Raw genomic sequence first — 72,089 nt, forward strand, 5'->3', positions numbered from 1 at the left:
TACCTAGTGTGACATTTGCCTGTCTCTCTGACCTCATTCTCTAGCACACTGTGTTCCAGCCACCCTGCACCTTTTCCCGTTCCTTGAACACACTCTTTCCTGCTTCCACAACTTCGTCCTTGCTGATCCCTCTGCCTGGAACATTTCCCCCTTTATTCACCACATCTAGTTCCTTTTTATCTCTCAAGCCTCAGTTTTAAAGTAGTTGCTTCTGAGAAGACATGCTGGCCCAGCCCAGGGAAAGCTGTTCACCCTCGGAACCCTATCTATTGCCTAATCCCACTTCATTTGCTTAGAGCACATATCATGTACCAAAATTCTCTTATCCCATTGTTCCTATCTTACCTCTTTCCTCTGTTGGACTCTTGAGTTTCAAGAGCAGAGATTATCTGACTTGTATTATTCCGGTGTCCTCAATTCAGAATATGTGTACAATAAGTATTTGTTGAATAACTGAATGACCGAAAAAATAGGAAGAAATGAAATGAAATGAAGTGAAATGAAATAATACAATGGTGTGCATTGGATTCCCAGTTCCTCCAGTTGGACAACTTAGAGCAGATTTCTTTCCCTCCCCACCTCCCAAAATGGGTGAAAATACCAACCCAGCATGTCTGTAGTGAAGATTTCTTGAAAAGCCTCATGAAATGAGCCCAGAACAGTGACTAGCCATTAAGAGTATCTCAAACACAAAAAAGCTTAGAACTGGAATGAAGGGCCAAGAAGCTGGGGCCAGACCCCTTGCGTTTGATTTCTGACTCTACTACTTCCTGGCTTTATGAGTTAGGCAAGTTCCTTTACCTCTCTGTACCTCGGCCTGCCCGCCTGTTAATATTTGTACTTACCATATAGAGTTACCGTGGGGATTAGATGCGTTAGCACATGTGTGGGTCTTAGGAAAATGATTGGCAACGGTAAATGGTCTAAAAGTGTTTGTTAAATCTGTGTTGGTCTTCCTCGAAGCATCTTTTACCTGGAGGGTATCAACCTGAACTAGTTATTAACAGCTCCTGGCATTGGTTCTGATGTTAGCCCACCTATCCCATGCCCCACATTGCTTAATTAAGTAGATCTGCAGGGTGAATGCAGCCTTGGGATGGTTTTCTCTGAACCCAAACTCCTGAATTTCTGTCCCTTCTGCCTCTGGGTCAGCCACTTCCCGTGTTCCCCGTCCCTGTGCGCATGCACCCTTATAATAGAGCCACTGAGAAGTTCTGCAAAGCTGCCTGTAACCAAATTGGACCCAGCAGACCTATTCGGCACTACGCATGTAATGTAAGTGAAAGTATCAGACTTACGTAAAAGTTAAAAGCATTTTTGCCTTGAAAACTCATGCATCCACTAGCTAGATTCTTCTATTAACATTTCTATACATACCACATACTCAGTTCATCTAGCTGTTCATCCATCGTTCATCTTGTTTTACATATATTTAAAAGCAAGCTGCAGACACCAGCACTCTTCACTCCTAAACTTCAGCATGAATATCATTAACTTCATGTCAGCATCTGATTAGCATTTTTAATTTTTTTTCTTTTGATGTAAAATTTTCCTACAAAGAAATACAAAAATTATAAATATGCTGTTAAATGAGTTTTGACAGTTGCATACAACTATGTAACCTAAACCCCTATCAATATATAAAATATTACCACCACTACAGAAAGTTCCCTAAAGCTTTTCCCAGTCAACCTTTAACTCCACTCCCTAATAACAATCATTGTTTGATATCCCACCACTGCCCCCCCATAGATTATTTTTCTTGTTCTGGAACTTCAAATAAATGGAGTAATTTGGACAAGGCTTCTTGTCCTCAGCACGAATTCTGAGTTTCATTCATGTTTTTGCATGTGTCAGCAGTTGCTCATTTTTATTGCTGTGTAGTATTTCATTATATGAATATACCACAGATTATTTTTATCTATGCACCAGTGGATGGACATATGTATTTTTTCCAGTTTTACACCACTACAAATAAAGTAACTTTGAACCTTCTTACACAACTTACTTTCTTTTGTGGATATATATTTTTGTTTCTCTTCATCTACATCTAGGATTCGAATTGCTGGGTTACAGAGCAGGTATATATTGAACTTTATAAGGAAATATAAGACTTTCACCAAAGTGATTATAACACTGATAACCACAATGTACCAGAATTCCAGTTTTTTACCTCCTCTCCAACATTGGATGCACAGCATCTCACAGATTTTGCCCATTCTATGTTATCTGTCCTGTACGTTCTTTCCTCAGATATCTATGTGGATTGTGCCCCCCACATACTACCAGTCTTTGCATGGTGACAGATGGTAACTAAACTTGTCTTGGTGATCACTTCATAATCTATATAAATGTTGAGTCACTGTGTTGTACACCCAAAACTAATATAATATTATATGTCAACTATACTTTGATTAAAAAAAGTCATTTTGTCAGTGCAGCCTTTGTTTTCTATCATATTTTAAATTTAAATTGCTCTCAGCATCCACCTTGCCAACCACCAACAAGATTATCTCCCTTACTTCCTTAATTTTCCCGGAGTTTACGTACTTGTCAGTTTATCTGTTCCCCCTAGTGGAATGTGAGCTCCATGAATAGCAGGGAGTGTTTGCTGTTTCTTCCATATGTGTTTAAAAAAAAGGTGTATTCTGATACTGTACGGTGGATTGTTTTATAATGTAAAATGTAAATACCTGGCTCACAGTAGCACTTAATATATATTTATTTGAATGAGTGAATGCCTAGAAACAACTTGTGGAGTGGATAAAGCACAGCATTAGTCTCCTTGCAAAAGTGTACTTGTAGTAAAAATTCATCTAGCGACAAATTTGAGATACTTGAGTTAAACCTGATTGCCAATTAGAATGTGTCATTCTTTTCCTTTGCTTGAACCTAAAAAGGGACAACAGATGTGATAGTAATTCATCATGACTAGTAGTAGATGCTTTGATGCCTAGCAATGAAGGAATATCTTTGTCAAAGCCAACAACTAAAACTTTTAAGAGAAGAAGTAGATAGTTTTCCAAACTAATTTTAACATCTCTTAAAATGTCTGGAAGACTTACATGGTAAAAATAAAAAGTCTGTGAAATGTTTGCAGCCCTTACCTCATTATGTATTGTGTATCACTCATACAGAAGAAACACATATGGAAGCTTAATTGTATATTGTTTCTCGAAATTGTTTTAAGATCTTCTTATCTTCCCAGCATTCTCTGCCTTGTTAATGAGGTTCTCATTTGAATATATTGAGAAAAGTTTCAGAATTGGTATAGCTGTTCAGTGAAACACTGTTAAACTTTTACTTCTATCTTTTTGCTCTCTGAGTGTTTTATTTTCTTTCGGGTATATTATAACTGTGACTCTTTTTCATCAGAATAAGGCCATAAATTCTCAAGGTAGTAGCCTTAATAGGGATATATATCATATATTGTGTTTGCTTTAAAAATTGTTTACATTATTGAATACAGAAGTCCTACTTCCAAGCGGTTAAGTTCTAAAAGGCGGTTTGAGAATATATTTATTTCTAAGTCCACAGAGTGTTCAAGGCAGGGAACATGGATACACAACTGACAGTTAGGAAGTCTGTTGTCGAACTGGAGGGTATTATGTTGAGTGAAATAAGTCAAACAGAGAAAGACATGTATCATATGATCTCACTGATATGAGGAATTCTTAATTGTAGGAAACAAACTGAGGGTTGCTGGAGTGGGGGGTGGGATAGGAGGGATGGGGTGACTGGGTGATAGACACTGGCGAGGGTATGTGCTCTGGTAAGCACTGTGAATTGTGCAAGACTGTTGAATCTCAGATCTGTACCTCTGAAACAAATAATGCAATATATGTTAAGAAAAAAAAAAGAAGAAGAAGGTAGTGGGAGGGGAAGAATGAAGGGGGGAAATCGGAGGGGTAGACGAACCATGAGAGACGATGGACTCTGAAAAACAAACAGGGTTCTGGAGGGGAGGGGGTTGGGAGGATGGGTTAGCCTGGTGGTGGGTATTGAGGAGGGCATATTCTGCATGGAGCACTGGGTGTTATGCACAAACAATGAATCATGGAACACTTCATCTAAAACTAATGATGTAATGTATGGGGATTAACATAAGAATAAAAAAAAGAGAAAGGAAGTCTGTTGTCTCCTTAAAGCTTTTAAAATAGCTTTTTAAATATTTAAAAAAAAATTTTCTTCCTTGATGATATAACAGCAGTGACACTTTAAAATCATTATTGTGATTTTCTTACTTGCCTTTGTGAACTTATAACCTTGGCCCTTTTCTGCCTGAGACATCCATTACTTCTGGAGAGAGTGAAGATTTATAAAAGAAAGAAATAGGGCTTATTAAGGAAAGAATGTATAGAAAAATATTTAAAAATATAAATAGTGGCATTATTGTCCTTGGGTAGATTTTCCAAATTCTTTTCCTTTTTCCCTCTCCTTTTTAGGATATCTAGGATCGATTAGTGAAAGCCCATGTCATAGTTTGATCTACAATGTAGACAAGATACCCATTGTCTATGACATCAAGACTATTTCTCCCATAGAAGGAAATCATAGCTTAGGAGAATTAAAAGGGAAAGCCAATTTCCATTCCTGAGAATTATGGGAAGATGGAAGGAGAGAGAAGCAGGAGATGACATAGGTATCCTTTGCTTATTCTTAGGAAACATCTTAATTAAAAAAAAAAAAAAAGTCTAAGTCCTGTGAGAAGACTAGCATTTCATGTGATGTGGACAAGAACTGGATAAAATTTCAAGCACAATTTATTATAAGTGGGTCTTCAAGGAGAAAGTTAGACCAAAGATTTAAATGCATCTTAAAGAACAAAAGGAACTATACTGGGTGTGTGGGAAAGCAGGTGCTGGTGAGTTCATGTATGGAGTAGTCTTTTGATTACTGCAAGGCTAGTGAGCCCATTTCAAGTTTGCATGAGCAAATTCAGTTTTCTGAAATAGATATGATTTGCAGGTTTTGTGGCTATCACATGTCCTGCAGTTAAGATTACATTTTAGAAGATTAAAAAATATCTTGATATTAAACTGCTAAATGACTCGAAGAGACTTTTGCCCCTTTCTTTTAGAATGAAAGAATGTAGGGGCGCTTGGGTGGCTCAGTCGTTAAGCGTCTACCTTCGGCTCAGGTCATGATCCCAGGATCCTGGGATCGAGCCCCGCATTGGGCTCCCTGCTCGGTGGGAAGCCTGCTTCTCCCTCTCCCACTCCCCCTGCTTGTGTTCCTGCTCTCACTCTCTCTCTGTCAAATAAATAAATAAAATCTTAAAAAAAAAAAAAGAATGAAAGAATGTATAAGGAACTATAATCACAATAAAATGAAATGGCACATGCTTCACTTTAATTTTAAATAAAGTATTTTCTTTAGCAGTAACCTTTGTTCTCCATGCTTCTGGGATCACCAGATTGCTTATGCTGTAAAACCGTGCTATAACTTTCATAGCAGGAACTTAGATTAAGCTATATTGTCATTGTTTCCAGTCCCCTGCCAGCTCTGAGAACGAGGGTTGGAAACAGGCTAATGTTCTTATTTTGGGGGGTAGGATGTGAGAAGGGGAATAAGGCAGGCAAATCTGTCTTGTCAAAGAGAGATCTCCAGAATTCTCCAGGCTCAATTTCCTTGACAGAGCTAATGAATTCAGTACAGGTTGCCAGATTTAACACTAAAAAACACAGGATCACCTGTTAAATTTAAATTTCAGATACATAGCAAAGAACTATTTAGTATAAATATGTCCGTGAAATATTTGGAATATATAAAACAAAATGTATCCATTATTTATTTGAAATTCAAATTTGACGGGGCATCCTATATTTTATCTGGCAGTCCAACTTAGATGCTAACCGACCGGAAGATTCTTGGGACTATTGGCCCTGTTCTGCAAATTACAGATAGCCACAAGGCTCATAAATATTCCCATCAATATTCTTATTCCACCTCCAGCCGCCACAGCCAGAAAAGCTCTGGCCACTTCTGCACATCTATAATGGATGGTCGCACAGAACTGCTCCGGTTTCCTGATCAAGAGGAGCAAGCAAATGTACACCACCACCCCAGTTATCTGAAGGCCCACAATTTCTTCTGCAGCGGGCTGGTTCACCCTAAGACTGTGGGTGGGGAGCTGGCAGAGGACCACAAAAGTGCCATGTCGGTCATGAAACAAATAGGGCCAGCAAGCCTGCCGCCTTCTATGCATGGCCATCAACAAGAACACGGAGGCCACCCTCAGCAGCATCGGGCACATGATCTGCAAGAACAAATACCACGGGATCTACACATGGCCACATAGGCAGACCCAGTGCCATCCTGCGTGGCCAGAAGCCTATAATGGTGAAAAGGAAGTGAACTATCCACCAAGAGATCTTGAGCAACCCCTACCCCTACCCCCAAGCAAGCAATAAAGATGTCAGCCAATTTTCTTAAAAAAAAAAAAAATTGCCATCTAGTCGTGCTAAACTGCAGCTAGAACAAAGATGGATTTGGATTATGAAGGACCTTCAGAATACCAGGTCAACTAACTGTACAGGTTTGCCATAGTGATTTCATTAATTTCACAATAATGTAATTCTATATCTTCATATTTTTGGACTCTGCTTATTGTAGTACAGCAACCTTCTCTTTCCTATCTCACAGAAAAGGACGATAATTAGCTCAGTATTTGAATTAAGAACATTTATATTAAGGACAAGATTATTTCCACTTAAATGTCTTTTCAACAAACAGCACTGTGATCTATAATTTAATTAAAAAAAAGAATATTCACATTTTAGAGCTTATGATATAGACTGTAAAAACTGGAGTGGGAGAGGCATAGCTGATAAAATGAGGGTTTTCCTGCCTTCCCATTTGGAAGTCTGGGAAGTGGCTTCCTTGAAAAGCTGCCCAGGGGCTCTGTTTCATTAAATCAAATGTGTTAGTGCTAAGGAGGAGCTGTGAGGTTCAGCTTTCTCAGCTACCCTTGGTTTCTAAGTGGCAATGATCCAGAAGTAACTGGTATCTTAATGGAGAACTTGCTAAGGGGGCCTATTAAATAGTAAGATGACTCTGAGTTGAAGGTTACAGAAGAATCCACCTGAGCAAAGCCAAGAGGAGCCATAATAGGAACACAGAGGAGTCTGGACTACCAAATGAAGTGGTTGAGGTCCTGTGGTGGTAAATTTGAAGTATTGGTAAGAAAAAGGCAATGTCTTTGAGTTATACCTGCTGGTCACTTCTAGGAATGTAGTCTCATATCTGTACAAACTACATCATCCAGTGATCAGAAGACCTACTTTTCTCCCTGAAAAAGTCACATAAGCTCCACCCTTCCCCCTGAAAATGCAGTCATCAGTGGGGGAAAAGAAGCAGAGAAAGGGGGAAGTTACTGAGGAATTGAGAACTGTTCTCCATAGAGATTTCTTTCTCCCACTGCCTCTATATCATGTATCTTAGATTTATTATATGCATCAAAATTCCTTTATAAACCCTTGTTTTTAATATGGTTGTGAGATCCTTGGGGTGTCTGGGTGGCTCAGTTGGTTGAGTGTCTGACTTCAGCTCAGATCATGATCTTGGGGTGCTGGGATTGAGCCCTATGTTGAGCTCTGAGCTCAGAGGGGAGTCTGTCTGCTTCTCCCTCCCCCTCTGCCCCTCCCCCCAATCGTGTTGTCTCTCTCTCTCCCAAATAAAAATAAAATCTTTAAAAAAATATGGTTGTCGGGTGCCTGGGTGGCTCAGTTGGTTAAGCGACTGCCTTCAGCTCAGGTCGTGATCCTGGAGTCCCGGGATCGAGTCCCGCATCGGGCTCCCTGCTCGGCAGGGAGTCTGCTTCTCCCTCTGACCCTCCTCCCTCTCGTGCTCTCTGTCTCTCATTCTCTCTGTCGCAAATAAATAAGTAAAATCTTAAAAAAAAAAAAAAAATATGGTTGTGAGATCCTTGAGGGTAAACACCATGCCTCAGTATGCTTGTTAAAATGCCTGGTGAGAAAAGACACATCTAAAGAGGTTGAATTGCACAGAAAAACATGGGAGCAAAAAAAGAGAGAGATGTGCCAAAGGCATCCATAGCTAGAATCAATCTCCTTCTCTCTCTTTCTTTTATCCAAAATTCATAGAAAATTCTAGAAAATGTAAGCAAGCAAAAATCAATTAAAAATGAAAAATCACCTGTAATTCCATTGTTCAAACGTGTTTTCTGTTAAATTTTTGTTACCCCTGCCTCCACCCCTTGCCTTGGAATTATATGAGGTATAAAGGTTATACTCTTGATTTTCAGTTATAGGTATAACCTAAACAACCCTCTTTGGTAATAAACCTAAATCTACATCTATTCTTAATGGCACAGCATGATTCTTTGCCTTAAATATTTTACAGATTATATTAGCCATTTAAGTAAATTTTTATTTTTATTATTTTAAACAATGATGTAATGGGAAGCCATATATATACATAATTGGTTGCATGGTGTTTATTGTTTTCTTTTGAGATCATGCTTCATTATTTTTTAACTCTATTTCATGTTTTTTCCATATGAATGCATATTATTTGTAAAGATTTTCTCCAGACCCTCATTTGTATTAATTTGGAAATATTCAAACTCTTCAGAGCATTGTATCTTCTTATTTATTTATTCATTTAATAAACAGTTTGGAACCTCCTATTTGGTTGGCACAAATGAAGGTAACAAATATGGCTTTATAGTCTAGTGGAAAGAGTCATAGAAAAACTCAGGTAATCAGAAGAATAAATAAGTGATTTATATTTGCAATGAGAGTTATGAGATAGTTAATCTAGTGGATAGTCAGGAAAGGTGTCTTCATGAATGGAAATTTAAGCTGAGACATGATATGGGCAAACTGTAGGAGGAAGAGCATTAGAAGAACCAGTTTGTACAAAGGTCCTAAGGCTACACATTTTTGAAGACCTGAAATATTGGCATGATTAAAGCATAATGAGCAAGGGAAACAATCATACAAGAGGAGCTAGGAGAGTCTTGTAGACTTTGGTAAGGACTTTAAATGCTGTGGGTTGCATTGTGCAGCTATTAAAATTGTAGTCATCTACGAAACATATTTGTAATTTGCCTTAGGAATATTTTAAATCATTTCATGTTTATTAAGAAACAGGTAGCCATGTCATTTTCCACTGTGAAACAGTTCTAATTAATTATTTAAGATTTAAGACAATAGGGATCATTAGAGGTACACCATTTAAAGAGGCAATGATTCGGTCAGATTTATGTTCTAAACACATATTTGGGTTTGTCTGTTTTTTTTTTTTTTTTTACCTGTATATAATGGAAGCATACATCTTATATGTGCTGTAATTTAAATTCATCTTTAATTTTAACCCTGAGTTTTATCAGTTCTGATGACTGTTGCATTTGTAGCAGGATGTGGCTCTATAAGAGGTGGGGTAGAGCCAGGACCTAACTGGATCCTTCCAGCAGGTGAAGGCTCTTGCCTACAGGAAGATATCACAGGATGTGATTTTACAAAGACAATTCTTTCTGTGCCAGGCTAGATTTTGAGAACTACATAGAAAATTAGGAAACTAATTTTGAAAATGTGAAAATTTTGAAAACCGAAACGGACCAATTCTTACACAAATGCTTAGGAGTATTTCGTTTAGGAGTGTTTTTCCTGAATTGAATTATACTGCTTTCCTTTATTCTTCCTTCAGTGGCTTTAACCAGTGAGTTATATAACTACATACCCAAAATAGAATTGCAGAGCCCTGTATCTATCAAAAAACCAACACAGAACCAAGGATTAAAAGTTTATGGCAACACTCTTCTTAGAATACATTATGGATACTATTTAATTAATTCCTACTCTATTAGACACTGTGTTTCATGCTTCTCATGGATTATTAGCTCCATTTGTCATATCAACTCTGCAAGATAGGAATGGATATTTCCATTTTCTATGTGAGGAAACTGAAGGTGCATCACTTTCTCAAAGTCACAGTACCTTAAGTGGCAGAGCTAAGATTCAAACTACATCTGTTTGTTATACCAAGATAGTAGTAACTTTTCTATTACACAATTTTCTTTGAAGGAATTTCCTGTAACATCATGTCTCATCATCAGGGACTCTACTAGCCATATGGCATCATTTTTGTGCCAATTTCAGAGAGCGCCTCCCAAATGTATGCTGTACAGCCTGGTGCCAAAGTATATGACTTGGCAAACAGAGCACACACTGAACTTCAGTCTCCACTCACTTTCCTAACCAGGATCCTAGGGATGTGAACATGTACAAGACTGCAAGTGAAGACTTCAAACATGATGGAAAGTATATTATATCCATAAGTGATCTAAACCGAAATAAGTCTACTTATATTTGAAAACCAATTAAGTTGAACTGCAATAAAACAAAAATAAGTCCTTAGCTTTTCCCAGTGAATTTGGTTATTCTGAATATTAAATTTTATTCCCAGGCATAATTCAGAGTACAGCTTTCTGTTATATCCTGACAAATTCTATACAACATTGTTAATTATGTGTCTGGTATCTGCTTCATAATGGGATTTAAGCTTGCTTTTTCCAACTTCCTTTTCTAAATTATTAAATCTAGGTGAAGTAAAATACCCAATTAAGTTTCATTTTATAATATATATTTATTAATTAAAAAGTTAACTATGGAAAATTACAGACATTGAAGGAGTAATATAAGCCTTAGGCAACTATAATTAACAGGAATCAAAACACTGGCTTCATTTGTCTATTAAATTTTAAAAAATCTTTTTTGCCTAGCCCTTTTTGATAGTGGAACATGGAGTGGGTATGAGAAGTCTAGTGCAGCCAGATGAGGTTAGAATGTCATTTTAAAATGAGATCTCAGTGTGTGACTTCTGAGACTAGTTCAGAAACATAACACAGTTTCCATCTGCCTTTCTCTCTCATGAGACATCCACCCTTCGAATCCAGCTGTCATGCTATGTCAAAGTCCCAGCCACATGAAGAACCCATGTGTAGGAGTTCTGGCTGAGAACTCCCAGTAAGATCCTAGTTCATAGCAAGCATCAACCACCAGACACTTGACTGAGGTGGCCTTTGAGATGACTTCAGTGCCCAGGGGCTGTCAGCTTGCAACTGCATAACAGACCCCATGGGTCAACTGCCTAGCTAAGGCCAGTCACCCCAGAATGATGAGACATAAGAATAATGAATAATTGCTATTGTTTTTGCCAGTAAGTTGGGAATAAGATAATCAAAGCCTTTCTACTTCATAGAGAGAATAACATATATGCTCATAAGCATCAGAGAACAGTAACAGCATTTACAAAAACAAAAGATGTCGTTGGCAGGTGAGATCAATGTAGGTCATTGTATCTGGAAAAAGCTTCAGGAAGAAAGTGGCATATTAGCTGGATATTGAAGGTGGAATAAGTATAAAATCCATTCAACGAGACTGTATCAATTAATAAAATCAAGTAGCATGGTATAGAAAGTGGATTCACATTTTACCAAATAGAAAATGATATTTTAATGATTTTTTGGAGGAGATTAAAATTTAAAGAATTACAAATATAGAAGTTAGTAAATAACTTTAACATTGTTTTTCTATATTTGGAATCACCATTTTACCTTGAATCATATTAAACCACATTGTCCTAATGCCGGGAAAAAGAGGATTGTACCTGGACCATGCAGAAGGGCCAAACATTTGATCTATAATGAGAAATAAAAATATGTTACATTACTGCATTTATAAGCTAGAGAAGTTATGCAGTTAAGTACATTTGAATTAACAAATATCATAATGTAGATGACATTTTTAGGAAAATAATTTGATGAAAAAGTTTTAGATTGATAGCCTCTGCGGTTTTATTCATTTGCATTTTGACAATGAAAAGTTTGCCAAACCATCTCTTAATTAAGAACATTGTGCATTGTTTTTACTCTGATTCTGCTATCATAAATTTCACTTTAAATTTCTAAGACCTTTTGGCAAACCAAGAGATTACTATATTGTATGATGCTGTTTTCTGTACCCAAATGTAGTGTTAAGTCCTTGAGTAGACAAAGTATCCAAAGGTTACATTTCCTCTCAGATTTATTGAATGTTGGTCACTAATGCAGAATCTATAATTTTATCTTCCTCTAGTAGAGAATTTGAACTAGCTCATCCACATTGTGGTAGCTTAGATTACGGTTCATCAAATATTCACTGCCTTGGGCGCCTGGGTGGCTCAGTTGGTTAAGCAACTGCCTTCGGCTCAGGTCATGATCCTGGAGTCCCTGGATCGAGTCCCGCATCGGGCTCCCTGCTCGGCAGGGAGTCTGCTTCTCCCTCTGACCCTCCCCCATCTCATGTGCTCTCTCTCATTTTCTCTCTCTCAAATAAATAAATAAAATCTTTAAAAAAAATATTCACTGCCTTCTTTCCATGGAAGTTGTCCTCATGGGCTTAGAATTTGGCCATGTGACTGGCTGTGGCCAGTGGGTATGAACAGCAGTGACAGTGTGCCAGTTCTGAGCTGAGACAGTAGAGAAGCACACCCCATGTATCCATTACTCTTTTAGATTGGATCCTGAAATGACCGTATGTGAAGTAGACCTGAACTGAATCCAAAGCTCATAATGTCGTTCAGCCTATTTAAGCTCAGACAAAATAAATGGAACGGTAGCCAACCAGTAGACATATGAATGTGAAATCCATGTCTAATATTGTAAACCACCATAGCAGGATTTTTGCTATACAGTATTATCACAGCAAAACCTTAGTACATATGTTTACAAAAATTAAAGAGTTTTATTCCCTTAGGTTTTCAACTTTTCCTGAGACTATAAGAATAAAATTTGCCAAAGAAAAGAGTTATCAATTTATTCTAACATATTTGTTATTTTCCAAATACAAAAGGATTCACAGATCATTTTCTAAAATTAATATTTTCCCCAAATTTTATTTTGCTGATGAAATTTCAATCACCCCTATGATCTACAAGTGAAATTTCTTTGTATGTATTCTACCTCCACCTGGATAAATTTTAAATATACTGATGTCTTCTTAAAGAATAAAACACAATCAGCATAGTGGCAGCTTCTATGAAACCATCTTTTGGAATATGAGGGATTTGGGGTCTGAATACATTCTGCTGGAAAAAAATGTATTCTTTAGTGAATAAGTGAGATTCTACAGATAAATAAGTTTTCTTATAGTGCTACACTTTCTACCAAAAAAGAAGACAAAAGTCAAAACCAAAAAACAGTCAACGAATAGAGAAAAGAAGTTATTATGTTGTGTAGACCTATCACTGACATGTACTCCAGACAATTTTCTTATTTCTCAATCCATACTTTGCTACTCACGTAATTTTAGTTTTAGTAATTCCTAACATTTACTCAACCACCCTCTGGATTGGTTGCCAGGTTTTGATTGCCTCACACATACTTCTTTGCATAGAGAAATTGTGTTGAGAAGTTCAGCCATCACCTCCCTAGACTTTTTCTTACTGTACAGAGCAAGATCTTGTTGATGAATGTATGATAAAACTATCATTTGGAATGTAAGCAAATATTTCAGTTTCCATTCTATATCCCACTCTACTTTATAATTTTGCTTCTGATTTATATTCTAACTGAAGCTTAATTTTGAACCAACCTAATCTGCAGACTATGTATTTTCTTCAATCCTTCAATGAACATGTGCTACTTATATTTATCTTTTTAGGTCATAAAACAGTATTCGATTTTTCTAGAGATCATAAATCTCGTATGCAAAATGAAAACCCAAGTGGTCCACCCTTGTGAAATTTGAACAAAATTGCTAAGTTAAATAAATAGTTATTTGAGTTGGATCGTTTAGATATTCACTTGCTTCAAAAAGGGAAATAGATCATATTTGGGGGGCCAATCTCCTATCTAATTAATGAGTTAAACATTTTTGAGTAATATTTTTTATTTCTTTAAGATTTCTTAAATCTTGATTGCGTACTTGATTCTTCCAATAACCCCATGAAAAAACAAGGAATACATCCCAAAACATAATAATTTGATAAATGGTAACTGCTGAAATATTTGATAAGTAACTGGATCCATTTGGAAGATAAAAGAAAGAAAATCAGTTTTCTGCCTTACTATTTATACTTTATATAGTTTTTTTCAATTGGATGAAATATTTATTGTGAAATAAAACTATAACTGTACTAAAAAGAATACAGATGAATATTTATTTATTTATTAAAGATTTTATTTATTTATTTGAGAGAGAGAGAGACAGAGAAAGAACATGAGTAGGGTGTGGGGCAGAGGGAGAGGGAGAAGCAGGCTCCTCGCTGAACAGGAAGCCCAACATGGGGCTAGATCCCAGGACTCTGGGATCAAGACCTGAGCCGAAGGCAGACGTTTAACCGTCTGAGCTACCCAGGTGCCCCACAGATGAGTATTTAACCAACATTAAGTGGGGACAGCTGGGTGTCACAATTGGTTAAGCAACCCACTCTTGATTTTGTCTCAGGTCGTAATCTCATGGTTTTGAGATCAGGCCCCATGTGGGGCTCTGTGCTCAGAATAGAGTCTGCTTGAGATTCTCTTGCCCTCTCTCTCTTTCTGCCCCTCCTGCCTGTTCTCGCTCTCTCTCCCTCTCATAATGAATAAATAAATCTTTCAAAAAAATGACATCAGGATAAAATGGCTTTCTAAGCATTAAAACAAAAGTTGAAATTACAAGGAAAATGATGTTTGATGCAAGTACATTAAGAATATTTTAACACAATTGCATCAAATACCAGTAAAAATACTAAGAAATTACCCGATTAAAGATATATTGTAACATACATTACAGAATCAGTTGGGTTTCTCTTTAAGAAAACAGATGACATCCATAGATGAGTGACTGAGGAGATTTTAATAAAATAACTTGTTATAAATATGTGGGTGGAATTAGGAAGAATCCTGAGTCAAGAAACAGTTGATTGAAAGCCATTACCTTCACTAGACCCAAAGATGCAAATAGAGCTAGAAATTATCAGAAACTGATTAGGCCAGTAGCTGCAGGAAACAGCTAACAGGAGCTGTGGTTTATGGTATTGATTATTGACTGCCCAGTAAAGATAGAGTTGATTTTGATTCCTTCTGATTCCATCTGATCTTCTGCCTCTTAGTGCCCCAAACCAATCAGAAGTCAGAGGACAAGGTATGTGGCCCATAGGGATTAGCCCAGTTTATGTGGCCCATAGGGATTAGCATCCTGGGGGCAGAGAGCAGGATGGAGAGTAAATTTATAAGGACAAATGGAGAGTATTCCAACATAGTCTATCATACCTTTGGCATACCCACTTTTTCCTTCTAACCAAATGGAAAGCTTTGTCTGAACTCAGAGGTCATACAAGTCCTATCAGTTATTATATAACCATAATGTGTCTCAGTTTCATAATACTGTCACCTAAAACTTAAACTATTAACCCTTATCAGTGTTCTTAATATCGAGTAATTGATAAAGAAAAAGCAATATAAAGCCTAGCTGATACAGGCCTACTTCTGTGGATTAGAACCCATTAGGCTTGGGTTGATAATTATGTCTTTCTTCTTTCACAACCTATTCCAATTTTTATTCAATTGCTTTCAGCATCTTGCTGAATGAGTTTCATTATTTGAAAGGATGACCCAAATGTTTATTTCCACATAATCTGAGTATTTGGTGATCTTTTGGGTAAAGAACTATTAAGAATCTTCATGAATTCCTTTGGTTCCAGCTACACACCTTATTGCTTCAATTGGCTTGGTGTAATCTAATCACCTTGTCCAATATAGCACCATTACCTGTCATTTTTCTTCAGCAGCACAGCATCAGAGACTATAATGGATGAGAAGTAGCTTTAGCTGCCAACTTACTGAATTTGATTGTCCCTCTTAGTGGAACATTCTTTCTTGGGCATTAAAACCTAAAATCTACTGAGTTAACAGCTGCAAGGGTAGGAAGTAGAAATTCCTCAAGTGGGTTATTAGGTGAAAAAGTTAGGGGAGCCATTCTCACCCTGTGCCCCTCTTTTCTTGAACACATGCATTCTAATGTTGAAAAAGATGGCACCACATATTGGTTGCTGTTTTAGGGCATGTAGTCTATCTCAAAAGACAACATTCTAGTTTCAGTGTATTATCTCCCCATTGGTACTATAACAAGAGTCTTCAGCAGCCGTTATACTGTTCTATCAAGCTATCTGTGTCTGGATGATGGGATACACCGTAAAACTTAGGGATTTTGCCAGAGGCAGTCTATTGCCATACTATCTTCATTACAATATGAGGGTTTTTGTTTGTTTGTTTGTTTTGGTTTTGTTTTGTTTTAATCAGAAGAAATGCTGAGTGTGTATGGTGATGAGTAAGTCGTTCTGAAAGCCTGTGGTGGCGTAGGCAGGGAAGACAATCCTTATCTAGAATCTATTTCTATTCCATAGAGGAAAAATTGCTGCCTCCACCATGATGAAAATCAGCTTGTCACCACATGGTGGTGGTGTCCTCGTCTCATCAGGGAGATGGCTTATTGGGGGCAGGACATTGGCTTCTGCTACTGGCAGGTGAGCACTCTCCAGTGCTGGTGGCAAATCAGCCTTGGAATAGGAAGTTCATGATACTGGCCTATTGTGCGCATTGTGAGAGCAGGAGAATGGTTAGGAAAGTGAAATCCAAAGAATGGGAAATTTCTTCTACTTAATTATTAGGAGACTCTCCCACAGTAGATTGATTGGGATCATGACCTGATGGAGTAATACAAATGTTTATTTCCATGTGATCTGAGTAGGCATATATTTGGATACAAACATCTTCACAGTCTGTGATAATTCTGATAGTTTATCCATCTACCTCTCCCTTTAAATTCCTAGCTCTAAGTCTGCTGGTGTCGTTTTCCTATTCTGAGCTGCCAATTATTAGGCACTGTCCATAAATTGATGTAGGTTTGTGCTTCAGAATTTCTCTTCTATGTGAAGTAGATAAGCAGATGTATCAACTGACATTATTCTAAATCCTGGGAAGATTTCATCAAGATTAGCCCTGGGAGTGACTGTAATTCTGTAAATCCGCTTTTAACTGGCACCATTGCACCAACAGATTCATCTAAGAACAGGTCCATAGTACTTCATCTGTTAACTGATTATAGAGAACTTCCCACAAGGCTATAAATGTTGGTGGAGGTAGAGGCAGCGAAGCAGTAAGAACAGGTACCATGGGAGTCTGAGCCATCTCCTCATCCAGCTTTCTAGTGCCTTCTAGACTTGTTCAGGCTTCTATATACTATTTTCATTTTTCAATATAAGGCTGCTCTGCATACCTAATTTTATAATTTGATGGATCATACAAAGCTCAAGTCATAGTAGGCACTGTGGGTCACATAAACATTTGCTGTTTCATGGCCAGTGTTAAGTCTCTACCAGGGCCCAGTAGCTTTTCAAATAGAGGAAATGTTTTTAAGCATGGGAAGGCACGACCTCATGCCAAAACTTGTGCTGTGATTTTCATATTGTAGTTTTCCGTAGATTCGATATAACACCTGAGTTTGTCGCAGACACTTTGAATACCATTTTGTCATTTAATCATAATGCCTGAAAATATAATATATATTATATTATATTATATTATATTATATTATATTATATTATATTATATTATATATATTATATTATATATCAACATAATCAACATAATAATATATATAATACCTTGCATCTGAGCTTGGAACTGCTGCAGAGTAGTTTATACTCTGAATCTTATTCAAAATGGGTACCCAGGTAAATGGCCCAAAGCATGACACGCAAATATGGCAAGTATTACCTTCAAAATCCAAAAAGGCCCAATAAGCGCCATGTCTCTTCTTACTTGTGAGTTGTACTAAACTAAATAATTATTAAATTGAATAAAAGATGGCAATGGATTGTAAAAGACTACTTATCTTTAAAGAATACCTCTTTATTTTTCATTGCTTTTGCATGAAAAGAGAACAGAAATATCCCTGATATCTCTATTTGTATCATCTAATCTGTGTTTATATTATCTATGTATTCATATGTATATACTTATACACTTGATCCTTGAACAACATGGGTTTGAACTGTGTAGGTGCATTTACACGTGGATTTTTTTTTTTAAAGATTTTTTATTTTATTTTATTGAGAGAGACAGAGAGAGAGAGCATGAGAGAGAGGAGGGTCAGAGAGAGAAGGAGACCCCCTGCTGAGCAGGGAGCTCGATGCGGGACTCGATCCCGGGACTCCAGGACCATGACCTGAGCTGAAGGCAGTCGCTTAACCAACCGAGCCACCCAGGCGCCCTGTTTTTTTAAGATTTTATTTATTTGAGAGAGAGAGTGAGAGAGAGAGAGCAGGGGGAGGGCAGAGGGAGAGCAACAAGCAGACTCCACGCTGAGCGGGGAACCTGATACGGGGCTTGAGCTCACGACCCCGAGATCATGACCCAAGCCAAAACCAAGAGTCAGACACTCAACTGACTGAGCCATCCAGGTGCCCCTACACATGGATTTTTTTATAGTATTGCACCATACATGTATTTTCTCTTCTTCATGATTGTCTTAGTAACATTGTCTTTTCTGTAGCTTACTTTGTTGCAAGAAAATAGTATAAAATACTGATAAACATACAAAGTATGTGTTCATCGACTGTTTACTGGGGAAGCTTCCAGTCAACCGTAGGCTATTAGTAGTTAAGCTTTGGGGAAGTCAAAAGTTATACATGGATTTTCAACTGCATTGGTTGTCGGGTAGCCTAGTCTCCACATTGTTCAAGGGTCAACTACATGGCATTTTACAAACAGAGCATAAGAATGTATTAATACATTTTCCGATTTTGTTTTCTCTTTTAAGGGGTTCTCCTCATATTACTTAAGCTTGGAAGGATTATCTCAATTGATTTACTATCTTAAGGCATCTTTTGATATCTTGTCTCAACTCTAGAAGTATGGGAGGGAACCTGCATAAGCAGACCTTTGTCTTTTTGACATTTTATTTTGAAATAATTATAGACCTACAGAAAAACTGCAAACACAGTAAAGAAACTTCCCGTATATTCTTTTTTAAAATTTAATTTAATTTTATTATGTTATGTTAGTCACCATACAATACATCATTAGTTTTTGATGTAGTGATCCACGATTCACTTGTAGTGATTCACGATTGTTTTCATATAACACCCAGTGCTCCATGCAATACTTCCCATATATTCTTCACCTAGCTTTCCCTAATATTAACATCTTAAAAACCTTTGTAACACTATCAAGAAGAGAAAACTAACTTTGATACAATACTATTAAGTAATTTACTGATCTTATTTGAATTTTGAAAGTTTTCCCACCATTGCCCTTTTTCTGATTCAGAATCCAATCCTGAATCTCATGCTCTGTTTGGTTGTCATACTTCCTTACCTTCCTTCTAGGATAGTTCCTCATTTCTGCAGTCTTCCTATGTCTTTCAAAACCTTGACACTTTTGAAGACTCCAGGCCAGTTATATGTAGAATGACATTCAATTTGGGTTTTTGCTATGTTTCCACATGATTGCATTGATGTTATACATTTTGGACAAGAATATTACAGGAATTATTTGCCTTTCTTTTTGCACGATATCATGAAGTACATGAGGTTAATATATCTTCTTGCTGGTAGTGTTAACTTTGATCATATGGCTAATGTGGTGTCAGCCAGTTTCTTTCACTTGAAAGTTATAATTCTTCTTTTTGTAATTAACAAGTTTCTTGTGAGGATACTTTAAGGCTATCCAAATATCCTGTTCCTCATCATACTCTTACCCACTAATTTTAGCATCCATGGATGATGATTCGTGTCTGCCATAACTATTTTTGTGGTATATGTTTAATGATGAATTTCTATTTTGTTTATCCCTGCTACATTTTTAATTGGAATTTTCCTGTAAATGAGGAGCCAATTCTTCTCCTGCATTTATGTGACTTTTTATTCACTCATTCATATATTGATATGGATTCACATATATTTATTTTATTCTCTTTCTTATAATCCAATATTATTATTATTATTATTATTATTATTATTATTATTATTATTATTATTATTTTGTTGCTAAATTTATGTCAACTTTAGCATTTGGCAGCTTTGAGTTAGCTCCTGTGTTCTTTCAATATGCCCCCATTTCCTTTTATGTATGTTCTTACTTACTGGCAACTCAAGATGTTTCAGGGTCACATTGTATATCTCTGTGCCCCAGCTCTGACAGCAACCACTTCCCAGGGACCTAGTTCCTTTTATTGAAGAATAGTATTGAGAAGACTAGTGTGGGCTAAGCAGCTTCCTCCTTTTCTTTTTTCGTTCTTTTTTTTTTTTTTTAAGCAGCCCCTTTTTTAAAGCAATTTTATTGCTGAGAGTTCAAATCAGACATGAGATAATTGATGTGAGTCAACTTCAGAGTAATACTTCCCAGAACAAAAATCTCAGAAACTGTATGGAAACATTAAATGAGTGTGTGAATGTGGCTAAGGGTGAGGAATTTGCAACAGCAAATTAAACATCACACTCGAGAAAGTGGTAGAAATCCATTGTGGGAACTATTTAACTTCATTTGTAAAAGGAAAAAAAAAATTCACTGAACTTCTGATTATCAGCGGTTAGGAGATGAGGTATGACCTAAAACAGGGCACATTCTTATATTAGAAATTAATTATAGGGGCATGTGCGTGGCTCAGTCATTAAGCGTCTGCCTTCAGCTCAGATCATGATCCCAGGGTCCTGGGATCGAGCCTCACATCGGGCTCCCTCCTCGGTGGGGAGTCTGCTTCTCCCTCTCCCACTGCCCCCTGCTTGTGTTCCCTCTCTTGCTGTCTCTCTGTCAAATAAATAAATAAAATCTTTAAAAAAAAAAGAAATTAATTATAGGTTGCTGTGTTAATATAAGAGACTCCATTAGTTATTAAAAGTTTAGAGTTCCCATTCTTTTGGTGAGAAAATAGAGAATATGATATTATTCCAAATATAATGCTAGTACCAAAGGGTTTTAACATCTGAATTCCTAACACTAAAATCCTAGTCAATAAACTTAAAATGATGAATGTGATATTTCTTTACAACAATAAAAGGAGAAAAAAAATGCATCCCACTGTCAAGACTGTATTCATGGATTATGACTCTCTGAATTAATAATCTCATTATGAGTAACAAGCAAACTATGGATATTTTAGACATTATTTAAGAAATTGTGATAATTCAAAAAAGTAAAATCATTAGTTTTTTTTAGCTTTACAAAGGATTTTCCCCCTCTCTGAACCAAAAATGTAACATTAGAAAGTGAGACATTTTACTTATTTAAAATCTATTTCAGAAAAAGTCAGATTACCTAATCTCAAAGAAAAAAAGAATGATTGTGGTGGAAATATTCTCTTATTTGCACTTACGTTTAACTCCTTCTAATGTTCTCCCGTATAACACAGTCCTCACACTGAGGTGTCTCATCTTTTGTAGGAGTGTATTTATCATCATTCTTATTAGTAATATCATGACATTTTACTATCAGAAGATCTTTCTATAATCATGGCTAGTTTTGTGTACCAACTGAGGGCACTATAAAATGCCACTATTGGATCAATTGGATGAGTACTCCCTAATGGAGTACTCCCAATTTTTTATGGGAGTAAATTTTTTTTTTACTTTTTTTTTTTACCTTTTTTTTACCTTTTTTTACATTTTTTACAAATGTTTCCCCCCCAAACCAAAAAGATAACATTAGAAAGTGAGACATTTTACTTATTTCAAATTTTATTTCAGAAAAAGATTACCTAATCTCAAATAAAACAAGAATAATTGTGGGGCTTGTAATTTCAGTGGAAATATTCTCTTATTTGCACGTGTGTTCAACTCCTTCTAATGTTCTCCCATACAACACAATCCTCACAGTTGAGGTATAAAAAATGCCAGGGCTTGGGTTTAACACAACCCTATAACTTTAACCAGCATCTCAGGTTCACTTGAATTTAACCAAATAACAAGTTATAGAAAGATATCTCAATTCGGTATTAATCAGAATATAATCTATGTGGGAGATTCCAAATTCTGAGCCAAGGTACATGTGCAATTCTACCAAAATGGCAATGAGACTTACCGATCTCCAGCTATAAATCAAGATCATGTATTTCTCTTTATATTACTTCCACATTAATTGTGGATATTAATATGTACAATTCAAATAAAGACTGGACAGTACACAAAATATTTTTCTAAAATAAGAGGTTGAAATGAGATTACTTGAGGCATATTTTGCTAAAAATTACTATAACACATGCATCATTTTCTTAGAAAATTTTTTTATCAAACTCAACAACTTCATTTTAATATCTTTTTAGATTGCTAAACCTGAGGAATTCTAACTTTCAGAATTTAGTATTTTGTGTAACTACAAAAAATTACATTAGCTTAAATCATTATGATTTCCATTTCACATACTAGAATTTGAGAATTAAAACTATGGTCAGAAGAAAAAAACAGAATGTTCATGATTTCAGGGTCTGATTTAAATGACTTTGACCTTTGACAAATAGGAAGATTGAGTATGATCCCATAACCTGTTTCTCCAGCTCCTTGTATACATCTATCCCCCTTTCTTTATCTCTCCCCAGGGAGTGGCTTTGTCAGTCAGGTGTGATACAGGCAACTGGGCCTCTACTACTGATGTTCCCAATTCATGACTTAGGAATGAATCATAAATGGGGATGCATTCTTTTAAATAATCGATTCCAGGGTTTCATCCTTTGCGTCTATGAAAATAGTAAGGGGAACTATTTGCAATTTTTTTTAAACTTAATTAAAATTATGCACTTCTCAACACTAAATGAGATAACTGATTGTTAATTTTTTCCTTTATTTTGGTCAAAAGTTAAATCAACTCAGAATAATGTTGGAATATCTTTTTGTAATTTTCTATGACTTTAATTAGTACAGAAAATAGACAGGGAAACTTGCCACTTAATAAGTACAATTTCTTGGGCGCCTGAGTGGCTCAGTCGGTTAAGCGACTGCCTTTCGGCTCAGGTCATGATCCCAGGGTCCTGGGATCGAGTCCCACATCGGGCTCCCTGCTCTGCGGGGAGCCTGCTTCTCCCTCTCCCACTCCCCCTGCTTGTGTTCCCTCTCTCGCTGTGTCTCTCTCTGTCAAATAAATAAAATCTTTAAAATAAATAAATAAATAAATAAATACGATTTCTTATTAGTTAACAATTGAAAATAAACAGAGTCATTCGCAAGAATAATAAAAAATAAAGAAAAAGAAATAATAAAAAATGATCCTGTTACTATTCATATGTGCCCAAAATAAACAAACATTTAAAACTAATCAGGATGTGGTAAGAACCAAAAATGGAATATAAATACTAACAAATGAACCTAGCTGTATTACAAATGAAGTTAACTGTATTACAAATGAGTAACACATCTAAACTAAATGGAGTAGGGAAATCAAGAACCGATATAAGTAACTGTGGAAAACAGTGTCATGATTGGATACTGTCAGGCTAAAGATAAAAATGAACTCTAGTCCTTAAAATGTTTTTCATAGCAGTATGATTTAGCAATTCTGAAACTATTTTATGTGTATGCTAAAATTGAACAAATCAGAAAATACAGTGTGAATACAATGAGAGCCAGCTTTCTCACTTTTGGGAAAAGAAATTACAAATAAGGAAAAGAAGAAGGCTAGAATGAGCCAGGTAGTGTCAGATTTGAATTGGAGGCATCAGTATAAACTCATGGGTTTTGATTGATAAATAGAAAAATAGATGTGGGATGTACACACACTTGAACTCATATGGGGTTAGTACATAAACATCTATTTCCTAGTTTTGTCTGTGGACATGGCCTAGAAGCCATGACATCCTGGTAACAATGAGCACACCTAGCTCCCAGATCTTTGTTTATAAACACCATTCTCCAATAAAAAAGAACTAGAGCTCCTTAAAGAAATGCTTGATTCCAGAACTGTGGTGGGAAAATATGAGTAGTCTGAAACTTCTGGTCCCAGAGTGTAAGAAAATTAAAAAGGAAGGAAGGAAGGAAGGAAGGAAGGAAGGAAGGAGGAAGGAAGGAAGGAAGGAAGGAAGGAAGGAAGGAAGGAAGGAAGGAAGGAAGGAAGGAAGGAAAGGAAGAAAGGAAGAAAGGAGGAAAGGAGGAAAGGAGGAAAGGAGGAAAGGAGGAAAGGAGGAAGGAAGGAAGGAAGGAAGGAAGGAAGAAGGAAAGGAGGGAGGGAGGGAGGGAAGAAGAACACAAGAAACAGCCTGAAAGAGCCCCTAATGTTCAAAGCTGGAACAACTTTTCAATAGAGTAAATAAAGAGTGTTGGAATAGAACTCATAGAATAAAATAAATGTTCAAAGAAACTTATTGATATAAATAAGTAATCAGATTAATGAATAAATGGAGGAGACATGACAGGTCTTCCTTTTGTAAAATTCTAACCAATATGTATGGGGAGGGATAAGAGAAATAAAGGATATTCATTAGTCAGTCACTACAGCAATAATTGTCGCAGAGAAGATCCATTGATGAATACTAAAATTAGGGAAAATTAGGGGAAAAGTTTGATGAGGAAAAGATTTGCATAGTCTCAAGCATGTCCCCCAAGATACTTATGAAGTACAAAAGGAAAGAATAACTTTACTGTGGGGAAACCCAACAGACACCATCTTAACCAAGTGATCAAGGTAAACATCACCAGGAATAACACATATCAACATCATGAACCCTTGATATGATGCCCTGAGAAGGGTACAATATTATTGTGGTACTTTTGAAAAGAATGCATAATCTCAATCTAAACATGACGAAACATCCAATCCCAAATTCAGGGTCATCCTCCTACAAAATTACTGATCAATACTCTTCAAATGTGCCATCTTCATGAAAGGCAAGGAAAGACAGAACTGCCATAGATGGTATAACAAGTACAAATAACAACCAAATGTAATGTGGGACACTGTGTAGAATCCTAGAAAAGAAAAATAACATGGGAAATTGGTAAAATTTGAAAAAGGTCTGTGGTTTCATTAATATGTACCAGTGTTACTTTTTTTTTTAAAGATTTTATTTATTTATTTGACAGAGAGAGCGATAGCGAGAGCAGGAACACAAGCAGGGGGAGTGGGAGAGGGAGAAGCAGGCTTCCTGCCGAGCAGGGAGCCCGATGTGGGACTCGATCCCAGGACCCTGGGATCATGACCTGAGCCGAAGGCAGACGCTTAACGACTGAGCCACCCAGGCGCCCCCAGTGTTACTTTTCTGTTCTTGATAATTTTACTATGGTAATGCAAGATATTAACATTAGAGGAAGCAGCATGAGAGATATAAGAAACTCTTTGTACTATTCTTGAACACTTCTGTAAGTCTAAAATTAGATTAAATAGTTTTTGAATAAATTTTTAAAAGGGACTTTGAAGTAGAAACTTGGGGGCCCATGATGTCTTCAACTTCCTCATTTTGTACATTATAGGCCCCAAAATATTGAAGGACTTACCTACAGCACACAGTTTGGGAAAAGCCAAGATGAGAACTTCGAGCATTGCCAAGTTTTTGGTATTACTTTCCTGTGGTCCAGTGTATAAAAATAAGAGCTTCATTCGTCAGAAATTGGTAACTGTTGGGCATCCTGTCTGAATTAGACCTTTGCTAGGAAGTTTCAGCTTCCGGGGTTTACACAATGTGGAGATGAATGTCAAAATTCTTTTACATATCTTTTGTCATACTGTCAGTATGCATTACATTGACTAAATTACATTGAATAAATACAGCAGTGACAAAAATGCTCTATCGCAGATAGTCTTGCTTGTCTATACTGAAGATTAGTAAAGCTGCCAGATGTTACTAATTTAAGGGGAAAAAAATCAAAATTTATAAACAAGATATATTTAATTATATTTATTCACATTTTAAAAAATCCTCAACTTTTGAAATGTGAATATCAAGATGCCTTAATTTGGGAAGAAATGTTTGATTCACAAAATAGTAAGTTATACAGGCTAGAAGCACATTTATTTAAAAAAATATTTTTCTTTAATTTCAAGCCATCAGTTATAACTTAAAGAAGTTTTATTTGTTTTTAAAACAGAGACAAGAACTATTTAACCTGCAATGCTGTCTCATTTCCTTATTCATTAACTGTCCAGTTTAGCATTCAGTCAATGAATGTTATCTTTAGGCCTGACAATAATTTTCCTAAATTTCTTTATTGAAAGGTATTCTTTTCATGTCCATCAAAGTAGAAATTAACAACAAAAAAAATATATTAAAAAATGTTAATGGTGGAAGCAAAAAAAAGGGGGGGGATCAGCTCTTACTTGGATTCATGTTATTTATAGATACAAGTCGTCAGGCATATATTTCCAAGCTGAGAGCCTTGGAAGTTTGGTAAGCCCCAGAACTACTCTTGAGAGTTACCTACGTGGTATGAAGTGAGTTAGGCCGGTCAGAGCTGCCTGTTTCCACATATCTCCACTGCTGAATTGCCCATTACCTGGGACTCTGGCATTAGTGTTTTAGAGATAATACCTGTCTATGATGAGAGGAGAGAAAGCTTATCAGAGAGCCTTGGATTTGGGGTTGTAGAATGTTTTACCAATAATTTTTTTTGTTGCCTTAGACATACCACTTTATATCTCTTGTTCTACATTTCCCTTCTGAAAAAGTTTCTTCAATTTTATCATTCTATCTCTAGTATTAAAGAAGATGCCACTGAAGTTCACAGAACCACTGTGCCTGGACCTTGTCTGACTCTATCACGGTGTTACCTTTCTATCTTCCTTGCCAGGAATATAATTCATATGCCAAATTTTAAACCAGTTTTAAATATTTGTATATAATCTTTTTTGTTCCTTTTCTTTTTTTAAATTTAAATTCAATTAATTTACATATAATGTATTATTAGTTTCAGAGGTAGAGTTCAGTGATTCATCAGTTGTATATAACACCCAGTGCTCATTCCATCACATGCCCTCCTTAAGGCCCACCACCGTGTTACACCATCTCCCCACCCCCCTTCTCTCCAGCAACCCTCAGTTTATTTCCTATGGTTAAGAGTCCCTTATGGTTTGTCTCCCTCTCTGATTACATCCTATTTTATTTGTCCCTCCCTTCCATTATGATCATCTGTTTTGTTTCTTAAATTCTACATGAATGAGATCATATGGCACTTGTCTTTCTCTGATTGACTTATTTCACTTAGCATAATACCCTTTAGTTCCATCCATGTCATTGCAAATGGCAAGATTTCATTTTTTAATGGCTGCGTAATATTCCATTGTATATATATATACACCACATCTTCTTTATCCATTCATCTGTGGAAGGACATTTGGGCTCTTTCCATAGTTTGGCTATTGTGGACATTGCTGCTATAAACATTGGGGTGCAGTTGCCCCTTCGGATCACTACATTTTTATCTTTGGGGTATATACCTAATAGTGCAATTGCTAGGTTGTAGGGTAGCTCTATTTTTAACTTTCTGAAGAACCTCATACTGTTTCCAGAGCGGCTGCACCAGTTTGCATTTCCACCAACAGTGTAAGAGGGTTCCCTCTTTCTCTGCATCCTTGCCAACATTTGTTGTTTCCTGATGTTAATTTTAGCCATTCTGACTGGTGTGAGGTGGTATCTCATTGTGGTTTCGAGTTGTATTTCCCTGATGCCGAGTGATGTGGAGCATTTTTTCATGTGTCTGTGGGCCATTTGGATGTCTTCTTTGGAGAACGTCTGTTCATGTCTTCTGCCTATTTCTTTTTTTTTTTTAATTTTATTTTATTATGTTAATCACCATACATTACATGATTAGTTTTTGATGTAGTGTTCCATGATTCATTGTTTGCATATAACACCCAGTGCTCCATTCAATACATGATATTTCCTTTGCTGTGCAGAAGCTTTTTATCTTGATGAAGTCTCAATGGCTCATTTTTGCCTTTGTTTTCCTTGCCTTTGGAGACGTGTCTAGCAAGAAGTTGCTGTGGCCGAGGTCAAAGAGATGACTGTCTGTGTTGTCCTCTAGGATTTTGATGGATTCCTGTCTCACATTTAGGTCTCTCATCCATTTTGAGTCTATTTTTGTGTGTGGTGTAAGGAAATGGTCCAGTTTCATTCTTCTGCATGTGGCTGTCCAATTTTCCCAACACCATTTGTTGAAGAGACTGTCTTTTTGCCATTGAACATTATTTCCTGCTTTGTCGAAGATTTGTTGAGGTCCATTTCTGGGTTCTCTATTCTGTTCCATTGATCTATGTGTCTGTTTTTGTGCCAGTACCATACTGTCTTGATGATGACAGCTTTGTAATAGAGCTGGAAGTCTGGCATTGTGATGCCACCAGCTTTGGGTTTTTTTTTCAATATTCCCCTGGCTAGTCAAGGTCTTTTCTGGTTCCATACAAGTTTTATGATTATTTGTTCCAGCTCTGGGAAAAATGTTGATGGTATTTTGATAGGGATTGCATTGAATGTATAGATTGCTCTAGATAGCATAGACATTTTAATTACAATATTTGTTCTTCTAATCCATGAGCATGGAATGTTTTTCTATTTCTTTGTGTCTTCCTCAATTTTTTTCATGAGTGTTTTATGGTTTTCAGAGTACAGATCCTTTACCTCTTTGGTTTATTCCTAAGTGTAGTGAACAGGGAATGAGGTTCTGGGGCAAAACTCTCTTATCAAAAAACATACATTTGTCAGAGATAGTAAATATAACTTTCATTTAATGGCTTAAGGTTCAAATAACATTTTACACATATCACTTAATCTTCTAAATAGCCCTAAAATAGATATTATGTGATTTTATGGAAGTTGAATCTGGAGCTAAGAGAATGGATGCCTAGGATCATCCATTAGTTAGTAAAAGTTGGAGCACATCCAGCTACCCCACTTTCCACTCTATCATACTGTCTTGTGGACACACCAATTAGCATAAGTTGTTTGATAAATGGAGAGTTCTGGAACCACATATGGACTCTTAAGTCTTTTTCAGTATCTGTGCTTAATAATAAGTGGGTGAAAGGAAAAGAGGAAGACAAGTATTATTTGACATTTTATTTTGTTTTAGCCTGTGCAGATGGTGCCTCCTTTGGGCATTTCTCCCTACAATCTCCTCACAGCATTCACATGGAATAAGCAGTGGTAGCTTGGGAAATTCTTTTATAGGAATACCTCTCTTGACTTTGAGGTATAGAAAGAGAAAGACTTTGAATGAATACACTTGAAAGTGAACACTGCATTATATGAGACTTGAAATACATCAAACCTAAAGAGCCTTACTTCTGAGCCTGTTCTTGAAAGGGCTTGAGAAGGCAGAATGAGTCATGTATATGATCGAAATTAAAGAAAAACTGTCCAAAATTCTCATTGACTGTCACATTTCTAAAGTTAAAAAAAGTGAAAAATGTGATTGTATAGCAAGTCTCATCCTGAAATCCTAGAAAATGACAGTTCTTAGGACTGTAGGGAGGGGGCAAGGGAGGAAGACTGGTTATACAGAACAAAGAAAATTAAAGTAAAAATTCTTAGAGCTTAGAAAATATTAATTTTAGGTAAGAGAATAAATGAAATCTTTACTCAGGGAATCAGCAATAATAAGGCTGATTAGTCAAATTAAAAACCTTTGACTTCAGAATCATGATTACATAGATATGAGAAAAATCCTAGCTTGTGGTCCTGGGCAGCTCCTTAATTACTATATGTATGTACCTTATAGTACATTAAGTATGATATCTGCAATACAAAAAAATTTTGTTCAGGAAAAGCTGTGAAATGGATACCATACACCTTTATTACCTCTCAACATATACCACTTCCCTTTTTGCTGTCCCTTTAACCAATACACACCTAGTGCAGAGTTTGGGCAATGACTGCTTAGTTTCTATCCTGACATCACTCACTTACCAACCTACTGACCTTGGGCCAGTATCATAACCAGGAGATTCCAGGACCCTTCGCACAGTCTAAGGCCAAATCTATTCTGACTGGTTAGTGTCTGTACAATATTGATTTTTTTTAATATGACTAATAATACTCCCAGAATCAAGCACTCTCATTCATTGTTTGTAGATGCATAAAACATTTCATAAACATACACAAAACTGGTAACAGTAATTACTACTAGCGATGGAACTTAGATGAAGGAGGGAGAAGGAGGAATTTCTTTTCACCATATATGATTTAGTTAAGTTTGTACCATGAGTATATATTGTCTCATCAAAGCAGTGATTATTTTTTTCTTAAATTGAGCAAACTTACAAACATAAATCTAGGGAATCTATAAAATAATTAATTGAAATAAGCATTTCTATGATTCCCCTTAGAGAAGCAGCATATAGGAATTAATGGTGTCCTATCTGCAGTATTTGTTTTTCATTTGTGTCTGAGCTGAAAACCTCTCATTCAATTTAGTACAAGTCAGTATTTGAAAGTATTTTGTAAAATCTTTCTTTTTTTCATTTTTAATTATCTGCAATAATTCTGAGAGGCAGTTGCCTTTATTACTGCATTTTATAGATAAGTATACTGGACTACAAAGATTTTTTTTTTAATTTTTATTTATTTATTTGAGATAGAGAAAGAGCAAGAGAGAGAGCATGAACAGAGGGGGAGGGGTAGAAGGAGAAGGAGAAGCAAGGAGACTGACTCAGGGCTTGTAGGGATCGATCCCAGGATCCCAAAATCATGACCTGAGCTGAAGGCAGATGCTTAACCAACTGAGCTACCCAGGCACCCCTGGACAAAGATATTAATTAGCTTGCTTAAAATCACACAGTATATGAAAGATAAGATTCAAATCATTTTTTACTTTTTAAAAATTTTATTCCTGTTATTTTTAAAACAGATTTTATTTTTCAGAACAGTTTTAGGTTCATAGCAAAATTGAGCAGAAGGTATGAGATTTCCCATATAGCCTGTCCCCACACAAGCTTAGCTTACCCCATTATCAACATCCTTCAGTAGCATGGTACATTTCTTATAACTGATGAATCCACATTAACATATTATAATTACCCTAAATCCATAGTTTAAATTAAGATTAATTCTTGGTGTTTTATATTCTATGGGTTTTGACAAGTATATAATGACATGTATCCATTATTATGGTATCATACACAGTATTTTCAATGCCTTAAGAATTCTCTACACTTTGCCTATTCACCCCTCTCTTTCCCCTAAGCTATGGCAACTACTGATATTTTTACTGTTTCATAGTTCTGTCTTTCCTGAGTGTCATATAGTTGGAATCATACAGTAATTAACCTTTTCTGATTGGCCTCTTTCACTGAGGAATATGCATTTAAGTTACCTTTATGTCTTTTAATAGCTTGATAGCTCATTTCTTACTATCACTAAATAATACTCCATTACCTGGATGCACCACAGTTTATCCATTTGCCTACTGATGGACATCTTAATTGCTTCCATGTTTTGGCAATTATAAACAAAGCTGCTGTAGACACCCATGTGCAGGTTTTGGTGTGGATATACATTTTCAGTTCTTTGGGTAAATAACCAAGGAGCGCGATTGCTGGATCATATGGTAACAGGCTATGTTTAATTTTGTAGGAAACCTCCAAACGGTCTTTCAAAATGATTCGATCATTTTGCATTCCCACAAGAAATGAATGAGAATTCCTGATGCTTCACACTTCATCCGCATTTGTGTTGCCTGCTTTAGAGTTTAGCCACTCTGACATGTGTGTAGCGGTATCTCATTGTTGTTTTAATTTGCATTTCTCTAATGACATGTCATGTGAAGCATCTTTTCATATGTGTATTTGCCATCTGTAACTTTTAAATTTTGGGGCCACAAATCTGTACACATTTTAAAACATTTGCCAGCAGATGTGGGGGGTCAACCTCTAGAATTAGAAATGAACGGTAGCTGATGTCTGAGGGCTGAGGGGTTGTGTTTGGAACAGGCTGAGATAGATATCAGAGGACTTGGATCCCAGCTACAGGACAGTATTCCAGTTACTAAACTTTCAACAAGTGGACCTTTTGAAAGTCATGATTTTCTTTGGAAAGACTTTTCTTATGTGAAAAATTAATTTTCCCTAGTCATTCTCTTGAATTATCAGGAAAAAAAAAACAAACACTTTCCAGCTTGTTAGGTACTGAATTGTACCCCCCAAATTCATAAATGGAAGCCCTAACTCCCAATGTGACAGCATTTGGAGATAGGGCCTTTAATGAGGTAATTAAGGTGAAATGAGGTCATAAGGGTGAGCCATAATTTCATCAATGTCCCCATAAGAAGCAGAAGAAACAGCAGAGACTTGCATGTGCAAAGGGCATGTGAGGACACAGAGAGAAGGCAGCTGTCTGTGAGCCAAGGACAGAGACCTTGGGAGAAACCCACCCTGCCAGTATTTTGATTTTGGACTTCCTGCTTTCACAGTGTGGAAAAATAAATTTCTGTTTTTTAAGCCACCTGGTCTGTGGTGGCTGTTTTGTTATGGCAGCCCTAGCTGACAAAAATACAGCTCAACAAAAATGAAATGAATTTATCCACATTAAGACACACCCAGGGTCTATGTGCTCTACGAAAATTACAAGTTACAAATGGAATTTAAGGCACTGCAGTGTATTCAGTATCTTCCATTTTGTCCTGGCTCAAATCTTTCACTGGATATTTTGAGTAGTAATGATGAAACTACTGGTTTTTTTTAAAGATATTTTTAATGATCCATAACAAAATAAAGGAATGGGAGAACCCCTTGTGATGGCAGAATATAAACTTGGTTTACTATAATGCAGTTGCACCATTCATGAAAATAGAAGGATTGCATCTTGTTCATATTTGTCTTTTTACTATAATTTGATGTACACAACATTAAAAGTACTGACACATAGCAGTTTTTGCCCCCCAAAAGTAAAATTCTGCTCCTGCAAAAACAGACCAACAAAATATATGCTAAAAGCATGAATCCTCCAGTATAACATTTTGTCTGATTTAAAATGATTCAAAACATTTAGCAAATGACATGACAACTAAAGGAACACAGTTGGATTTTGTTGTCTCAAAAACTTTACTTAAATATTTTATATCATGTTGATGTATTTTTATATTTATTTTTAATTTATTGTAGAAAAACTCAACTATATCTAGAAATAGAAAGAAAAGCATAATAAAGTCCTTCACCATTACCCATCATCAACAGTTATCAACACCTGGTCCATCTTGTGTTATTTATACTCCTACCTATTTCCTCTTTTTAAGTCATTTCTGAGCAAACCTAAGATGTTGTATTGTTTCATCTGTAAACACTTCAGTATGTTTCTCTGAAATAGCCCTTTTTTAAAGATACCCATGTTTTCATTATTATTCTAAAAATTTAACAATAAATCCCTAATATTGGAAAAGATTAATCATTTTTCAAATTTTTCCAATTTTCTCACAAATGCCACAATTGTTTTTACAGTTTTTTTTAATTAGGAATCAACTAAGTACTAGTTGCAATTAGTTCAGATATCTCTTAATTCCCTTTTAGTATGTAAGTATTCTCTCATCTCTCTTTTTAAATTACTTGCAACTTATTTATTGATTTAGAAATAAGATCCTTTGTCCAGTAGTTTCCTACAGTTTAGTTTTTGCTGATTGAATCCCTCATGTGTCTTTTAACATGTTCTTCTCTCTTTTTCAGAAGAGGTCATGGAGAGAACATGACTGCCAGTTGACCTTCGAGCTGGACCTGGGCAATCAGAGGTTCCCTGCCCTTTCCTCTATCCTTGGAAAGTAGCTCCACCCTCCATTTCAACAGTGGCAATCATTTTCAAGGGCTTAGCCCTGAGAGAAAGTAATGTGTTATTGAGACCATCTGGAGGGTATACATGACTGAGTCCAGTAAGGCCTCTGCACAACTTTTAAGATTTTGGTGGACAGGTGAGGAGATCTACTCATCCGGTGGCCACCCAAGACAAACCTCGTAAGTAAGTTTTCTTGCTTATTAAACCTGCCAACTACCAAACTGAAATGGTTCGCTTCTTTCTTTGGTCTCTCCTTGGCCTCTCACATTTCACCTGGGAAATTACAGAGTTTGTGAGCCAATGTTCTTGTGTATTTTTCTATAGATTAAAACTCGAGGCATGATAAGATGCACATTTATTAATTTTTCTTTTTTTTTTTTTAGCAATACTGTTTCATAGATAGTGTTGTTTGTCTCAAATGAGGTGCATAATGTGTGTTTATCTTGTGTTCTGGTGTTAGCAGTTGTTGATCAGTATCTAGATTAACTAATTCATTTGAGTATATAAAATAATATTATAATTCTATATATTGCATTATTTTATTATCTGCAGTTCTCCCTTAAAAGTAAAATTCTCTCTACTGTGTGATTATCCAAAAGAACAGTTATTGTAGAAAACAATTGGGTACATGCCTAATTTTTTACATTTATTTCACAATATAATGAGTCCATTTACCAGCATTTGAAGACAATAATGAGTAATTATTATTTTTTTAGTACCATGATGAACTCATATACTTAAATATATTTTAGGTGTTCAAATGCTCTTACTTTCAATGCTTAAATTTTCTTCTCTTCACTGAGTGTAAGACTCTTCAATTACTACTGAGTCCTTTACCATGACCCTCAGTATATTTGAGTTATTTTTTGCTATCTAAGCTAAAATGTTTCCATGCAGACTTTGTATGGTTCCTTCCATTATTTTCAAGGAGTCTTGGTTTGTTTTATATGAAAATTATATATCAAGACCACAATGTGGGCAATGAGAATGTTTTTTGCTACCAGATTGTCATTGTTTTAAGAATTTTCCAATGAACATGGATAGGAAAATCACTTTCTTAATTTTATATTTAGTGATTGCATTTCAATTTAATTGTATTTTATAATTACAATATATTGTACAATTACAAACTCAAACTTATTAAACTATATATATAAATTATGTGTGTGTATATATATATAAATATATATATATTTAGAATCTACATTTATCCCTATCAACTGCAACTTAATTCCCAACTCTCTTGAGTGACCAACTAGAAATAGTTTTTTTATTTGTTTTATTTTATATTCTCTCTCTCTCTCCCCTCCCCCTTTCCTGCTTCTGAAGCAGGAAAGTTAGAAAATTTATTATGTCAGTATAGCTGAAAAACGGTGGACCAGTGTTGTAGCAGGTGTTGAAAAGATTTGGAAGGTAAAGCCAACAGCATTTGATGATAGATTGTATGGGAAGAGTGAGGGAATGAGGGAAAACAAGAATAACTCTCACATTTTTGGCATACGCAAGAGGGTAAATGGAGATGACACTTGATGAGCTAGGAAAGACTGGGGGAGAAGTATATTTGAACGGGAAGAAGATTGAGAATTATTTGGATTTGTCAAGTTTGATATGCCTAGCAAACATCCAAGATTGGATTCAAGTACAGTTGGATATAGTCCCCAACCAGAATGTAAGCTCCAAGAGGACAGCTACTTTTGTGTGTTTGATTCACTGCTGTAGCTTCAGAACTTAAAAGAGACATATAACAGGTGTTCAATATTCATTGAGTGAATAAGCAAATAAATAAGCATTAAAATATATCTTAGAATGTAGCAAATATGTCTCTTCTTATTCCAAATGTCCACCTCTCCAGTCCATATAATTTTAATCTTCTACTTAAATCTGTATATAGTTTCAGTTTACAGAAATCATGATATAGGGACCATTTAATTCCTAATAGAAGAAATAAAAAAGTAACAGGCAGATGAGCCTTATCAGTCAATCAACTACTTAGATTTTAGTCTTTTGTTATCTTTATATCTGGTAGCTTATCATCAATTTTTTTTTCTTTCTGAGGTAAAATTTGAAACACAAAGAGAAACGAATGAAGGCTTTGTAATAGGTTCTCAGTGTGGTCTTGAATACAGTTGAATCTCAGTCCCAGTGTTTCACAGTATGTCACTAGGGCATAGTAACACAAAGTAGCTTTTCTACCTGCTCAGAGATCTCTAGTCTTGGTCTGTTGGTATAAGATGGTTTTCCATGTACTATACCCTATTTTAAGCTTTCATGAGGCTTTTATACTTGCTTAGCCAATATTTTCTGAGGTGACTACTAAAATGATATATTTATTGTTGATTAACCTTGGTCTTCTTTTTGGCCTCAGAATTTCAGAGAGAGATGTCTTATTTTCTCTACTTTCTTGACAAAGCAAATGCTGGAAAAAATGAGATTGACATTTATTCTAGATCATTCATTACATCATCACTTAAAACTGGATTAGCCCTTGTAGACCTAGCAGTGACACCAAGTCATTATTTTAAATTGCGGCATGGGTGATCAGAGATGGTGACACTCAGGTATGCATGAACAAGGGTTCTCATTTAGGAGGAGAATGTGAATTACTTGTTTTTATTCAACACATGTTTTCTAGTGCTTTTCTATGGTATGCTGAGTCTGAGATCCTAGGCTTCATTTGAACTGTTATCAACATAAGCTGCTGTGATATTGACTGATTTGTAACTAGTTTCATCAAAGTTTGTATAGGATCCTGCAAGATTTTGTCTCAGTACTTCTGAATGTAAACTTTACAATCATGAATGAAGTGCTAAAATAATATTATACCACTATGATTGTATTTGTTATTTAAGGGCTTACTATAATCAATACATTTGAGCTTGAGTTATATACAAAGGTTTGGTTTTGTTTTTTTGTTTTTTTGTTTTTTTTTTTTAAGATTTTATTTATTTATTTGAGAGAGAGAGAGAGAGAATGAGAGAGAGAGAGCACATGAGAGGGGGGAGGGTCAGAGGGAGAAGCAGACTCCCCACCGAGCAGGGAGCCCGATGCGGGACTCGATCCCGGGACTCCAGGATCATGACCTGAGCTGAAGGCAGTCGCTTAACCAACTGAGCCACCCAGGCGCCCCTGGTTTTGTTTTTTAACTGTCTATTCTGTAGTACAGTACAGTTTGAATCTCAAACATGCAAGTTAATTCAGTAGTAATTAACTCACTGTAAGGAAGTTTAAATAGCTGGCAAATAAAAATTTCAGGAATCCTTTCTATATTTATGCTACTACCCCACATTTCAGAGTATGCTCAATTAATATACAAGGTTATAGTTGATTTTTTCAGTCCTATAAAGGTGTTGGGAATATAAATTTTTGTGCACTTTTCTCATTCTGTAAAGGTATAATGTGCAATTATTTGTTAAGTATAAGCCAAATAAATAGTCTATCCTTCTAGAGGTAGTTTTTCAAGCTTTTTGTAGACCTGAGGGCAGATGTCTCTCATAAGTCTTGAATTCCTAAGATCATTATACTACATTCTAAAATTAACTTAATAATATACTCATTAATTTTACAGCCTCTTATTTTAAAGACTTTTCATGTGAGCTCATACCCTTTTATAATGAAGAAAAGTGCAACATGGAGTAACTTTAGGTAAATGTATTAGCTTATGATGAGAATGCCCATGGGGTGAGAGGAAAAATAAACAAGTGAACATTGAGACCTAGAGAAATCTGCCTGACTTGGCAGAATGACTCCCACTTGATTCAGTAGGAGTTAGAAGAAAGGGAATAGTAAAGAAAGAGAAAAACTCAAAAGGAGACATAAGAAGACAAGTATGCTTAGGTTGATCTTTGAAGGTGAAGGCAAGAATCATATCTATTGTGGTTCTCAGTAGAACATGGATTCTGGTTTTTATAGTACAGAATATTCTTGCTTTTTTTCCTAGTAATGAAGATCAGCCTCTGTACATTAAGGGAAACTGGGAATATACAAACATAAATTTGCTTGTTTATCCTATCTCTTTTCCCATCCTATTTTACAAAGAACTAAACATGGTATGTATAACATCCCATTTTATTTATTTTATCTACCTTCAGAGTAATTTCTAATGAGTACTAAAGTGGTTCAAATAACTAAATTTTGCTTGAATAATGTAAATATAATTATAGAGAATTATTTGTATTTGTAGTTTGCAAATACATACTATTTTCTAAATTTTTACTCTCCTGCAATGTGTTAGGTGCTTTTGTGTGTCGTATTATTGTTTTGGATTTTAGGCCGTAAGCCAAAGAAACAAAAACAAAAAAAATTATAGTCATGGATGAAGTTATGAACTTGGTAGTATCATGGTTGTGATATAAAGAAGCATGACTTATTCTTTTTCAAATGTTTATTAGACTTAGGAGATATAAAAAAGAAATATAAAACACAGAGACCAAGGTGAGGAAGCTGGATATTCTTAGTTGACTCTTCAGTGAAGGCTAACTACACTGTTAAAATTTAAGCAAATGCACATTTTTACACAGAAGTATTTATGAAACATTTTGAAGTTTTACACAGAAGTATGTATGAAACATCTTCTTTAGAAAATAGAATTGACCATAAAGAAAGGATAAAAAATGGGTAACAGTTAAGTAAATTAAGTGACTGCTTTAAAAATGGTTTTGAATATGGTTACTGACCTTCTTCCTACCATGAACAATGATTAAATTGGAGATGTTAAAAATATCACCTTTGAAATTATTTTATTGCCTTGATATGTCCTTAGAAGTGAGCAGAATGATTAAAAACAGGAATTTCAACTACATGATTTTAGAATCACATAATTATTTACAGAGACACTGAAGGTGACCTTTCACTATTGGGATGAACTACTCTCTGATATTAATGAGAATAAGTAATTTAACCTGCCAAACAAACTTGATGAAAGAACTTCAGAATCTGTAGCTTTTTAAATCTTTCAAGGTTTATTAGTTTCTGTACCTTGACAGAGCAAGAAGCTAATAGCTATAATGGATTAGCTTCCAGTGAAGAAAGTATTTAAAGTCCAGGCAGCCACAAAAATAGCTTACAATATATTAGGAGGATGAGAATTTTTATAGTACAATATCTCAAAAATGTAACCCGAAAGTTGCTCATTAGTTCTAATCCTATAGCTAAAATTGAAACTGAATAAGTCAGATTATGAAGTTAGTGCTGATTTCAGTAGAATGCTAGACCAAAGAACTCTCAATATTTGGAAATGATATTCATCCTGATGCAGTAGCAATGTGAAGGAAGACCTTTGGGAAAACAATTAGAATATGATATTTTAAATGTTTTGCTGACTTAAAATATTTCATTAGACATCTATAAATCAAGACATATCAATAGAAGTGTGAGTCACTGTTCAGTTGAGGGAGGGACCTAGTTGCAAACACAGCAGTAGGGAAATTAACCTCCTAGACTTAGTAGAGGGTCTGTATGTTTCAGATGGTTTCAGAGCTATCCCTGAACTCTGAAGGAAGAGGCAGAGAGCAATTTGCACCTTGCTCCAATTTTCAGCATAGTTCTACAGAAGTAAGGGACATTTTGGAGAGAATTTAACCTGTCTCCTCACTGGGGGTAAGAGTGCTAAGGGACCAAAGCGTATGACTTGCCTATGAACCCCCACCTTCTTTGATACCCTTCCCCAGTCGAACAATTGATTTTCTTTTTCATTTCTGACCCCAAGCTTCTCATATCATCAAAAACTAAATGTGTTTACAATAAACAGAAGAAAGAGTGAGGCTAGATCGGAGGGGGAGACGAACCATGAGAGACTATGGACTCTGAGAAACAAACTGAGGGTTCTAGAGGGGAGGGGGGTGGGGGAATGGGTTAGCCTGGTGATGGGTATTAAAGAGGGCATGTACTGAATGGAGCACTGGGTGCTATATGCAAACAATGAATCATGGAACACTACATCAAAAACTAATGATGTAATGTATGGTGATTAACATAACATAATAAAATTAAAAAAAAAAGTGAGGGTAGAATAATCCTTGGTTTCCCGCTCAAATTTCTCAGAAAATGATAATTAATAACTATGCTGATGATAATGAAAATTATGAGCTAGGTAACATTCTTAGCATTTTACTTATACTAACGTATTTAATCCTCCCAATAACTCAGTAGAAGAGCAAACTAAGGAATGGAGTGAGTAAGAATTTGCCTCAAGTCACAAAGCAGCAAATCCAGCATTTCAAACCTAGCAGGCTGGTTCCATGTCTGCAGCCTTTAGTCACTGTTTTTACATTGTGATGCAAGAACCATCCTCATTTCACCTACCTTAGTTCAAAAATTCAAAAGTACAACTCCTTAGAGCTTTCTCAGAGTTGGCATTCTGTATATCTTCATTGCAATGGAATATAGAAATGCATTAAGGCTTTAAGATGGCTGCCAAGGAAGAACATATCAGCTCAGTTATGTTCCTTTGAACTCGTCCCATGAAATGAACTGTGAAAATATTCAGAAACATCTTCAGGTCACATCCTCCTGTATATTAAAAGCTTGCACAATGTTGTGTTAAACCCAGCTGCTCACATTTCATTTGAAAAGAGACTACCCCCGACGTTTTGGAGGACACTTGATAAGCTCTGGAGAAACTGATTTTCCCAGAAACATCTGTTGAGAAATAAACACTGGCCCCTGGAAATAGATCAAATGCTGAGTGGCCTACAGTTGCCTACTCTGAAGCCAAAGTACTGGGAAAGGGTGGAGATAGACTCTCTCCCACTCTGCCAGAGTCATACCTCATGCATTGATACTATTTTAAACATTTTCCCTAAACTTATATGTATTTGCCCATACACCTTGTTTTTATTAGAAATATTTAGGTGCTTGCTTTTAGTCCCTGCTGTGTTTCATTCCATTGACAGAGGGAGAGCCATTAGAGAGCCAGAAAACACTTTGCTTTAACATACTATCTGCAGCTAAATCTGGGCACTGCTGGTTCATTTAATACGTAACAATACCAGCTGTAGAATGGAACCAAGAAATACAATATAAAAGGCCATTTGGCTCTGGATCTTTTCATCCAACTATAAATACAGCACACAAGTCAATTTAAGGATTAGAGCAATGATTTGCAGTTTTATTTTACCACAATTTGCCACCCCAAGTTATCTAAGGTGGTGGAACTCTTCTAAATGTTTTCCTTTTTTCTTTCTGCCTAGAAAACTTTGCCTTCCAAAATCTAGTTTTAAGAAAACTAGCAATTAATTACTGCATTGGAATTCTAAACCTTCCTGTATAGTGGCTGCAATGACAGCATTTGGTATACGGAAATAAATAAAACCCATATGAGAACAAACAGAGGATATTTATTCATCTCTTGCTATAGCAAAGGATTCAGCTCCCATCACTTGTATTTGGCAGAGACTCAAAGTCAGGCAGGGAAGTGGGGAAGCTTTATAGTAAAAAAGGGAAGGTTTCGGGAATGCTCTGATTGGAGGCTGTTGGCAAAGGGAAGCTGAAGGTGGACTAAGTGAAAGTGGGATGGCCTATGTGATTGGCTTGGGAGCATATCTGGCTTTCTCTGGTTGGTCAAAGTTGGACACAAATGGGAGTGGGGAGAATAGGGAAGCTGGCAGTCATTGACCAGATTCTGATCATGCTGGGACTACTGCTACAGGTGTGTGTCGGCACCATGTTGGCATATATGGTCTAGCCATTTTCCATTTGTGTATTCAGTCTCTCAGGAACCACACAAACCTAGATTTGCATGTTGACTCTGTTACTTATAAACTGTGTCATCTTGGGCAAGGCATAGTTCTCAGAGCTTTAGTTTCATCACATATAAAATTAAAACCAGAGTACTTACTTTTTTTTTTTTTAAAGATTGTATTTATTTATTTGAGACAGAGAGAATGAGAGACAGAGAGCATGAGAGGGAGGAGGGTCGGAGGGAGAAGCAGGCTTCCCGCGGAGCAGGGAGCCCGATGCGGGACTCGATCCCGGGACTCGAGGATCATGACCTGAGCTGAAGGCAGTCGCCTAACCAACTGAGCCACCCAGGCGCCCCAGAGTACTTACTTTTTAAGGCCATTGTCAGGGCAAAATGAAATTTAAAAAGAAATCACTGTATGCTTCAAACTTAGCAATCAATCCACTGGTAAAAGCTTTTGTTGCTGTTATCATAATAAGATGTCTTTCCAAAAGTTCATTTTGAGTAGCTTTAATAAGAAGATTCTCCTTTTCAAGTTGCTGCACTCAAAAGCAGGAGGTTATTGTCCCTAAAGTACTGACAAAGTTTATAGATACTGATGAAGTAGCCTTAAACACATCCCCCCATATCGCTTCTCTGAACCACTCAGATGTGAGGAATGAAACAACCTTTTGTTTCTTTGAGAAATTTGAGTGAAACTCCTATGTCTTCCTAATTCTATTTTAGTTTTTTTTGTTTCTAGTCATCTGGTCTATATTCAACTCATTTCATTAATCCCTCCATAGAGAGGCTTATAATATAAAGAACTCTATTTATTTGTTTTATAGCTATAATTCATTCTTCTATGATTTACTAATGGGTGATTATGAAAGTTACAAAAGAAATAAAGAGTATCAAGTATATGGATACTATATTTTCCCTTGCCATGGAAGCAGTGTGCTGGAATTACATTGATTTATCTACATCTTAAATACTCTTACTCAAAGTAAAATGAGCCAAGAGCCAAGTTGAAATAAATTCTTCTTTTATATTCCCTTATTATATTCTAGCATAGTCTCATTTTTTCCCCAATCTCTCAACTGCACTAATTTTTCTATAGAATATTATTTTTCCTATGCAGAGATCTCTCTTTTTGAATCCTCAATCCTCTACCAATTCTAGGCTCATAGAGCCTAAGCCTGTGGCAGAATTATGATCTCTGGATAACTCCTGCCATACTGTTCTCCTAAGTTGTAAACTCTGCTTCTTTTCTATTATGCCTTCTTTGGTTTGCATCCCTAAGGAATTTATTAATACAAAAGAGGTGTCCTTGCGTGTCTGAAAATATTACCATTTTGTCATTGTACTTGGTTGTGATTTTTAATGAATATGAAGATGAGTCGAAACTTTAGGATGACAATAATTTAATTCAGCAACTGGCAAGCATTCAAGCTTATAGCTTTCAAATCAGATGTTGCTAATAAAAATTCTGATGGCAGTTAATTCTTGTTTTTCCCCTTCCATTTTCCCTTACTTAGGAACCACATAGGCTTTTCTCCTTATAATGTGGATTTCCCCCCCCGCTCATTTTTCTATACAGTTGGAGAGTCCTTTCAAACTGAAGATGTGTTCCCTTTTTCAGTTTTGAGATTTTCTTCTATTATTTCTATGATTATTCCATCTTTTTCTGCTTTCTCATTCTTCATGAAACTATTTTCAGTCACATTTTTTACTCTCTTGCTTGATCAATAAATCAGGGGTTGGCAAACATTTTAGGTAAAGTGCCAGATTGTGAATTTTATTAGGGAGTGGCAAGATCAAGGATATTGTGTAGTGCTTACAGAATAAGAGAGAAAATCCTGCACCGCCCACTCCCATTTTCCTGTGATAGACCCCATGAAGTAATAGGCATGCTTTGCAGCCAGTTGCTATATGCTAGAGACACTTTGGGGATGAAGAACAAAGAACCACCATCCAGAAGGAGAGGAATGTGGTGGATGAGGCAGGTGAGGGGTGGGGCAGGAAGGCACCCTCATCAGTTTCATTCACTGCCTCAGTCACACCTGATCAAGGTGTGCCATTCTCTCTCTCAGGAGAGCCCAGTGGTCTCAGTTTGGACACTTGGCTGGAAATGAGGAAATTTTCTGAGTCTCTGTATACCTGACTGGTATTCCACCTTGTGTGCCTGGTAATTGCCAACTACAGAAATGCCCACATGCAGGGGGTGACCGGTCCAAAGCTTGAGCATTGCTGTGCCTGCCAGTGAGGAAGCAGGCAGGAGCTGGCAGTGAAGCAGGAATGGGACAGAAGGAGATGCCCCGACTTGGTTTCTGGGACTTACAGTGCTAACATTCTTGAGCAGGGTGCACAGGCAAACAGGAAATAACGGTAAACCAGATTTGACTCATGCACCATAGTTTGCCAACCCCTGCACTAGACCTTCATTTTCTTCCTCGCATTTATAATTTCTTTGTCATGTTCTGGAAGAGTTTCTTTTTTATATTCATTTGCCTTTTATTCAATTTATTTCCAATTCCAATTACATTTTCAAAATGACTTTGTTATTCTGTGATTATTTATTTACTTTTTCAGTGCATCTTGTTGGGATTTATGAATTGTCTATCTTTACAAATTTCTCTAAGAACAGTAGCTTTCTTGTGGCTAGGATTGTCAGATTGACAAAAAAGTAAAAATAAATAAATGAAGAAAATTTTTAAAAATACAGAATATCCAGTATTGCATGGGACATATTTATACTAATAAAACTTGTTTTTTATCTGCAATTAAACTTATCTAGACATTCTGTATTTTACCTGGCAACCCTTCTTCTCAACCTGGAGATAATTTCGGTTTCTTTCTTTTGTTTCCTTTCTACCTTCAAGAAATGTATTGAAGTATCCACTGAAAGCTCTCTTCAGATTGCCTCTATTTTTGTAGGTTATGTTTTATTTTTGTCCTTATTTATTTATTTATTTTGAGAGAGAGAGAGAGCATGAGCAGGGAGAGGCAGAGGGAGAAGGAGAGAGAGAATCTTTAAGCAGCCTCCACACTCAGCACACCTGAGGTGGGGTTCAATCTCAGGACCTGAGCCAAAATCAAGAGTTGGACGCTCAACCGCTTGAGCCACCCGGGTGCCCCCGTTATTATCCTTTAAATGAAATTTCAGGGAAAGAGAAGAATAAATGTGAGTGTACAGACTTTAATGTTGAAATAGAAATACTGTCAAAAAGTCTTATAAAATTGGGGAGCCTGGGTGGCTCAGTTGGTTAAGCGTCTGCCATTGGCTCAGGTCATGATCCCAGGGTCCTGGGATTGAGCCCTGCATCGGGCTCCCTGCTCAGTGGGGAGCCTGCTTCTCCCTCTCTCTCTGCCACTCCCCTGCTTATACTCTCTGTCTCTCAAATAAATAAATAAAATCTTTAAAAAAAAAGTCCTAAAAATAGAGTGCGACTATTCACACTACAAATATTTTTTAAATGTTTAAAACTTACATAATTTCTTTTTTTTTTTAAGATTTTATTTATTTGACAGAGAGAGACACAGAGAGAAAGGGAACACAAGCAGGGGGAGTGGGAGAGGGAGAAGCAGGCCTCCCGTGGAGCAGGGAGCCCGACGCGGGGGCTCCATCCCAGGACCCTGGGATCATGACCTGAGTCGAAGGCAGATGCTTAACAACAGCCACCCAGGTGCCCCAAAACTTACATAATTTCTAATAATCATTTTGTAATTTTGACACTGGTATGTCCCTAAATTTTGGATATTTTTATATTCTCTTCCAATACTGTTTGATAACTGACCATTTGTTATCTGAATTTACATGTATCTGTTATCATTTTGTCAAACTATAATCACTAATTTATAAAATTAGCATGCTGTTTTCCAGGAATACCGAAAGCTATAAGCTCATTGGAACATTATCTGTCTCTCAAGTTATTATAGGTGAGAATTGTATCAAGTCTTTTGTAACTGCTTATCAGTGATTACTGTCCTCCCACTCTCTAAAAACTGTTGTTTTGCCAACCACCTTTTGTCATAATGGCAACATCCCACCTCTTGAACCAGTTACATATCAATCAAGATAGGTTCAGTTACACTTCTGGTAATGAGTAGACCTCAAATCTCAGGGGCTTAAAACAATAAAGTTTATTTTTCACTTGTTATCTTTACATATCAGCAAAAGGGACTCTGATCCTCATGGTCATGTGGGGTGCCCCCAAAAGTGGGAAAAAATTAAGTTGGAAATTCTGTGCTTTTGCCCAGAAAAAAACATTTATCTTATTTCTATTCATATTTTCTTGGACAACTTAAGTTACATTACTATACTTTATTTCAAGTCAGTGAAGAAGTAGAATCCTACTATGTGCCCAGAAGGGAAAGAATCAGAGTATTTGGTGAATAGCTCAAATGACTACTACAATGGGGAAACTAATTATTAATCAGATTTCAAACATCTATCAGTCAAAATCCCACTAAGTTTTTAAAAGGGCAATTTAACATCAAGAAGCACATAATTAGATTAAGAAAGAAGTGAAAGGAACCATGAAAGGAAACAAGATTAAGAAGGAAATTCAGAAACTATTTTTTTTCTTCCTGTATTCTTTTAAATTATACTGTCAATCTTGATGTACTAGAGCAGGCATCATCAAACTTTTTCTGTAAAGGACCAAATAGTAAGTATTTTAGGTTTGTGTGCTATATGGCTTCTTTCTTAACTCTCAACTCTGCATTAACATGCAAAAGCAGCCATAGGTAGTGTTAATGAATGGGCGTGCCTGTGTTCCTATAAAACTTTATTTACAAAAACAGACGATACATCAGATTTGGTCCACAGGCAGTGTTTTGCTGACCTTTGTAATAAGAATCCATATGTATGCACATATTTTGACAAATGAGATATCTGCTAATGGCCAAACATAGACTAATAGGATCTTTAGACTGTATGTGAGCAAGGCCTACACTGGAGCTTTCATTGCATTACTGAAGAAAAACATTAATATGTAATTTTGTGGATAAAAAATGAAATTTTGAGGTAGTGAATATGTGTGCACATCATTTTTTGCACTCCCTCTTGAAGATATTATTAATCTGACAGTAAACTTTCAAATTAAATGAGTTTTATGATGAAGTTAGCATACTGTTAATATATACAAATAATACTTAGAGAAACATAATTTGGGCATGTCATATAAGAAGAGACAAAAAGCCAAATTCACAGATCTCTGAAAGAATCTGTGAAGATAAGTTCTTCTCTTCCATCATCTATCCCTGCAAATGATAGATGTCAATGTGAAAAATCTCTTTGCTGGTGGAGATCTTCCTTCAGTGTGAAAACCCATAAACAAAATTATAGTCTTTTATAAATGTAAAAAATTCATTCTGTTCTGCTTTGTAGAGACCAGATGTCTACACGTCCATGGAAAAGAAATATGACTGAAGCATTGAGACATATTTGGGAATCTAATTTAGCTGTCTATCAATTGCTATATTTGGATAAATTGGGCAGTGAGGCATAGTTGTAAAAGAATACCAAAATGATCAAATTAACCATGCATTGATTTTTTGAATCATGTCTAATTATGCAGTACTCCTCCCTAATAGAATTTTGATTTGGGGATAGCATAAGTGATAAAGAATGATAAGGAATGAGTTCTGTTTAATGATTTATTTGGGCCCTCTAGACTAAGAATAAGGACAGAGGAGTTGGCTTGGGAAATTAGGAGGTGATACAGCAAATTACAAAATAATTGTTTCTGTGTTGGCACTTTCTAGTAAATTGTAGCATGCAGATAACTTACAACCTAGGAGTTCTCCCTAGAAAAATTCTTGTGTTTGTATAGAAGACACATAGAGGAGTGATTGTAGTAGTATTGTACATATTAGCCTAAGTCCAATAACTAAATGTCCATAAATAGCAGAGTAGATAAGTAAATAATATATTCATGTAAGAAAATAATCTATTTCAATAAAATGAAAAAAAAACTACAACTATTGTATTAATATGAATTAGAAAAATATGTTAGTCAAGCCCCACGTTGGGTATAGAGATTACTTTTAAAAATATGTTAAGCTAAAGATGTTACTCATACAAGAATATCTACAATATGATTTCATTAACTTAATTTTTTTAAACATTAATATTGCTTAGGGTACATATACAGGTGGAAAACTATAAAATAAAGTAAGGAAATAATAGACATTGAAGTTAAGATACTGCTTAACCCACAGTGGGTAGGTAAGGGGATGAGATCTGGATGAATAATATAGGGAGTATCTAAAGAACATAATTTTGTATGTCTTTATGTGGGTTATAGTGCTTATGGTCTTTTTATGGATATTTCACAATTAAGAAATTAAAATAGTTTCTGACCCTCTAAACTGAATACATTAAAGACAACTTTCTTTTCACAAGTTAATTTCAAGGAACATCGACATGTGAGTCTTGTCTTCCTCAACTGCCTCCTCCACATACACATATGCGCAAGCACACAAAACCTGCATTTATTCCCTGGTACTAAATGCAATTTTCAACAATTAACAATAAATGTCAATTTTACTCTCTTGTGGGACTCAGCATAAGCAATCAACTGACCTAATTGATTAAAATCATATTTTCTCTAGCTAAAATAGTCTGTTCTATATAAACCCAAGGGAAAACCATAGTAAATCTTGTGTTATAAAATCATTGAGGCAGGTATAATATGTGTAAAATTTATGGAACCTAGCTTAGAAACTATGTGTTAAAATTGAGGGTGGCTTGGATTGACTTAGGGAGAGTAGAACAGTCAGAAAAAAGAAAACCCTCAAGAAGTCAAATCCCCTGAGATGCAAGGTGAAAAGAGTATATGACTGGACTTACCAAAAGCACTTACATATCTATTATATTCCAGGAAATGTGCTAGTTGTAAGGTAAAGATGTGAGAAGATGGTGATCTGATACTTGACCAGGAATAAAAATTAGAATAAATGGCTATTTTCCCCCCAAAATCAACCCTAGAGAAATTATAAAAGGTAACAGAACCCAGAAAACAACATCACCACCAACAGAAGTTTTTCTAGGGAGAGAAATCTCTTTCAAAGTAGGAGTTGACGGCAATTGCACTACTGGGTATTTATACCAATGATACAGATGTAGTGAAAAGAAGGGCCATATGCACCCCAATGTTCATAGCAGCAATATCCACAATAGCCAAACTGTGGAAAGAGCTGAGATGCCCTTCAATAGACGAATGGATAAAGAAGATGTATATACAATGGAATATTACTCAGCCATCAAAAAGGATGAATACCCAACTTTTGCATCAACATGGATGGGACTGGAGGAGATTATGCTAAGTGAAATAAGTCAAGCAGAGAAAGTCAATTATCATATGGTTTCACTTATTTGTGGAACATCAGGAATAGCATGGAGGACATTAGTGGAAGGAAGGGAAAAATGAAGGGGGGAAATCAGAGGGGGAGATGAACCATGAAAGACTATGAACTCCAAGAAACAAACTGAGGGTTTTAGAGGGGAGAGGGGTGGGGGGATGGGTTAGCCCAGTGATGGGTATTAAAGAGGGCACGTATTGCATGGAGCACTGGGTGTTATATACAAACAATGAATCATGGAACACTTCAGCAAAAACTAATGATGTACTCTATGGTGACTAGCATAACATAATAAAACAACAACAACAACAACAATAAAAACTAGGGGTTGAATGCTCCAGTCATGTGTAGAAGGTTGATCAGAAGATAAGCAGAACATAAACTGCAGGAAAGCTGCTTATGTTCAGTTATCTTTTTTCTCCAATATGCCATAAGACATTCTTCCTCTTCCACTTGATTGCAGAAATTTGCTCAATAGCCAATATTGTTGGAAAAATCTTGCTGGGGTACAGAGTTTGGGTAAACATTTAGGACTGAGCATCCCTCACTCTGCCCCAACAGCTAGGGTTGGTAAAATTCAATCTAAGAAGACTTTCTTTTCTCAGATCCTGAATCTCTCTAATAGTTGGAAGCAGAAACATCAGAATATATAGATCAAGAATTAAAAATAAGTATAATAAAAAGGCAAAACAATTATGTTACAGGAGATAGAAAAAGATTGACAATATGAAACAAAAATGGGATCAGGTGGAACTATTGGAATGAAAATTGAATAGTGGGAATGATAACAGAGTAGATTTGGGAATAGAGAGGTACATACACTTGTATTTGTAACAATAAGACTAGATTGAGGAATTGTTCCAGAAGGAAACAAGGAAGTAAAGGAATATTGAAAAATCTAAGTGAAAAGATAAAAATATTCCCAGAACATGAAAAAAATTTTTTAAATTCATAGGAAGAAATATTTTGAGAAATGCAAAATAAACTTCCTGGAGTTAAAGAAGAAAGACCTCAACATAAAAGGGCCCATAGAATGTCAAAGGAGAGAGATAAGAACATTATAAAAGAGAGCCCCATAGAGATGGCAAAATTGAAAAGTCCAGTACATTAAATAAAATTAATAAAATGGACAAAAAGAAAGGGTCAGTGAACTTAAAAACAGATGAAAAAATTGTGCAATGTGCAAAAATAAAAAGGAAGGAAAAAATAAACAGAGCCTCTGTAGCTCCTGGGATGATATTAGGAAACATACCTATACTTGGAATCCATAAAAAAGGAGAGAAAAAAAATGAGCCCAAAGAAATATTTGAATAAATAAAAGAATCTCTAAAACGTTCTCAAATTTGGTAAAAAATATAAATATAAGAATCCAAGGTACCCCACAAACCCTAAGCAGTGTAAATAAGAACATAACACTTCAACATATCATAGGCAAATTGCTGAAAGCCAGAGGGGGTGGGGGGGAGAGAAATTGAACCCTACCACAGTAAAAAGATACATCACTCAACAGGGTAAAATGATGACTGGCTTCTCATTAGTAACAATAGGGGCTGGAAGACAATGGAATGGTTATCTTTAAAAGGGATGAAAGGGATAAAAACCTGTCAACAAAGAATTTATACCCAGTGAAAATACCTTACAAAATTGAAAGCCCAAATAAAGACACTTTCAGATAAATGAAAGGTAAAAACTACTACAGCAGATCTGCTCTATAAGAAATGATATACAAGATTTTCAATATCTTCTAAAAATGTTTAAAAGACAACTAGCTTACTGCTGCAAAGTATGTACCAAAACAGCACAAAAACTGAGGAGTAAATGGAGTTATATTGATTTAAGATTTTTAGATTTTATATATTGTGGTACAATATTAACTATAAAAAGGTTGTGACAAGTTAAGAATTAATATTGTAATGTCTACACCAACCACTAAAAAATACAGCAATGAATGAGTGTAGCTAAAAAATAAATTGATGAAATAACGTGAAATACTAAATGAATGCAAATACTCAATCATCCCAAAAGAAGTCAGGGAAAGAGGAAAATAGGAACAAAAATCAGAGAAACAAAGAGAAATAAATAGCAAAATGATAGGCCAATAGACTACATATATCAGTAAGTAACTAAAGTGTAAATATGCCAAACATTCCAATTAAAAAGCAGAGATTATCAGACTAGATAAGAGACACCCAACTCCATCCTGTCTGAAAAGCACATATTTTAATATAAAACCAAAGACAGACTGAATAATAAAGGGATAGAAAAAGATATACCACATGCACTGCACATAAAAGACAACTGCTATGTCTATGTTAATAACAGGAAAATGGGCCTCCAAATGTGTCTTTCCAGAGATAAAAAGGAACACATTTTCAATTCTTTAGGAAACAATAACCAGGGGCGCCTGGGTGGCTCAGTCGTTAAGCGTCTGCCTTCGGCTCAGGTCATGATCCCAGAGTCCTTGGCGGGAAGAAGCCTGCTTCTCCCTCTCCCACTCGCCCTGCTTGTGTTCCCTCTCTCACTGTCTCTCTGTCAAATAAATAAAATCTTTAAAAAAAAAAAGGAAACAATAACCACATATGTGTATGGCCTTACTGAGATTCAAAATGCATTAAGAAAAACAGACATAGATAAACAGAAAATTACACAAATACACAAAGATACTGGGAGATTTGAACAACTGTATCTGTTAATTTTCCAAGATACCGACACTGAGATGGAGTTAGAAGAGCAAAAGGTATATTAATATACCTAGAAAATGAAAACAGGAGAGCCAATATCTGGCAAGAGGAGGTCTCAAATTGTGATGCAAACTTGTCTTTCCAGGAAAACAAGAACTCCAGAACAAAGGTGATGTATTAGAAGAATTTCTCCATGGAAAACTACACAAATTATTACTAGAGAAATTAAAGAAGCCTTAACTAAATAGAGAGAGATGCTGTGTTTGTGAATTGGAGATGGTAGTCTCCAGAAGTTGATTTATAGATTCAACACAATCTTAATAAAAATCCAAACAGGCTTTTTAAAAATAGAAATTGATAAGTTGTTTCTGGAATTTATATGAAAGAGAAAAGAGAAAAGAAAGGAAAATCAGAAAGTTTTGTAAAAGAATTTGAAAACAATATTAACGTTGGAGAGTTTTGTCTTCTTTTGCCTAATGTAACTTAGCTAATTCATAGAACTGCTAATGAAGATGAAGATAATGCTATGGTTGCTACTACTTCTATTCCTACTAATAGTTATTTAACCATAGGCCAAGGACTTTATGTACATTATTTCAATTTTCCTCAATTTGTTTGTCTATAAACAAAAACTCCAATTTGTTTGTCTATAAAACCTTCTATCTGAAGACATTTTGTTAAGGATATGAAAATGCAAGTTTTAGAGAAAATGCAAGACTAGAGAAATATTTGCAATGTTTATACTTGACAAAGTACTACATATACATATATATATTTCTCCCTTTTAATAAATAATGAAAACACAAAAACTCAATTATAACTAACATAAGACTTGTGGTCCCAAAGCATGCAAAAAGGTGCTTAACATGTCTAGTCTTCATAGACTACTACTACAAATTAAATTTTAAAATGAGAAATAATTTCACATCAAGTAGAATAGTTAAAATGTAAAAACTTGCAACACAAAATGTTGGCAAGGACATGGATTAATTACAACTCCATCTTTGCTGGTAGGAATATAAATTAGTCCAACTACTTTGCCAAACTTTCTGGCTATTTTTTAAAGTGTTAAATATATACCTACCCTATGACCCAATTCTAAAATAAACTGAAGCATGTCCAAAAAGAAATATGTAAGAAAATTCAAAGAAGCTTTAAAGGAAAAAAAAAAAAAAGAGCTCCCAACTGGAAACAGAGTGTCCATCAATTAGAGAATGGATAAACAAATTGTAATAGGAAATACTGATAAACCCAACAGTATGCATGAATCTTAGAAGCCTTATGCTCAGTGAAAGTGGCCAAATACTAAATGCAAACTGTATGATTCCATATATATGAAATTCTGGAACATTCCATATAAATCTATGGAGAGAGAAATAAGAACTGTGGTTGCCTATAGGGAAAGGGAGATTGCTTTTAAGGGGAATCAAGAACACTTTTTAGGTTGATGGAACGATGTATGTGGTGATTGAGGTACTAGTTACATGGGTGTAAACATATATCAGAATTTATTAAATTGTACATTAAACTCCAAACACACACACAGACACACACACACACACATTCCAGTCTATTAGATAAATCTCTGACAGTAAATCCTGATATCTTATTTCATTTCCTCTTTTTTTTTATGAAAGTTAAAATAAATTGAAATGCAAATCTCTTCCCAAGTGTGCCGTATTAGTGAGTTTTATCCCTTTTTCTGGTCTAATTGAAGCTTCACACAGTTCATACCCTTTTGGAGTGACTGATCCATAATTATGCCCCAAACTTCATGCATTTCAACTGAATGGCATTACTTATTTCTTAATCGTTTTGCCCCGATGTACGGGGCTCTTCACAAGGTTCTCTATTATATTCCATTTACCACATACCCACTTAGCTATGGGGCATATTGAACCCTGCCTGTGTTTGGTTGTAGCTTCCTCTACTTCTCTCCTCCCCTACAATTTTGGCTGATTAGTAATTCCAGCTAGTTCACAGTCATTTCCTTCCTCTAGATCATTTATAAAGATTAAAATCAGCAGAAGTTCAAGGACTAATTTCAGCAGGATGCCAGATAAGTATGTTCTCAGTATATAAGTGTTTGTCTATTAATAAGGAAATAGGTGAAGGAAAATAATCTACTTGAATAACTGTTGGTAGGATGGAGAGAGTTAGGTTCAAAAGTTGACAAAATGTTATATGTCCAGAATCCATAGCAACAAAGAAACTGCTGTTGGAAGCCTAGGTTAAAAAGGGAGCTATTTGGAGAAGATAGTTATTAGGCTAGAACATTCAGGCACCTACAACAAGCAGAGACAGTGTGATCACCCTGCAGGCAAGCATTTTATTATAGATGTGGGGAGTCAGGCTGCCAGGGAGAAAAAGGTGTTAATGGAGTTATTAAGAAGATTTTAAGATGCTACTGAAGATCTTCCAGAGCAGGTGCAATGGACAGCAGGGCATATCTGATACTGGATCAGTTTTTCTTGCAAGCTCAGTGCAGAGATACTTACTGTCTTTAATACTGTAAGAAAGGGGGAAAGGGCTGTGCATGTGAAACAGCCTCTCATATGGCTCTCAGCCTGAGCCACACAGGAACTCCTGTATCCGAGCATGGCATGATTTATTAAACCATATTTTTGTTTGTGAAATATGTTCAATCATCCAAACAGAAGTCTTCCTTCTGCATTTCACATCCATTTCCAAAAAGTCTGACTCTTCCCTTAGATACTTCTCGGATCATCCTCTCCTCACCAACCCTACCACCACTACCTTTGTTGAGAACCTACTTCTGTCTAGTATGATTTTTGAAGTAATTCAGAATTTGTCTTCTTTTGCCTAATGTAACTTAGCTAATTCATAGAACTTCCAATGCAGATGAAGATGAAGATAATGCTATGGTTGCTACTACTTCTATTCCTACTAATAGTTATTTAACCATAGGCCAAGCACTTTATGTACATTATTTCAATTTTCCTCAAAGACAAATGGGATAATATTATCTCTTATTACAATTGGGTAGATAGAAAGTTGAGTGACTTACCAAAGGTTACATGTATCTAGTACATGGGATCATATATTGTATTAATTTCCTATTGCTAATGTAACAAATTACCGCAAACTTAGTGACTTAAAACAACACCGTATGTGTTATCTTAAAGTTTTGGAGGTTATAAGTCCAAAATAGGTCTCATTGGGCTCCATGGCTGAGGTTTTCTGAAGGCTTGAGGTAGAATCCATTTTATTGCTTTTTCAAGCCTTTAGAGACTGGCCTCATCCCTTGACTCAGGGCCCCTTTGTATTTTCAAAGACAGCAGTGGCCAGTCAAGTCTTTCTGACACTGCATTCATTCTGACACTAACTCTTCCGCTTCTCTCTTCCATATTTAAAGGACCCTTGTAATTACATCAGACCCATCTAGTAATTCAGAATAATCTCCTTATTTTCAGATTAGCTAATTAGCAATCTTAATTACCTCTTGCCCTGCAACCTAACATATTCACAGGTTCCAGGGGTTAGAACATACACATGTTTGGGGGACCATTGATCTGCCTACTGCAGATATAAACTGAAGTCTCTGAGATTCTGTATTACTAATCAGGACCCAATTTTAGCAGTACCATTCTAACATAGAAATGGGATTGTGTTGTACTCCCACTTCAAAAACATTAATGATTCAATATTTCCTTTAAGATGAAGAATTAACTCCATATGTGAGGTGCTTTATAAGTTGGACTCAACGTATTTTCCTATAGTGGGTTTTCCCTACCTCCCGCCATGTTATTTGTATGGCCACAGTGACATGGGAGCTTCTCACTGGAAGCACTGCTGTTTCTCCTACCCCCGTAAGTGTACACAATCTAATCTGTGCATCTGTCATATTCTCTGTTCTTTTTCCACCTAGAAACTCTTATTAAGGATAGAATTCAAGTACCAATCTTTTTTATTTTAATTCCAATATATTTAACATACCATGTTATATTAGTTTCACATATACAATATAGTGATTCAGCAATTCCATGCGTCACCTGGTGCTCATCACAAGTGCCCTCCTTAATCCCCATCACCTATTTCACCATCCCCCACACCCCTACCCTCTGCTAACCATCAGTTTGTTCTCTAGGGTTAAGAGTCTGTTTCTTAGTTTTTCTCTCTCTCTCTTTTCTGCCTTTGCTTACTTGTTTTGTTTCTTAAATTCCACATATGAGTGAAATCATTGGTATTTGCCTTTCTCTAACTGACTTATTTCACTTAGCATAATACTCTCAAACTCTATCCATGTCACTGCAAATGGCAAGATTTCATTCCTTTTTATGGCTGAATAATATTCCATTGTAAATATATACCACATCTTCTTTATCCATCAATCGATGGACACTTGGACTGCTTCCATATTTTGGTTGCTATAATAAACATTGGGGTGCATGTATCCCTTTGAATTAGTGTTTTTGTATTCTTTGTGGAAATACCATAGAGCGATTGCTGAATCATTTTTAACTTTTGAGGAACCTCCATACTGTTTTCCAGAGTGGCTGCACCAGTTTGCATTCCCACCAACAGTGCAAGAGGGTTCCTTTTTCTCCACATCCTTGTCAAGATTTGTTGTTTCTTGTTTTTTATTTTAGCCATTCTGACTGGTCTGAGGTTATATCTCATTGTGGTTTTGGTTTGCAATTCCCCAATGATGAGTGATGTTGAGCATTTTTTCATGTGCCTGTTGGCCATCTGCATGTCTTCTTTGGAGAAACGTCTGTTCATGTCTTCTGCCCATTGTTTAATTGGATTATTTGTTTTGGAGGTATTGAGTTATACAAGTTGTTTATATATTTTGGATACTAACTCGTTATCAGATATGTCATTTGCAGATATCTTCTTCCATTCCACAGGTTGCCTTTTACTTTTGTTGATTGTTTCCTTTACTGTGAAGGACATTTAAATTCCCAATAATTTATTTTTGCTTTTGTTTTAATTGCTTTGGGGGACATATCTAGAGATACTGTCCTATGGCCAATGTCAGAGACATCATTGCCTTTGCTCTCTTCTAGGATTTTTATGGTGTCCAGTCTCATATTTAAGTCTTACATCCATTTTGAATTTGTTTTTGTGTATGGTATAAGAAAGTGGTCCAGTTTCATTCTTCTGCATGTAGCTGTCCAGTTTCCCCAGCACCATTTGTTAGAGACTGTCTTTTTTTCTATTGGATATTCTTTCCTGCTTTGTTGGAGATTAATTACCTATATAATTGTGAGTTTAATTTCTGGGTTTTCTATTCTTTTCCATTGATCTTTGTGTCTGTTTTTGTGCCAGTACCATACTGTTTTGATCACTACAGCTTTGTAATATAACGTGATGTTTGGAATTGTGAAACCTGCCTTTGGCTCAGGTCATGATCCCAGGATCCTGGGATCGAGTCCCTCGTCAGACTCTTCACTCATCCAGGAGCCTGCTTCTCCCTCTGCCTGTTGCTCCCCTGCTCATGCTTGCTCTCTCTCTGACAAATAAAATCTTAAAAAAAAAAAAAAAAAAAGAAAACTATACAATTCTAACAGATAAAATACTGTAAGTTTTATGCAATAAATTTCCCTAAGAAGTCCATTCGAAGGTTTAACTCTTGCTTTTTGTATCTTTTTCCAGACACAGGTTTGCAATGCCAAAAACAATTTTCATCCAGTTTAAACTTTGAAATTTGGGATAAAGGCATTATGCAAATAAATGAAGTCCACTTAAGTGAGGACAAGCTGAGGCTATTTGTTCAGAGCTTAGCTATAGCAAGGGAGTCAGCCATTATCACTTGTGTCTCCAGAGGCTCAAAGGTTGGGAAGGAGAATTGGAAAACTTACTAGAGTGAAAAAAGGGAAGGATTCAGGTGTGCTCTGAAGATTGCTACCTTGAGGAAGCTGGAAGTATTCTATATAGAAACAAGAAAGCCATCTGATATGATTGGTTTGAATCAGCTTTTCTGCTTGGTCCCGAAGTAGAGGCAGGGCCAAAAACGAGGGTAGCTGGCAGTTTTTGACCAAACCCTGACCAATATGAGCCAATTGCTGTAGATGTATGCTTTGGCTTCCTACACTGTTTGCACAGAAATTGTGGGTCAGAGCTCTATTTTCATATATGATCTGGAAATTCTCCATTTGTATATTCAGTCTCTCAATACCTCTTTTGGTCATCCTTTAGTTTGGGACAAGTTGAGCAATTTAGGCAAGGCCAGTGATAGAGATCTTCACTGCTCAGAGGTTGTTCAGTAATCTCCACAGTCAGCTCTGTTGTACGATCTTGACCTTTTTGTTGTTGTCTTATCCTAATGATCATCTGAGGAGAAGGCAGCTGTGAAGACACATGTAAGTCTCTATAGAATCCACTGGACTGGCATCATCAACAATATGAAAAAAGAAACAAATTAATAGTCCTTATAAGATGCCTCAGAATCAGAAACCTCAACTGCTCAAACTGAGGGAAGAAAACAAATCCCATAGGCCCAGAAGACAGACCCTAGAGAACTAAGTAGATTTTCCTTAAGATGATTCATAGCCTCTTCTACCTTGTCTTTTCTGTTGATCTAAGTACAACAAGAAATATTACAATGACACAGAAGCCACCATGACTGGCCAACAAAAAAATCTAGAGCAATGTGATTGTCCATCACTACTTGTGCCAATGAGTTGAGACTGATCATTTTTCCAGGTAGGGCAGAGGTGGTTTCATTAATAACTTCTCCCTGAGTTAGTGATACATTTCTTACACTTTTCAGTTTGAAAGCATGCTTCTGATGGGAAGACTGTTCTGATTCCTCACATAAAAAATAGGTCAGTAATTCCCCCAGGTAGACTGCCTGTATAATCAAGGTGGCCTCATTGTGGAGCTTGCTTCTGAGTTGGTATTTCTAGACTTTGTGATTTATAAAACTAGGGTCTTATTGTATGGACAAGTCTTAGAATATTATTGCTAATGTGCATGAGGTATTATTATGAGGTAAATAGGACAGATGACATGGCCTCAAAGGAAACAGTATCTAATAGGAGCACATGGAGATTTAGGGGAAAAAGAATTGTTTACAATGTAAGATCAGAGACAAGGCTTTACATAAACTAGGTTACATATATAGACCTCTATTAGTCTTTTTTTAGGTTGGAAATATTTGCCCATTGTTCTATGAAGATCGTTGAATTCAAATTTAAAATTCCTTATGGTCTGATCAATAGATTTTAATAGTTGGTTCTTTTTCTGGGACACAGAGCCACTAGCAAAGCAATAGGTTGATTTGTTTACCATCATTTGTCCATGTAAATAAAAGTAGAAATGCTATTGGCTGTAATTCTTTATGGTCCCATTTGATGAGTCCAGCATTGCCCAGAGGTTTTTTTATATCACTGAGGTCTTGTGATGGATGAGGATGTTCTAGATTAACAATTACAGTAAGAATGGAAGAAAAGAGCAAAAGGGTTACTATGGGTGGATGACAACCAGGGCTCTATAGAAAATGAGAATGATTATAAGAAAGCATATCAAAGGCAAAACGGGAGTTAGCTATGAATGTTGGTCCTACATCTTGGGCAGAAGCTGTTTATTATTTGAAGTTATTCAGTTATTCAAAAGGTCTTAGATCAACTGTCTGCTTTCAAAGATCAGCTGCTTCTAGGGGATCTCTGAGAATTTTCAGTTTGAGTTTCCGTATTGGTGTAGTCTTACATTTGTGTAGAATTCTAAATTTCTTCTTCGTTTTGAAATGCAAACCCAAGGTTCGACTCCCTAGAGTTTGTTTGGAATTTGTTCTTCACAATACCTGATAAAGTCTCTCCTGACAGAGTTCAAGAGCATCTTTTCTCTAATCTCTCCTCCAACAGATGAAATGTCTCGGTTGACAATTATGAAGAGTCTCTTTAGGAAGATATTGTGGGAAGGCCGCCTTAATGGTGTATAGTACATGGATATAGTACACGAGTGTCTTTCAGTATTTTGCCATGTCTGCATGCAGTATAGCAAAGGCTTGTATCAGAGATAAATTCCCTAATGGCATGGGCTTTCGGTTCCCAATTCATAGGTAGATAATTTATATGTCCCTGTGGCAGTGGCCCAAATGACCACCACAGGTAATAGGAGAGTACCCTTGGCCAATGGAGCTCGAGGATTTCTGAAAGTTTTGTTAATTTTAATTTTAGGGTGTCATTGGTCATTTCAACCTTTCCATGAGATTGGGGGGGGGGTAAGAAAGTACATTTTTTGAGTTAAGGCTAACACTTCGTGTGTGTGTGTGTGTGTCTGTGTATGCTCCAAGAGAGAGTGCTTTTCCTTCCTTAGATATGTCATTCCCTGAACAGTGGACTGTGTTTTGGCAAAATTGTTATTTATGTTTTGAAACTTTATGTCCCTTTTCTGCTAAGGCTGAGGGGAAAAAATGTCAAATGTTTTTGTAGGCTTGTTTTCCGAACAAAGTAGAATATCTACATCTCATATCAGAACGGAATAACAAAGGAAAATTTATGTCTTCTAAGCCTGGATTGAGGACTTGGGGAAAATAGAAGGGTCAACTATATTCTATTCTGTGACTCTAGGGAGGGATGAGTGGGTTCCTTTTATTTAGCGTTAGGATGAATATTCCAAAAGGTGAACTTCATCATAGCAGGCAAAGGCAGGCATAAGGCTGTGCAGGTATACTTAGAAAACATGCTCAGTGGCGCCTGGGTAACTCAGTCAATTGAGTGTCCCACTCTTGATTTCGGCTCAGGTCAAGATCTCAGGACCCCGAGATCAAGCCCCAGGTCGTTCAGCATGGACCCTTTAACATTATAATGAAGACATGTAACTCAGAAGGGGAGAAGGGGCCATGGGCATGCTCCAAGATTCAGTGTAAACTGGATGGGGTCTTGGGCTCCTTATCTCAGGTCAGGAATGCAGAGCCTTGCTTACTTTTCAAATAGCACTGGGAGTGGGTAGGCTATTTCCAGGCCTTATAAAGATGGAGTTTTTGCATTCCCTTAAAATCCTTAGCTACTGATCTGATGTTTTGCATTTCTTTGTAATTCTGACACCTCCTAGGAAGTTCTGCAAGAAGTGTATTAGGGCGAGTAGAGCCAATAGCTGGGTGCCTAAAATGACCTCTCTTTCTTTTACTGGGGACCTCCTAACTCTTTCTGCTAACAATTTGAGAGGTTTTTTCGGGAGTGAGGAAATGTTCTAAAACTGATGAGGTAACAGTTGCACAACTCTGTGGATAAGCTAAAAGCCATTTATTGTACACTTTAAATGGGTGGATTGTATGATATGTAAATTATATCTCAATAGAACTATTAACAAAAAACCCCACAGATTTATAGTCCTATAATCTCTGAATAACAAAAGAGAATCAACTACATTAATAGAAATTGAACTTGAAATTGCATCAATAGAAATCATCCAGTTTAAAGAAGGGAAAAAGTGATTTTTAAAAAAATGGACAGAGACTCCGTGACTTATGGGAGAATTTTAACATATAAGTAATTGTTATTCCAGAAGCAGAGGAAAGAAAAAGAAATATTTGAAGAACTAATAACTTAAAACTTACCAAATTAGGTAAAATATATAAATTTTAAAAATTTACAAATTCAGAGGCACCTGGGTGGTTCAGTTTGTTAAGCATCTGCCTTTGGCTCAGGTCGTGATCCCGGGGTCCTGGGATCGAGCCCCACATGGGGCTCCCTGCTCGGTGGGGACCCTGCTTCTCCCTTTCCTTTTGCTGCTCCCCCTGCTTGTGCGCTCTCACTCTCTTTCTCTCAAATAAATAAAGCCTTTAAAAAAAAATTTACAGATTCAAGAAATTCAGTGATGGTGCCCTCAAACAGGATAAATTCTAAGGAAACAATGCTCACATACATCATTGTCAAATTATAACTTTAAAATAAATATAGGAAAAAATTATGAAAGCATCTAGATAAAAATGATATCTGAAGTATAGGGTACAAAAATTCAAATGAGCAGAAACATCACATCAGAAATTATGGAAGCAAAAGAACATGGATTTTAAAGCACCAGGAGACTCTGAAAGCATGAGAAAAAAAAGTCAACTAAATTTCAATATCCATCAAAATATCTTCCAATTATTAGGCAAAACATAAATAATTTCAGATAAAATTAACCTATGAGAATATATTATCAGCAGACCTACATGCCAAGACATAGATTTTTTTTTTCTGTTGAAGGAAAAATGATACTGACGTGGGAAACAAAGGCAAAAGAAAAAATTAAATTTCCTTACTGCCTACAGCCCATTGACAAGTCCTTGAAACAAGTAGAGTGACCTTCCTCTAGGAACTCTGCTGCCTTGATGTTGACACTTTGGAAAAGGCAATCTTAGCTTAACACTATCCTGACTCCCACTGCCCCCCCCCATCCTGTGAGTCTACTTTAATATACAAAAATTCCTTTGGAAACTTCCTTTATCTCTACCCTCCAAGATACATGTTAGCAATCATCCACTAAGCATTTGGCCCACTGATAAACATCTGAAGGGTCTCACGGACTGAGTTTTTACTAAACAGTGATAAATGACCTTTTCCTAACAATAACTAGCCCCCTCAGGGTCCTGGAAACCTTGTTTCCAAAATACCCTGGAGGCTTGTGCTGTTCCTAACCCCCTCCCACTTGGAAGTATATAATCGGTTACCCATCAAAACCTCAGTGCAGCTTTCTGTCCACGGGTCCTGTCCCGGTGCTTTAATAAAACCACCTTTTTGCACTAAAGACACATCTCAAGAATTTTTTTTTTTGGCCACTTGCTCCAAACCCCAACATTTCTACATCAATACTACAGGAAAACTTAGATTTTCAAGCATGAATAAAAAACACCAGATAATTAAATAAATATATTATGGTAAATATGAAGTAATTTCTCTCTTAATTTCTTTAAAGTACATATGACTGTTTAAAGCAAAAATTATGACACCGAAGGAGAGCAGACGCTTACATTTATAAGGGGAATTCCATTTGTAAGGGTGTCTCTTTCAGGAAGAGAAGGACTAAAATGCTAGAAATCCATATCAAGGGATAGGCAATGAGTTAAATCTGCGTAACAGCCTTAGCCTTGTTTGTTAGCTTTTCCTGATAGCCTACCACAACTGCCCTGCCAACATCTTCTTTGGTCTCTAGCTGGAGATGTTACTTAAGGTGATGGTTTGAGCCCTTTTGGGGACTACTGAGTTTTCCAGTACACAGGAGGTATACATGTTATTGAAATTGTTTGTTTTTCTCCTGTTAATCTACCTTTCTTATTACAAGGTGCTGGGGGGGGGGGGTCTCAGCCACCTTTAACCTAGAAGGGTAAGGGAAAATTATTTTTCCTCCCTCACCATAGTTCTTGTGAGGTTTATAATATATGCTAATGTAATGCATTTGAAATGTATGGCATAAAGGACAGCAGAGAATGGTTAATGGACCTATAAATTTGCAGTGTTTTTATGTATTAAATAAAGTGATTGAATATTAACTCTAATTAGACTGAAAAGTTAAGGATGTACATGTACTCCCTAAAGCAACTGTAGAAAATGCAATACAAAAAGGTTTAGCTAAAAACTTTAAAGACTAATTAAAATGGAATTTTAAAACATTTGAATATCATGAATAGAGGCACAAAAGGGGAAACAGAGGAACAGAGAAACATAGAATATAAAACAAATAATAAAATAGTAGATTTAAATCCAACCACATAAATAATTGGACTATACACTTCAGTTAAGAGGCAGAGATTATTAGAATTGGTAAAAGCATGAAACAGCTATTTGCTGCCTAAAAGAGATGAATGGCAAATAAAAAGAATGAGACAAATTGAAAGTCAATGAATGGAAAAAAATATACCATGCCAACAATAAGCCTAAGAAAGTCAGGTTGGGGGGCGCCTGGGTGGCTCAGTTGGTTAAGCGGCTGCCGTAGGCTCAGGTCATGACCCTGAGGTCCTGGGATCAAGCCCTGCATTGGGCTCCCTGCTCAGTGGGGAGTCTTCTCCCTCTCACTCTGCTCCTCCCCGCCCCACTTGCTCTTACTCTCTCTCTCTCTCAAATAAATAAACAAATAAAATCTTAAAAAAAGAAAAAAAGAAAGGTTGGCTATATTAATATCTGATAAAACAGGCTTTTGGACAAAGATAGCTATTGAATAAAGAAGGAAATATTATAATGATAACATAGACATTTCATCAGGAAAACCTAATAATCATATCTGTGTATGTGCTTCATTACAGAATTCAAAATACATGACATAGAAACTGATGGGACTAAAGGGAGAAAGACAAATTCTTCCATCTTGGTTAGTATTTTCACTTCCCTCTCAAGAATTGATGGAGAAAGAGGGCAAACAATACAAGTCTTAGCTTGGTAAGATTTTGAAAGAAAAATCTAGGTAATGGAACTAAACAGACATTCATCAAAAAGGTCACATGTAAAACAGGAAATAAGATATATGGCCAATAGAAAGGCAGGAATGGTGGGTCAGAGAGTCTTAGAAAGGAAAAAATGAACTAAGAAAACAGAGTTTCACTGGGGCACCTGGGTGGCTCAGTCGGTTAAGCATCTGCCTCTGGCTCAGGTCATGATCTTGGGGTCCTGGGATCCAGCCCCATGTCAGGCTCTCTGCTCAGCAGGGAGCGTGCTTCTCCCTCTCCCTCTACCATTACCCCTGCTTGTGCTCTCTCTCTCTCTCAGATAAACAAATAAAATCTTAAAAAAAAAAAAAAAAAAGAAAAGAAAATAGAGTGTCACTTAATAAAACAAGGGAGAAAGTGGTGGAATTTGTACCTTCCAGACACAAGTGCAGCTGCTCGATGGGTTTGTAAGGAGTCCCAGCATATGTAGCATGGAATTAATGGTTAAATTAAACCCCTTTAAAGAGGTTATAAGGAACACCATACCTTTGCTCCAGACTGAAGGTAATGTTTCTGTGTGAGGTACTGAATGAGGTAACTGCTTTATAAGTCTGGTGGCTCTGGGGATGTCCTCAGCAGCACCCTAGGGGGTGCAGCCCTTGACCCAGGTCTCTTCTGCAGAGGACGCCGAGTGCTGGCACCCTTGACACCGTTCCTTGTCCTCTTCTTGTGAGGGTAATGCCACACTGGAAGCTTACCTAGAAGGGTAGCATTTTCTTTTTTTTTTTTTTTTTTTTAAGATTTTATGTATTTATTTGACAGAGAGACACAGCGAGAGAGGGAACACAAGCAGGGGGAGTGAGAGAGGGAGAAGCAGGCTTCCCGCGGAGCGGGGAGCCCGATGTGGTGCTCGATCCCAGGACCCTGGGATCATGACCTGAGCCAAAGGCAGACGCTTAACGACTGAGCCACCCAGGCGCCCTAGAAGGGTAGCATTTTCAAAAACTTCATTTCATTCCCCAGAAATCTCTTACTTCTGTGTCTAGACGATTTAGTTTAGGATTATCAGCTGTCCAGTTTCCCAGGTGCACCTAGGAGTTGAGAGCTCTTTTCTCATGTACCTGTCTGCATTTTCTGACTCTTTTCCATATGCTTCTTTGTCTGAATTTTTATTTTTTCCTTAAAGAAGGGGATGGAGAGAGCATAACAGACCAAAACCAAATCAAACAACAGTGACAACAACAAAAAACCCCCCAAAACAAAAAATATCAAAAATCACTTAGCTACTTGATCCTAACTAAACTTTTGTTTATGGAATAAAAAATGAACTACAAGGAATCTTCCACTCAGTCCCCAACATTGGGGGGTCCAGAGGGATCAGCAGGGTGGCCAGGGGTGTGTGGAGAATAACTTGGTAAGAGATGAGAGAAGTGTGCTACAGAAATAGTCTCCAACTGTTTACATTTGTAATAAGCCTAAGAAAGTCAGGTTGGGGGGCGCCTGGGTGGCTCAGTTGGTTAAGCGGCTGCCGTAGGCTCAGGTCATGACCCTGAGGTCCTGGGATCAAGCCCTGCATTGGGCTCCCTGCTCAGTGGGGAGTCTTCTCCCTCTCACTCTGCTCCTCCCCGCCCACAAAATTGTGATTGTTGGTTTCTTTTTTTTTTTTTTCTCTTCCGCTCACTGATTTGTCCTAGATGTGGACGTTGACTAGAAACCAAGATCTCCTGAGTGGGTTAAATGAGATTTTACAGAACTCCTGTTCTGGATTTCATTATCTTCCATTCTGGCTGTGAGGGTTTATTGTCTTTGGACTGTCTTGGGCAGAGGGAAATCAAGGGGTCACATGCAGGCTCTTCAACAGGATTTCAAAGATGTCCTAAAACTGATTTCTTCCAGAATTACGCTTCCATGTGGGGAGCTCCTCCCGCTGAGGTCAGAGTCTTGTTCATGGTTTCTTTAGTGCTACTGTCCTCCCGCCTCTGCCATCCTTCCACACAGCTGAGTCGAGACAGTTTACCTCAGTTTAGAACTTCACCAAATCAGCAGAAGTAGGTTTCCAAAGAGAGTGCATACGCTGTGATCCCTTTCACACATTACTTCCCATTGCTCCCTCCGTCCAGGGCACGAAAAATCTAATTCTGGAGGCTCTGGGGACTTACGGCATAGATGCCATGGTTTTCTCTGTTGTCATTATTGTTAAAATCTGCAGGCACGTTTGGCACTACCTGAGGAAAAGAAAAACAAAAGTACTGAAAAGACTGACAGCAATTATCAAATAGTATCCAAGGACAGGATTTTTAAAATAATATATCACTCAAAATCTGCTCTTCAAATAACAATACATTTATGGAGTAAATCCATTCTTGGTTTTCGAGTAGTATCTTTCTTAATAAATTGAAAATAATAATGCAAGACAAAAGCTATTTCAAAAGATGCCTTCATTTGGGCAGTAGATTTAGTTTTACTACTTACTTTTTACAGTCTAAATGCCAATTACCCACTTCTGATAAACTACGCATTTTATTATTTCTGAGAGGGTTGGATGCAAATCTGGACAATTTATAGATTTGTGTAAAATTGATGCATATTTATATGATGTGAAAGACATAAAATATAAAAATATAATTTAAAAGAGCAGTAGAATGAAATATATACCCCCCTTCAGGTTATTAAAGGCAATCACATTTAATTTAATATTCTATTCATTTAAACCTAAGGAAAATGCTGTTATAAATTCATAATAAATTAGACTATCTTAAAAGCAATTGTCTAATGCTTTTGTGGTTTTTCAAGACCTAGTGAGCACACAAAATCAAAATATTTTAAATTGACTATGTGTGTATTGTTGGGGAAGAAAATATTCCCCTACCCTCAAAGAATTAAACCGACATGAGACAGATTAATAGAAGAAAATCTAATTTAATTTCATATGCACAGGAACCCTGCACATATGAGAGGTTCAAAGACAGAAAGGTAAATATATGCCATCCTGAGCTAAGGAATGAGATGTGGGCCTGGGGCATCAAGGGAGAGGAGGGCCCTTCACAGGGCAATAAGAGCACATTTTTGGTAATTAGATGTTTGCCCTGCCATACAGATGTTCTACTCAGATGAAATTTATTTCCGGTAGTAACTCTTATTCTGGGAAAGATCCCCAATTTAGATTCTTCTAGGTTGTTAAGGGAGGGGTAAAAGTTTCTCTTTAGCCAAAAGGGTCTCAATTGCCTTTAGCTCAAAACAGCCCACGTGCCAGTTCATTTGCACACCTGTCTGACTCCAAAATTCCTGCTCGAAGTCTAAAGTCATTTTCTACACCTAACTGCCTTACGTTTCTTAATTAACTAACAATTGTGGATAGGGTGTAAGAGATTTTTCTCTTCCTTGCCATACCCTGACTTAAGCTAAATTGTTTATTTCAGCAACGTTCCAATGTACTTGAAAAATTATTATCTTGGACATGGATACGTTCTGTTTGAAGCAGTTTTGATTTTGAAGTTTTAATGGTCGCAACAGTGGGAGGGTCGAAACCTATTGTTGACTCTGCTGCCATATCACACCTCGCCAAGGTCAATAAGTGAGACGATTTCCTTTTGAAGTACTGGAGCTCTCTGGATTTGTAAGGGGATCAGGAAGGAAGAGACGAAAGTAGAATTGGCAGCTGCAGATAAGGCTACCACAGTCCCCTTGAGACTGAGAGCTAGCCCCAAAATGCCTTGCTAAAAAAAGTGTTATTTTTTAAAAGTCTTATGGCTTTGTTTTTCTGTTCTCCTTCACTTGAAATGCCTCAAGTAGTTGCTCAGTTCAGTTGTGCGAGAATCATGTGCATCTTTATTCTCTGGAGTTTGCGTCAGGTTTTTGGAGACTGCTCCTCTGTTATTGACAAAAACAGCCATGATACCAAATGTGGGGCACTTTGTAAGCACAGGGCTGCGGGACTCCATCTGTCTCAATAAAGAGGTGTGTTCAATGCAGGCAAAGTGTTCTAAGAAAAGGCGCATAGGAGAGAGGAGTTAGGGCTCCATGCACCAGTTTTGATGAGGACTATTTTAATTCCCAGAATGGAGGTTTAAAAGACTGTGCTGATTTCATCCTTATGTAACTCTTTGTTTCCTTGGATTTTCAAAGAATGGTTGAAATTGGTTTTATAAATAAAATTTCCATGGAAAAAAGGAAGTTCACCTTCCTGTAGACTACCCTGCTGTGGTGTGGTAGGTGGCACAGTTTATGACTAGCTAATAATTACCACATTTAGAAAGTTATATCTCCCTATTCCCCAAAAGAAAAGGCTAGAACATACACTGTTTACGTTTGTGTGTCTGCAAAATTTTAATCATAATGGTCTGTATTACAGAGGGTTGTGGTAAGGTTAAGCGAGTTAGTAAATGTAAATGGTGGTATTATTATCTGATACGAATATGTAAATCATGAAATAACATCAGAAAATCAATAATTCAATTAAAATACTTAATGACAATTATCAGGGCATAAGGCTCTATAAATAAAATTCAGAAAACCAAATCGCATATTTTACAAAAAGTAATCGGATTAAACATAAATCATTTCAAGCAAGTGTTTTAAATTTCTCTAGACATCGCCTTAATATCTTCATTTGGAATAAAGTTCAATATATATTTAAAATACATTTTGTGGGGCGCCTGGGTGGCTCAGTCGTTAAGCATCTGCCTTCCGCTCAGGTCATGGTCCCAGGGTCCTGGGATCGAGCCCTGCGTCGGGCTCCCTGCTCAGCGGGAAGCCTGCTTCTCCCTCTCCCACTCCCCCTGCTTGTGTTCCCTCTCTCGCTGTGTCTGTCTCTGTCAAATAAATAAAATCTTTAAAAAAAATACATTTTGTATTTCACGATGTTAAAAGATAAAGTGACGCATATTAAAAATTTTAAGGGTTTTTTTGAGTAAAAATTGACATGAATTAGGCAGTATTAGACCAGAAGTGGTTAGGAGTGTTCCAAGGACAGGAACCAGGTGAAAGACTTAAATAGAGAAAGTGCAGAAGAAAAAAAAAGGGGGGGGGGGAAGCTATTTGATGGGCTATAGCTTACAGCCTCATTGGCTGTTTGTAATTGTTTGAACTTAGCATTTTGATTCCGTAACCTTGAAGGATCTCCAGGTTTAGATTTGGGCTTGCTTACACAGACCTCGGCAGCATTATAGCCACTTCAATCTAATGGCCTCCTTGTTTAATTAACTTCACAATTCTTGTCAAACAATAAATTAATCTAAGTTGAATACTTGAAGATTTCTAAAACAGCAGACTTCTTTCTCTTCCTATTTGGTACAATGCCTATAGCAATTTATTCTTTAGAGAAGCGTAAGGACTTCTAGCAAATTAATGTCAAATATGGGTGCTACTCAGGGCTTTACTAAACAATTTGTCTTGCAGTTTTGGGGAATAGTTTTCATGAAAAATTCCTCAATAGCTGATACTCAGGACCTAGAAGCTTCCATGTACGCAAGTGCCTAAATTTCCCTAAGTCAACTTTCTAAGCTTTGTATGTGGATTTTAAGTTTCTTTGTCAATTTCTGAGGGCCAGCATTATTCTTACAATCCTGTTTTTGGTGCTTCATCACATTTTTCCTGCCTATCACTCTTCCATCCTCTTGTGTCCTGTGCCAGCCGTAGCCACCTGGAAAATCTGCATTCCACCAGGGGTCCCTTTTTCAACTATATCCCATTGCACTTTGTGCATTGTCTTCTTAGTTGCAAAAATAGTTTCTATATTTGTTTTTACACACATTTTTCTATTGACTATTAGTTGCTTGGTGAAAGGAAGGGACTACATTTAAATATTTTTTATCTTTACAAACTAGCCAAACTCTTCCATATATTAGAAGCTTGAGGGGCACCAGGCAGGCTCAATCAGTAGAGCATGTGACTCTTAATCTCAGGCTCACGAGTTCAAGCCCTATGGTGGGCGTGGAGCCTACTTAAAATAAAATTAAAAAAAAAAAAGAAGAAAAAGAAGAAGCTTGAAGGAACGACAGCTAGTAATGTGCCAAGTATCCATTTTCTTTACCAGACTCCAAATTTTACCTTGATCCATTGCTGCTAGAAATAAAGGCTACATTTCCAATCTCCAATGAAGCAAGATGTGATCAAGTAAACAAAAGTGTTGTGAAAGAATTCTAGGAAGGTTCTTTCAAAGAATCTGGCTCAATTGAGAGAAGCATCATTTTTATCCTTCTGTTCATTCTTTTTCATTAGATTGGCAACTCAGATGTGTTAACCAGAACTTTAGGAGCCATCTTGACCTTGAGAATGAAGCCACATGATCAGTCGGTGAAATAGGCTGTTAGAAGAAAGAGCCAGATGCAAGATGCCATAAAGCTAATGTAGCAGATTGGAGAGGGCTACACTCATTTTTTTTTTAACGTGAGAAATTAAATCCTTGAATGTTTATGTCACAATGTCTTGGTGTTCTATTACTCTCGGTCAAATGCAATCTATAACTGACACAGAGCTAAATTAAAAACAAAAACAAAAACAAAATGTTGTTAAATGCAACATTCATTTTTGTGTATGTACAAGATAAAAAGGAGATGATGACAGTAAGGGGATTTTTATTTAGTACATGATCCTCACCTGGTTGTTTGACAAAATAACAAAAAATTAACAAAGCATCCATAAAAGCACCATTGTGACAACATTGTGATACATTTGCTGTCATTTGACAGAGTTGACTAAACTTTTAGCAATGATCTCTTTTGGCTTTTAGAACACTATCATCAGCAGTGACAACTTCTAATTGTATGACTTTTTCTTAGTGTTCCTCTTCACCTCCTTCTCCTCCACATGCTTTCAAATGCTGTAGCTCCTTAGAGTTTTATTCTTGACCTTATCTTTTCTCATTTGTCAATACTGTTTCTGGGTGAGCTCCTCAGCTGAAAGAATATCAGCTACTGAATTTACAGGTTTATGGGTCAAGACCTAGACCTGTATGTCTAACTCTCTAGTGAGCACCCTTTAGGAATTCAGAATCACCAGGGGTACAATGATCTCATGTATTTCTACTTTCATTCTCTGTCCCAGCCAGAGATCTCAATCTGCTCCTCCTATAATATCCCCCATTTGGATTAATTTGTACCACTATCCTTACCTAAGCTAAAATCTTAATCTCCAACTTTTTCTCTCAGATTCATGACTAGTCATCCATTAATTGCTACCTCAGTAATGGAGGCTGGATTCTTCGCTTCCTATCTAGAGGCTTTTGATTAGATTATTCATCACTAAAGCAGCCTCAATACCAACTTCCTGCCCCTGATTTCTTCTTCTCATAGCTCATCCTGCACTCATAGCTCATGGCACCACTGTGAATTATCTTTAAAAAAAAGAAAAAAACAATGAATTCAAAATGTGGTCATGTGTATTGGCTGCTCATTGCCTACAAGCCAATGTTCAGATTCTTTGTCATGTGACGAAAAGTTCCTCACGCTCTATCTTCAATGATCGTTTTCATGCCTCAGCCAAGCTGAACTTTTTCAAATCCTTTCATGCTTTTTGGACCATTCTTTTACCTCTGCCTAGTGGTTCTTTTTCCCATTTTCTTTGTCTATTATGTTCTTTTTCATAGTTCCAAATTCGTATTAAAAGTTGCTTTCCCTGCAATGCCTTATAGTTCTCCTAGAGACTTGGTTGTTTTCTTATCTGCAGTGTCATAAATTTCAGGATAGCACTTAAAACACTGTTGTATATAGTTTATTAACTGTGAATTTATGAGTTTGTCATCCATACTGAACTTGAGATTCTTGAGGACCTGGGCATTTTTTAAAGTATTACTCATCATATTTTTCTGAGATTTAAAAGAAGATGCTCAACATAATAATTAAAAAGATCTCTCTCTCTCTTTCTCTTTCTTTTCTTTTTTTCTACATGAGGGACAAAACAGAAATGTGATCAATTTACAAGGCAGGCACTCAGCAATGGTGCACAGTGTTGTAAATTTTCCTTTAAAACAGATTTTAGAAGATTTTAACTGGGCAACTATGACACAGAAAAGACACATATTCGTGGAGATGTTTTGCATGTTCTTAATGGACCTGTACAAACTATCTACAGCCTTTATTAAAGTAAAACTCATTTAATTTATTTCATTTTAAAGATTGCATGATTAAGCCCACTGCTCTTAAAATAAACTTGTCAAAGAAAATCATACCTATAGGTCAATTTTGTGATTAGTATGACATTTCATCGTCCATGGGATTTAAAATGGGTCTTTTCATCTTAGTTTCAAAGTTTGAAGAGGCTGATCTGTGAGTTTTACTTTTATCTGCACTGATTGTATTGCTCCTGAAAAAAGACTACATTTTAAACTTTGAAGTCTAGAATCCTGATTTAGTCAAAGA

At 36.5% G+C, this 72,089-nt stretch overlaps 1 pseudogene; it reads left to right on the plus strand.

Annotated features, from left to right (window-relative positions):
* Positions 1–1,182: 1,182 nt before the first annotated feature.
* On the plus strand, positions 1,183–32,718 carry LOC123852013 (proteasome maturation protein-like; annotated as a pseudogene).
* Positions 32,719–72,089: the final 39,371 nt, after the last annotated feature.

Source organism: Mirounga angustirostris, unplaced genomic scaffold, assembly GCF_029215605.1.
Source record: "Mirounga angustirostris isolate CCGP_5_RB_7025 unplaced genomic scaffold, mMirAng1.0.hap1 SCAF_10, whole genome shotgun sequence".
Taxonomy (NCBI): Eukaryota; Metazoa; Chordata; class Mammalia; order Carnivora; family Phocidae; genus Mirounga; species Mirounga angustirostris.